Source organism: Melopsittacus undulatus, chromosome 4, assembly GCF_012275295.1.
Source record: "Melopsittacus undulatus isolate bMelUnd1 chromosome 4, bMelUnd1.mat.Z, whole genome shotgun sequence".
NCBI classification, from domain to species: Eukaryota; Metazoa; Chordata; class Aves; order Psittaciformes; family Psittaculidae; genus Melopsittacus; species Melopsittacus undulatus.
This window is the reverse complement of record NC_047530.1, coordinates 22760222-22832030: the sequence shown is the minus strand read 5'-3', so window position 1 is coordinate 22832030 and position 71809 is coordinate 22760222. Positions and strand designations below refer to the sequence as shown.

Here is a 71809-nt window from a genome sequence, read left to right as displayed (position 1 = left end):
AGATACAGCCCATCAGAGGAACCTGGTCAGGGCAAAGGAAGGGGGAGAGAGGGGTGAATATCAACCCTTTTCAAATTGTGAATGTGTTTATGCATTGCCATGTAAGAGCATAACCCAACCCTCCCCCCCCCCCCCACCACTGAATGCATTTTCTTTTGCACTGCTTCCCCTCCTTCTCCATTGCTTCCTCTTGGCCACCAAGTGACATTGCTATTTTTCTCTTAACTTGAACCGTCCTACTTGTGTCCCTACACAAGAATGGCTCCACACATGTCCTAGAAAAATCAGCATTTTTGGTTTCACAGTTCTGTTTTTTTTCCATTCTCTAACTTCTACAAATTGAAGTTTTGAAAGGTTAGACAGTGGAAAAAGGAATATTTGGAAAGAATATGTGAACATTGTACTTCCCCTGGCAAGCAGATGGAGGGAAAAGCTGAGGGGAGGTGGTGGTGAGAGCTGGGAGTGGAAAAGAAAAACCAGACTGAAAGGAAAGAAAAAATATTTTGAAAATTATCAAGTGGAGACAAAAAGGAAAAAAAAATCAGTATTTTCACATCTCCTGAAATTTCTCATGGAATTGCTCTTTTGCCAAATATGAAACCTTCCCATGACATCCATCCCCCTTGTTACAGTGTATTCCCATTGGAAAAAAATGTGTGTGTTGAGTCCAAGAAGAACAACATAATGTTGGAGCGTTGTGCCCAGGGAAGGGGTGGGTACAGGGGGAGCTGGGCTGCTGCTGTGCCCGGAGGAGAGCTGGCCAGCATGGCAGGCACACTGCTTGCCAGGTCAGTGGTGCTGGAGTCCAGGAGACCCCCACACCGGGGAACAGTCTGCAGTAACTGCAGCTGTAATTCAGGAGTACAATAGATCTCAGTGACTATATTCAACTGTACTCAGTAATCAGTCGCTCACAGTGAGACTGGAGTTATTTACAGCCCAGAGGACATATTTGCAGGGGCCTGCATCCCACAGCGTCTTCAGCACTAATGTTAATAATGGGATAGAAAAATGCTTACACATTTATAAACATATTCAGCATGGGGCAGGCTGCTCTGTGCTGGATCACAAGTGAATATATATTCTGAAAAAAAGGTAGGATAGAAAGTAAATGAGAACAAATTCAAAGTCCTACCTGTAGGGAAGAACAGGCCTTCATGTTTATGAGAGATAAGAAGCTAGTTTGGTGTCAGCTGGGTAGGAAAGGATCTGAAGGTTTTAGTAGGTCACAACTTGACTGCAAATCAACATTGCTGTTGCCAAAAGTCAAATACCTTACTGTGACATACAAACAGGTTTGCTGCTGATAACACACGTGTAATTTCAGTCTGTGCAACACTGGCAAGATTTTAACTTCAGTTACTGACTTCAGTTTTGAGGCAATTTAGGAAGCTTTCTAGAGAGAGTTTAGAGGAGACAAAAGCTGGGTGAGCAAGGGCACAGAAACAGAACTTGCGTGGGAAGGTCAGAAGTGGGTCTGTTCTGCCTGGAGGAGAGAGGATGAATTCAAAGGAAATAAAGAAAAGCAGAAATATATTTTTCCCCCTTTTCTACTGTGGGTAGGACAAAAGTTATGTGTGCATGTTACAGTGAGGTAGATTCAGATGAAACCCAGCAGAGCTTTGGGTTGGTGGGAACAGCAAAACACTACAGCTGCTGAGTCAACTTTTCTTTAAGAGATTGGACAAGTACCTTGAGAAATAGCACAGGTATGTCACCCAGGAGAACACCTTGTCAGTGCCCTTCCACGCAGTTTCCTGTGATTTTTACAACTGGTGTCATAACAGTCCAGCAAGTGATGATTTGTTAAAATACCTCCTGAAAGGTTTGGAGCTTTCCGAAGATGGCCAAATCCTCTCTTTTTGCAAGCTTTTCCTACTGCCTTGTGCTTCCACTGGCTTCAGTGAAAGGAGGGCTTGCTGGCTGCAGCTCTTGGACCACATCAATGACTGCTCACAGTGAAACATTTAATTTACCTCCCAGCCACACTGGGAGGCTCTGGAGTGAGCAGCTATTTTTAAAGCCACCATCCTGCCACACTGGAACATTTGCTCGGCAGTAGAAAGTGTGCTCGAAGAAATAATGACTGCCTTTTTATCCAAAGACTATTCTAGCTAATGTTTCAAGTTCACTAAAAACATGTTTCTGTATATTAATATGGAAGGTATATTTAAGGCAAATCTCCCTCAAACTCTACTCAGTAAGCAAAGAGCACACAGCAATACTCCACTCTTGACATTTTAAAAAGCCCTCTGATGTTCTTTTCTTCCTTTAACAATGGGGCCAATTTTTTTTCTTTCCTGGCTGCCAGCCTGCCATTGCTTTTTCTTTTAGCACATCTTGAAATTACCTTGACCTCACCTTTAAGCTAAGCACACTCTTCTCCAGGACACTGAGCTCAGACATGGTGGGAGGTGTTGCTGATGGAGGAATGAAAGATCAGACATTAGCGTAAGGGTGAGAACATTATCAGCAATCTGTTTTCTCTCATGAGGACCCAGCAACTCCCTGGAGCCACAATTAATACTGATCATGGGCTTTGCCTTTGCCTTGTCACTTCTCAGGGCTGCAAATCTTTGATGCTTTCTGGCCATTATTCTCCGTGAAAGACATGGGAGGGGAAAGCAAAGGGACCAGGTTCAGTCTAAGAGACAGACGTTGACTGCTGCTGCTACACACTCGTCCTCACCACACCAGAGGTAGCTGCCTCTCACAGCTGGAAAACAAGCAGTTTTCTCACTTAGAGGTTTAAAGCCACCAGTGGAAAAAAAGGTCCTCCCCCTGTTAAAAATAGAAAAGTCATCTACCAAGAGGAGCCCAAAACTATGAACATTTCTGTGCTGAAGGAGTTGCATTCCCAGTTCATAGATACAGGGCCAGCACAGATCTCCACTCTCTCTTACCTCAGGACAGGTCTGATACAGATTTGTCACTGCCCAGGAACACCCAGCTGATGGACTGGGAGATGGGCTTTTGGAGCAGGAGCAAACAGCTGTGGTCTACCCACAGCTGCTTCAGTAAATCACTGCAATGAGGTCATGGGCTCACCAGTAATCTCTGCCTCATCTAAAAAAAGAGCAAAAAAAATTGGCTTCTGAAAAAAATAACATAGCCCTGAAGCTGGTGAAAGACTTCTCTGTCACCATCACTGTGAATGAAATCTTCTATTTATCTGACACTAAACACCACTGATTCAACCCTGTCAGCACAGCTCAGTCCCATGCCAGCAAAGGCTTCCCTCTGGGGCAACGGTCTCCCCTGGCTCCGTAGCTCCTGGCATGACTTTTGGGCCACACCTATACTTGAAAGGCAAATCAGATTCAAGTAGGGTGTTAATTGTAAGTGCAATCCCCATTCTTAAATATCTCAACTCATCCAAAGTGCATTATGCTAAAACAGAAAAGGACATTCAACCTAGATTAAAATAGATCATGTATAAAAACAGATACCTGCTATGGCAAAAACTAGCCCTGACTTACTCCAAACAGACAAGCTCTGAGCATGCCAGAAAGCTTGGAAAATGGCACATTTGTGAGGTGTTGGCCAGAAAAGAGCTCCAGACCATATTCACTAGGCTGAAGAAGGTTTGTAGGCCTGGAGCAAGGAGGCTCTGCATCCTGTTAGCAAACAGTCAGTGTGCCTGTGTGGGCACTCTCCAGAAGGTAATGACCAACTCCCACCTTGCCAAGGCTCAGACAAACAGGTTTGGGTTTCTTTAATACCATGGCCCTTCTGAAGAATACCTTAGGGACATTGTCTGCAGACACATCTTACAGCTGGGACATGGCGGGGTGCTTCCTCACCACCAAACACAGTAAAACAGTAATTGAACATGCTAATGAAGTCCTACCTGCACCTTTTGCAGTAGGTGACTCACCCTCCATGGCAAGCCCCACACGTTGCCCCAGGGCCCAGAAACCTCTCTTCTGGCTCCTTGCAGCATGAGCCATGGCACAGTCTGAATTACAGATAATTTCGAATTGCAGAGGGAAGAAAAATATTTAGCAAAATTATGTAACCGAAGTTCAAAAATAGCCTATCACCATCTGCTTGTGCTATTTTGAAGACCAAAACCCCCTCAAGTCTTTTTAGAGCTAGCTATACTGTTTGCAAACTCAGCCAAATTTTTCACAAAATCTCCATTTTCGCATGCCTGATTTACCTCCGGAGTTTTTGGAAGCAGCTTTGCCTGCACACAAGCTGTACTCAGTCATACAACTCTGCTCCACATCTGCCACGCATGCTTCAGAAGCCCAGTCACATTCCTGTGAAAGCAAGTGCACAACATCAGGAGACTGCAGAAGAAGCTAAAATAAAGTGTAAAGTAAAATATAAAATACAAACCCCTCAGACACTATGGATTAATCCCCAACCCACTGTCCTGCTTCCTTCAGGCATCAGGAGATGGTTATTTAACAGCCCGAGCGGCAAGGAAAACACCATGCCCCAGCTGTTACTTTTGCTAAAGCAGCTGGGAGTTGCAGATAGCCTGGAAGTGTGTGGACATGACCTTCCTCATGAAACAGAAAACCTTCTGTCATTTGCACCCAGTTGAAATGTCAGCATGGAAGGGAGCATTGCTCTGAAACCCCTCCAGGCTCACAGCTCACCACCACAGGGATGGAGCCGAGCACCCAGTGGTGTAACATGCCAGGAGATGAGCTTATCCAGCCACACGTCATCACGTCTTAGGTCTAGCATCCAAATATCACTATTGACTCTTAACCTTATCCACAAATCCCAAGAAATCACCTTCCCACAACTGCAATTGAATCTCAAAGTTTATGCATTAGTGAGAGTGACTTGTATGAAAACCTTCAGCATTCAATACTGGTTATGTATCACTCTCCAGTTTTTCATGAAAAAAATAAAATATAAACAGCAATGCTTTTAAATTGATTCTAACATCATCTCACCTGAACCTGACCCCTGCAACAGGGATGATGGCAGCACCTACTTGCTCTGCTCTTGGACTTGCCACCACAGCACTAAGCTAATGACTTCCACAGCCAATGTACCAGGGAAAGACTGTTTCCCTTCAGCAGCCTTATGGGCATTGCCTCATTACATAAGGCTAATTATCTCTGGCTTGCTTCCTCTGTACAGGTTGGCAGCACACGCCCATTGCCTGCCCTGATGCTCTGCAGTCCCGACCCCTTTTCACACTTGCCTTACAAGACAGGGACACAGGGGAGTCTCTTAGCATAGACCTTCATCACATCTGGATACGTCATCTGCCTTCACTAATGCTCACAAGTGGGAAAAACTGGAGGGAAACCTGGCCTGAAACAAAGCCTGAGACAATCCAATTTACATCCAGGTTGAAGTGCTCCTGCAGGAATCATAGTCATGGAACTGCACACCCAGTTGTAGGTAAAAGCTGAAAGCAAGCTATTTGACAGCTTTATTATAGTCTTGGAGTGAACTATTAGCTAATATTTAGGACTTCCTAGGGTTATTTCTTCACTGGAAAAATTGAGAATCCAATTAAGATGTGTCCCAGGTGCAGTTCTGTGTATTTATAGCGACTGAGTACAAAGCCTAGTTTTGTCAAGTGTGGAAGAACAAAAAAGAACAGTTTTCTTGCTCCCATTTGCCAAATGTGTCATTTTCCATAGTGGCTTGTAGCTTTCTAAATGGAGGCTGCTGCCACCCTGCCTGCCCCTGTCCTTGCTCCCTGGGTGGGCAGAGCTGCCTTCCTTCTCTAGGAGATGTAGGATCTGATCAGACTGCTAAAAGGTGGTGAAGGAGGTGGAAAGGATGCCAGGATGCCATCTGAGTATTAGCTTCAGCTGTCCAAAGTTCTACTCCATTAACAGGTCTGGGTTTCCAATGAGCTCACTCTCTGATGGACAGCAGTATTTCTTCTGCTTTCTTTCTCAGCTACAAGAGGCTATGACTAATTAATCCTTCTGACCTTATGATTACAATCCCAAAGAAAAGCCCTGCCACTCACTGCTCCCCTTGTCGAGGCTCCTGCTGACCTGGGCTTGACTTGCAAGGCCAGCCTTGCTGGTTATGTTGGCCATCAAATGACAGCCCCTGGCTGTGCCAGGATCTCAGAGGAGAAAGAGGTGCTCAGCACATCTGTCACCCCTACCAGCCTGTGGATAGAGATCAAAGTCCTGCTTGACTGCAGCCATTATAAGTCCTGCAGTGTGGTGTTTTTTCAGCTTCATTTTCCACATCTCCTTTGCAGCCCAGTGCCCTGCTCTTTCCACCTGCCTCACTACTGCTCAGGGAGCCGGCTATCAGCAGCAACATGCTGGTTTGTTTTCTCCTTGGGCTGTCACAGTTAATTGGGAAAGCCAATAAAGTATAAGCACTTCAAATTAATTTTCTGAAGAGCCATTATTTAGCCTCTGTCAACACTGAATTTCATCCGAGTCTTATTTGGTCCCTTGCTAACGTAGGAGCAGAGCTTTGCCAGATCCATCCTTGCCCTCCCTTGAAGATCACTCATCAAGGTGATGAACATGAGCCCAGGAGGCACCTGCTCTCACCCCACTGTCCTGGAAGCATGCTGTGCTTTGCTGCACTCGCATCCTGACCATCCCATGGGAAGGGCTGTTCACCTGCCTTGATAGCCTCTGTGATGTGGGCTCTTCAGTCAGTGAAGATCAGAAAAACATTATTCCGTGAATTGCCAGTTTGACATGCTGTGCTGCTCCAAACAAAAGCGTGCTGAGTTCAAGTTGACAGCTCCAACTGAAAAGAGTACTTAAAAAAACCCTAAACCAGCATTTCAGGGGGGGGGAGGTGGGGAGGGGGGAGATGTCTAAATGGCATTTTTAGTTTGGATTACTGTTTTTTCTTGAAAATAGAATGTCAGCAAGTGAACAACCACATGGCCAGGCAGAAGTTTCCCTCCATCTGTCTCCATATCACAGTCTTTGCAGTAGATCGCCCTACAGGAGGGACAGGGGAGAATCTGAGTTACCAATTCAAAAAATAACTAAAAAGAATAAATCAAAATCTTACAGGGCACTCAATGTGCATGTGAAACATCGACTTCCCTGAAAAAGCTTCACGGCTGGTTGTGGCTACTGAAGTTCTTGATGAAGTTTCTCCTTCAGGCCAGGACAGAATTTGCCATCAAAGCCAGACAGCTGTGTGACAAACCCACATTTAAGACACTGTTGGCAAGGAAAAGCTGTAACCAGGATATTACCTGGTATTCATTGAGCTGGCTTGTCTCACAGCTTTGCAAGCCCCTCTGTGTTTAGAGAACTTAATTTTATTTCAGAAGAGAATAATATTTTAATTCTGGTTTCAGGCTAGATCCAGTGCATGTCAGCTCTGTAACCACTATGTGTATCGCTTCCCCCTCTGTAAGGCACCATTATCTATCTCTTCTGCTTGTAATTAAGACAGATGAGTGGCAGTTATCAGTGCAGAGGTTAATGGCAATTCAATTCACAGTACACTATGGGCAGCACAGTTGTGAGTGGATGAATGTAGCCACATACTCATCTGTCACCTCCTCCACCAAGCAGCCTGCTCCTACTAAAGCTTTATGTACAGTGTGATGCTGTCTTACCTTAAGTGCTCTGGGTGCTTTGCCTTAGGCACTGAGCAGGGTGTCCCCCAGGGGTGAGCAGGTGGGACCAGCTGCTCCAACTTCACCAGCTACAAGGTGAAGGCAACCCTGTTCCTACCTTTCAACCAGTAGTTTGGTGCCTAATATTAGGCAGGATGATCCCAGGCCATACACAAGGCTCCTATCTTTCCCGTTCAGCACTCTAACCTCCGTGGCAGGTAGGACAGATCAGGAAACCCAGGCACACAGGGGCTGGGTGCAGCATTCAAACTGCATCTGCACCAGCACTGAACACAGAGGAAACAATCTCACCACTCCCACTCACTGTCTGCTTTATGCACCAGGGAATTGGCTTAGCTCTCAGTCATCAGTACAGCATGCACCCTCTTATTGTTCATCATTATCTTCCCCTCTGTGTCTCCAACAGCCTTCAGAAATGATGGTCTCCCTGAAACCCCATCCTATGCAATAAGCCTGGTGCCAGCTCCTTGCTTCTGGGTGAGAAGGTGCCTCTATTTGTCTGTATTGATGGCTAATACACCAAAAGGTTGCACTCAGCATCAAGGTCCTGTTCATGAGTTAGCACTGTCCCAGTGTCTACATCTGCAAGCTGTCAAGGTTTTCTTCGCAAGCTAGTCAGAAAGTCCAATAGGACAAGGCAAAGCTTCAGAACTATCCTCCTAATGTGGTTGCTGACATAATTTCCAGTGAATAGTAAACTCAGAAAGGCAGCAAGTCACCACCTCCAACCTACAAACTGGAGCTTCAGAGAAAGCACTTCTGGATAGGAGCTCTTTGAACACCCTTTGTGATGGGGAAGAAGGGTTCTACCACTGGTGTAGCTGTCAGTGACTGGGAGATATTTTGCCCATGCTTCCTCAAGTACTGAAATTTCTATTAGGATTTCAGTGGTTAGGTTGCAAGCCCTAGAGTGTCATCTGGGTTGTCCTGAGACATGTATGGGATATGTGGGACGCTTGGGAAGTTGCACTATTTCTTATGGTAAGGTTGCAGAAGAAGTCAGGCAGGAAGCAGGTTTTATGTAGGGGGACATAGCCCATGGGATTCCAAAAGGTTTTAGAGGAGAAAGGGAAGGAGCAGGAGATGCTGACATTTGATTTCTAGCAGTAAAAGCACAGTAAATTGGATGTGCTCTCAACTCGGAGGTGAACCAGGACTCTGCATTCCTTTGCTTACTGCATGCTGAAGCTTTCATTTTACTTTGTAGTACCTGATGAGAGTCTCTCATGGGAATTTGATCCATGCACACCACTTTGTTAAGAGGTAACTGGAAGCATTGGTATTTCTTGACCATTTGTTGAACTATGGTTGCAGTGGCCCTGTAAGGGAACAGTAGCAAGATAAGAGGATTGGAAAGCCACTTCAGAGAGTTCTTATGTAAGAAAGTCTCCTATATCATCCTTCAGGATGTCTAGAAACTGCAAACAAGAAAGTGGTGAGCCCATCTCCCAAGCAAATCAGCCTGTACCTTCAGTTACATGGGAACTAACTATGCAGAATGAATGAGATGCCAGAGCTGCTGCTTACCTGTGGCTGGTAAAGGCTGGAAAGAGGCAACAGCCTTCCCAGACCGTGTGGTCTTGTAAGTAAAGAAACCTGTAGAAAAAATAGGTTTTAGAGGCCTTTTCTCTGCTACCTTGGAACTGCCTACATTTCAGAGGGAACGGGATTTAACTTCTCACGCATGGTATTAAGAAAGCAAGCCTAGCTGCTGATAGTGGTTAGGAGCTTGCAGTGAGGTTTCCCAGATGATCAGCAGGTTTAAAGGAAAGGAATTTCTAGACAGGAAAGAGAAACAAAACAGGCTCTTAAAAATGGTAGTATTCCAGCTTCCTGCTATAAGCTCTGGCCTGGCATGTGCAGGCTCGTGCCCTGCAGACTGCTCAGTGGCACTATCATCATCCCACCCCAGCCAGAATCTAATTGTACAGAGTTTGTTCAATTGTCCCATCTGAGACCTCACCCATGGGCTGGCTGGGAGCCTGAGCTGGAAGCCTCTTCCATTTCTTTCATCCAGGCTCTGTCCTCAGTGAAACAAGGAGGCCAGCTCCCAGTGATTGAGCACAGCCCATTTCACCCCAGTACAGCCTCTCCCCAGGGCTGGCAAGTGACTGTGGGTCAGATGATCTTTGCCTGCCATCTCCTGGGCAAGCCCTTGGGAAGCCTGGCCATGGTCTGCATTGGAAAAAAGCCTCCACCAACAAATTGTATGAGGAATGGTTAATGGCTACATAGACAATGACTATGAGGGAGAAACAGAATCTGCACTGTGGGCTGGTGGCATCACTGAATAGTTCATCCGAAGCTGTCAAAGACAGGATCTTATTTGCTGCCAGACACTCAGGAGCCTGCGAAAGTCTCTGCTTTGGTGCCCACCCTGAAGAACAGGGTCACATTAGAGATAGCCTTGATACTGCTCCTGCCAGAGAGCCATAGCGAGGCTGGTGGGTAGAGCATGCAGCAGAGTGCTTTGGTTGCCTCTAGGAGAGTACACGTTCAGGAAATATAAGGGAAACAAATTGGACTCATGCCCTGTTCCGAGTCTTTGTGTATGAGAGGCTGGAAGTGTTTTGTTTTCTGCTTTTTCTTACTCAAAAAAAATATCAAACATGAAGTTGTTTTTTGGCAGAGGTCTCCTCGGAAGATCTAGAGAAGTGGAGTGGGAGGTTTTGCAGCTTCTAGTGAAAAGGAGAGAGGAGGAGGTGTTGAACTGCAAAGATTTTCTCTTCCAACTGTTGGTTAGGAGAGGAGTTAGATAAATGTTAGCTAAATACAGACTGCTTAAAACACTTTGTAGGAAAAGCAATTCTACTCTAAATTCGTCAGCTTTTACTTGCACTGTCATAATACTATTAGTTCTCCAGTGAAGAAAAAACAAACAGGGTAGACAAGACCTGAATTGCTAATGTGAAAACAAGAAACAAAACAAATTTTCTACCATCCTCACACAACAAAGAAGTTGACTGAGTGCCCACTTCTCCTTAGCTTTGCACATTCTTTGCACATTCTTCCTCTCACTGTAAGAAAAAAGAGTGCATGGGACTTACACTTCAACTTATTGCAGTGCAAGATTCTTCAACCCTCCTCACACTCCACATGCACAGCACCAGGGGGATTTCTGACCTTGACAGTGACAGGGGTCTAGGAGATACAAGCATACTGGCCAAGCAAAACTACTTTCTCAGATCAAGAAATGAAGATGAGGACTGGAGCCTTTAGATGAGCTGACAACTCAACCTGTCAGAAGATACTTCTCAGGTGGAGGAAGGAGCATGTTGACAGCTATTTTGAGCTTGGACCACGTAGTGGACCCGTGCTGTCTGATCCTAACCAAACTGTCTCAGCCAGAAGTTAGAAACTTGAAGAGAAAGCCTGGAAAAACAAACTTATTACAGATAGGTTTCCAGAACATACCTACAGAGGCCAGCTGGAAAAGCAGCTTGAGTCATAGGCAGGATGGTAAGAGCAGTGGTCTGCTCAGCATGATTCGAGTGCAGACAGCCAGGAGTAGGTTGCATTAAACTGAAGAACAAGGAAGTGATGAACCTCTGAGGCATGCTGGCTGGAGAGAGACACTGCCTTGCTCCCAAGTAACACTGTGCAAAAAAAGACCAGCAATAGGTGCAAGAATCTTGACATGGATTATGCTGTTGAAAATCATCCAGCATTACCCTTAAACAAGAAGGTGCAGTGAAGATGACAGACAAGTGCTATCATCATAGAATGCTTTGGGTTGGAAAGGACCTTAAAGATCATCTAGCTTCAGACCCCCTGCCATGGGCAAGAACACCTTCCACTAGGCAAGGTTGCTCAAGTCCCTGTCCAGCCTGGCCTTGAACACTTCCAGGGATGAGGCATCCACACCTTCTCTGGGCAACTTTTCCAGTATCTCCCCACCCTCACACTGAGGAATTTCTTTCTAATATCTAATCTAAATCTCCCTCTGTTATCTTAAAGGGATTCCCCCTTGTCCTGTCACTACACGCCCTTGTTAAAAGCTCCTCTCCAACCCATTCACAAGTAAGGTGACTGCACAAGTAGGGATAGATAAGTAACATCAATGGGCCACAGAGAACTGTTTCAGACATTAGAAATAAAGACAGGAACTATGTCAGCAAGTTAAATTGAAAGTGAAACATATATTACCAGGTAAACTTCCTTATAATTGTAAAGAGCTTGTGTGAGCACATACAGGAGATCTGGACAATGTGGACAGGAATACAAATGCTTCTCTCTCCCTTCCCTAACCTCGTAATCTTATGTCCTGGGTTCAGCAGCAGCAGTCATTTTTCTCCTTAGTAGCTGGTGCAGTGCTGTGTTTTTGACTTTCAGCCTGGGAACAGCACTGATAACACCAATGGTTTTAGTTGTTGCTCAGTAATATTTACTCTGACCAAGGACTTTGTGAGTCTCATGCTCTGCCAGGGAGGAGGGGAAGCTGGGAGGAAGCAGAGACAGGACACCTGACCCAAACTAGCCAAAGAGGTATTCCATACCATAGTACATCATGACCAGTATATAAACTGGGGACAGTTACCCAGAACGGCTAGATCACTGGTCGGGTTGGGCTGGGTATTGGTCAGCGGGTGGTGAGTGGTTGTATTCTCTTCCCTTGCTGTTCCCTTTATCATTATTATTATTATTGGTGGTAGCAGTAGTGATTTGTGTTATACCTTAGTTACTGGACTGTTCTCATCTCAACCCATGAGAGTTACATTTTTTCAATTCTCCTCCCCATCCCCCTGGGAGCAGGGGGGGAGGAAGGGGGAGGGAGTGAGAGAGCGGCTGTGTGGCTGACTGAGTTTAATCCACGACATCTTATTGAAAAAAACCCCAAACAAACAACCACACCCAAAAACCCCAAAACCAAACATCCTAAGACATACAAGAGAACTTGAACTTAAGAACTCCATGTAGGATCCAGTTCTTGAGAACGTATGCCAGACACACACGTGAATATTGCTGTTTTGTGATTTCCTGAGGCTAGGAGGTAAAAGGTAAAAATTACGTCAAAATACAATAGGAGAAGACCTCATGAAAATAAGCAGGCTGCCCTGAACATCCTCACTAGTAATAGGTAGGGGAAAAAGACTAAGGAAAAGCATTCCAGACTGATTCTGTGAAAGATCAGCTACAGGAAAGAACTAAACGTTATTGACAGGCTTCTCCAGGAGTGTGAGGTGCCAAAGACCTACAAGTGAATCAGTTGCAACTAGAGTGACTCAATCAAAACTGACATGGAAATAGTCTCTCTAGCTTTGAAGAACAAAGAAAACATTAAGTAGACCGTTTTATACATTACGTTGAATAGATATTACTTGAAATAATATTCACCTTTATCAGCATAAAGGTAGAATTTTATATTAATCACAAGCAAATATCACCTTAGGGATTTCAAAGCAGTTGTTAAAGACTCTGCAAGTCTTTAACACCAAGATAAAACTCCAGACATTTTATTCCTGCAGCTCTGCAAAGAATGTTTCAAAACAAAGCTGCGTTTCTTCAGCTGAGCCTGGGAAAGGAGCCTACCCCTAGCAATTCCCTAAGGATGGGGAAAAAGAGCGTTGAAGATTTCCTCAGCAGATTTAAACTACTGTAATGATCAGGATGTAAACATGCTGTTGCTTGTTGCAATTCTTTTTGTATAACAGCACTAAACAGAGCCCACAACACTGTCAGGAACAAGCTTCCAATGCAGTTTAGGTTTTGTCCTGTTCTTGCACTGACAATATTTTCCACATGATTTAAATAAATGGAAGAATAGCAACTATCCTGTCTGTATTATATTGGCTTTTGGGAAGTCTTTGATAGGGCAGACAGAGACTTGCCACTGCAGATATTCTCTGACACCAGAACAGTCACACTGATTCACACTGAAGTTCCATCTATCCCTGTTTTCTGCCTCCAACAGCAGCCAACAAGAGACGTTGAGGGAAAGAACACAGGTATGGAGCATGCATACAGTGAATCCTTCCCCACCTCTATGCATGCTTCCTTCATTCCCACCCCAAACATCTGTGATTTAAGGTCTTACTGAGACAGGAGATCATAATAATATTTAAATGCCTTCAGTGGATTTCCACTTTCCTTGACTACCTATCACTCTGTGAGTCTTACAATATGAGGGGGAAAAAGCCAGAATGTTTTCATACTATCTCCTAGAAACAAGATCCTTGAGAATTTCTGATGTGTGTGCTTACCTAGGCAGCAGTTTTCCTTAAACTGGTGGCTTCATCCACAGTGGATAGCACTTTTTTTGCAGGATCAGCAGTGGAATTCCAGCACCAAGCTGCAGCTCTCTAGCAATAGCACACTAAGCCTAGGTCAGAGTCTTAGAAGAGAGGTGAGTCCAGCCAACAGCAGTTAAATTGCTTTTATCGGGAATGCTTGCAGCAGATGTTCAGAATAAAATGGCCAGACAATGAAAACTGCTGAGATATTATACTGCACAAGTCCAAAGGCAGCTGTACAAACAGCACGGAAGAATTGTCTTCGGTATGTCCTACAAAAGCTGGGCAACAGGATCTCTAATTGTGTTATAGGCAACCCCCAAATGACACCAGCCTAGCGTGATCCCTGCAATATAAAAACAACTACAGCAATGATTTTATAAGGGAGCTGTTTGAGAAAAGTAAAAGCATTTGTTCATTATTGCATTTGTCCCTGCTGTCAAGCTCTGCCTCCTGCAGCTGGCAGGCAAGATGTGTGTCACACTGAGCAGAGGTTGGATTGGAGCTTACCGAGAACATCAGGACCAAACTGATCTCAAGTACCATGATCCCTGCAGTATGAGCAAGCCCTTACATGCTGCCTGATCTTTCTGGCATGCCATAGCCTCCTCATTACAGCTTTTGGTCTTTGAGATGCTCCAGGCCTGTGTCACATCTCCTGACATTCAGCACTTGTGATACTGTAATAGAAAGGGCCTCAGCTGTTCATACAGCTGACCAAAAGGGCTAATTTTATTTTAAGAAATGCATTAATTGTGATCTTAAACAACCACCTCTTTGCCTATGGATTGGTGCAATGGCATCATGTGTCATTACTTTGATTTTTGTCTTACAGCGGAGCACTACCCTTAGGAAAGAAAACAGAGCCAAGTTTTAAAACATTTTCTATTGCAGGCTTATGTAACTTCACAAGATAACATTGTTTACGGACTTGTAAGCTTTTCAGTAGCAGCCCAAAATCATTGTCTTTTAATATCACCTGACTTGGGGGAGCCTTGCCAGTTTCCATCACCCGGGAAATCTGTTTCTTGGGCTCATTCACAGAACATTTTGAGCATCTTTAGCAAAACACTGGCTTGAAAAAAAGCAGGAGTTGTTATTTTGGAATAAACTCAAAAGTAAGTGCATAGACAGCAGTAAGCAAATTCCAGGATAACTTCATTTTGATGGGATGCACCAAAATACCCATAACTTGACATTTCAGCATCTTTATGCCCCTGATACAAAGCAAAATAGAAGGTCTTGTTTATCTGCAAGTGGTCCCAGAGATGATCGATGAACAGTCAGTGCCACTGGTCCTCTGTAGTGGCCTGAACAGCATGTAAATCAAAATGGCTCCAGCACAAAACCCAAGTTGTTGTGTAATTGATTTGGGGTTTGGTTCAGTTTTTTTTTGTCCCTGGGAAATAAGACCTCCCTCTAAATTAAACACACAGTGTGCTTGATGCGGTGCTCCTTCCTAGCAGCCATATGGTCAGAAACCTACTGTGGTCACATCTCTGCTGTTGCTTTTACAAGTATTTGGTAGAGAGGGAAATAATTGCCTGAGACTCTAGAGCAAAAGCTGCTTGAAGGCAGACCTTAAAGCCCAGTTGTGGAAGTTTGAGGCCTCTTTACACTGCCTGACATGAAGGACCCAGCAGACCCACAAGAGAGGCAGCAAGGGCATCGTTAACAGCAGCTGTCTTTATACATTAAGGACTGTAGTGACAAGACAAGGGGCAGTGGGTTAAAACTTAAACAGGGGAAGTTTAGATTGGATATAAGGAGCAAATTCTTTACTGTTAGGGTGGTGAGGCACTGGAATGGGTTGCCCAGGGAGGTTGTGAATGCTCCATCCCTGGCAGTGTTCAAGGCCAGGTTGGACAGAGCCTTGGGTGACATGGTTTAGTGTGAGGTGTCCCTGCCCATGGCAGGGGGGTTGGAACTAGATGATATTAAGGTCTTTTCCAGCCCTCACTGTTCTATGATTCTAAGCACATCTACAACAACCTGACAGTCAGGGGATGCAGCTCAACCCTTGCCATCTCTAAAACACTTCAGTACTTCAGGCACTGCAGTTAGAGCAGTGCCAACCCCAAGGGATGGAAACACCATCAGTTCTGAGAAAATCTGCAGATTAAACAGTAAAACCAGGCTTCTAGTGGTCTTGCCTAACATTTTCAGGTTACCCTACGGAAGATGCTTCCCATGTTGAGGAGTCCTGCTGGACCACTGCATTAGCACAACAATGTGCAGGCTCATACTAGAGTAATTTCCTCAACAAAGTCCCTCTGGCTGCCCTCTCACACAGGAGTTTTTAGTAGCTTTATGCACTCGTACTTACCCGCACTCAACTCCAGTTCTCCCCTACAGCTTCTCCTGACCTCCAGAAGGTCAGAGGAGCATCACCCACCAGGGAGCAAACAGCACCAACAGCTCACCTCACTTTAACACTACCCCAAACCACAAATGTAAGACCTCCAAGACACCTCTTTCTTGGCTTGCTTTAGTAATACTGCACACAGCTGTGATGAAAACAGCATTCCTGGCACTCACTGTAGTTAAGTTTTGTCATCTCACATGCTTCAGGTGGAAATCATCAGCTGACCATCAATGTTTACTTATCATTAACATTGATTAAAAAAGCAACCCCAAGGAGCTTTCAGTGACACAAGAACAGTTGTGAGGGGATTTTACCTGCTCTATATCACCTCACACCTTCCAAAAATAGTGTGGCTTCAGTGAGTTCTCTGCAGTGGAGCCCTTTGCTGCCCACTGTTGGCTATGCTGCAGTGTTTTACAGACGTCCTAGGCAAAGAGAAGAACTATTTATTGCTGGGACAAAAAGAAGTGTGAAGTGCCTTGGCGGGGCTGTTCCGCAGTTTACCTGCAGAGCAGAATTCCCTGCCACCACATCACCATTCCATCAGCAGATTGTCTCCATCCCCAAGGTGTGATACCTTCCTCACCACCTCCTTCTGCAGCAGCGGTTGCCCATGGCCTTTTCCCTGTGCTGTGCGAGACAACTCACAGAACAGAGAGTCAAGTTTCCTTGTGTTTCCCTCCCCCATCATCACTTTGAGTCACCTCATGGAGGGTGCGTGGTGCCTCCGAGCACTGCAGTGACACACCGAGCCCCAGCATCACAGCCAGGAGCACTGAGGATTGCTCATGAGCAGTGAGAAAAGGCACCATGACACACACAAGTCACGATTTTTTAACTTGCATTACTATGTGTTCCTCACAAAAGAAAAATAAAGCACACTCTCTATAGTGTCCTTTTTAATCCCACACTTCTCTCAAGGTAACCAGAACCACACCATCGCCAGTATACAAACAGTGCCCCAAGGCTGTTTCCCACTTCTACTTGATGCTTCCCACACACATGCTGCGGACCCTTGCTCCCACTGTGTGTGTGTGATCACTCCCCACGGGGCGATGTTGGGGACCACACAAGACAGGAGCGCCTTACAGACACCTCTGGTGAGGAGTCAAGTACTGGAGGGTTTGAAACCCAGGCAAGGCTGTATATGAAGCCTGATCACCCTGTGTTTACAAAGGTCATCGGGAAACCCTGAAGCAACTCTCAGAAAACCCTGCTTTCTTTAGAGACAAGACAAAGCAATGAAAAACTTTGTGCAGTAGCTGGTTTGCCTTTTGATAACTTGTTACTCCAGCACAGACATAAAGACAAAGGGAGCTCTATGGGGAAGACATTTGCACTGAGAGTATTTCTGAGACACTGATCAGTGAAGGAAATAAAGTGCCTTAGAGCTTCTTGCTCACTTAAAGAAAAAAAAAGGATCATTGATTTTACCAGCCCCCTCCCTAGGCAAAGCAGGTACCTAAAGTACAATATATTTTTATTGTGCCACGGGGAACTGGATGCAAACATTTATAAATCTTCCTTTGAGGAGATTATCACTCAGCCATTTTAAATAGCTTTGTGAGATACAAAAATTCTTAAAACCAGACAAGTCTCATATTCAAAAGATCCCACATTTGGAAATGGACTCCATACTCTCCCTCATGGATGATGCTCTCCTCCCCAGAAGGAGGCTGCGGCTGAGTTGCCCCCCACTAGACTCTCAGTATTATCATATGGACCAAGGTCCCACTGCAGCAAAAGAGCAGAGCAGAACCCAGGCATCTGTGGGATCCCCAAAGGCAGGCTGCAGGGAACAGCCCCCCCCCCCCCCCCCCCCCCCCCCCCTTGTTTCCACTGCATGCTGGAGCAGGCAGAAATGCAGAGGCTCAAAGCTCCTGGAGCCCTGTGAGATGAGCTGCTGGCCACTACCAACAGGAACAGAGTCTACTCATTTAAAACTCACTCAGGTATCTCTGCATTCACTGTGTTCTCTTTAGGACTGCAAAGCCAGCATACCATTAGCAAGATGCAGCTGATAAGGCAGCAGCAGTCTAAGGATGCAAGAGAGGTAAGGAGTGCAGGAAGATATATTTTTTATTGTAGCAGCTGGTGTGTTGGAAGAAATGGACAAACCCTGACCCAGAAAGGGTTTGGGTGCCCTACAACTAGCCTTTTTTTGCAGTTGTGTTAATTTATCAAACAAGGCTGGAGCTTGCAGAGGCTGTGGAGAACACAAAGTACGCAATCTGTTCAGTACTGCTGAGCTGCAGTGAATTAAAATCAGTGTCACTAAAGCAGTATACCTCACTTTTCAGGCCACCTGGTAATTAAAAAGTGTCTTTTGAAATAATTTTCTCCTGCACATCAATGGAAACATTCTCTGTCTCTTCCAGTAGAGGAATTAGGGGCAGAAAGTGAAGCCTGCTTCAAAGTGAAGCCCAGCTTCAACACAAGCAGAAGAAAAAGGTTCTTCAGCGAGCAGGTGGCCATGTGGGCCTCCTTGCTTTATGATGTCTTGGATGGTAGAAGTTTGCATGCATTCAAGAGGAAGCTGAAGACATTCCTGGAATATAAACCTTCTGAGTGCTGCTACTTACATGCTACAGACCACGTTTAGCCCCTGAGCCAAAAAGGGTTAGAGGCTGGAGAAGTACCTGGAGATCTCTTATTCTTACTTTTCTTTGTGCACCTGTTTATGATGTTTTCAGAGATAGGGTGCTGAGCTAGATGGACCTACAGCCAGAACTGGTATTGCCAGATTTATGCTCTTTTAAAACAAGCCACTCTGATCCAAATCTTCTTTACACCAGTATGAGAGTGTCTGTTCATTGGGACCAAAATAAACTACGTGGGACCAGTGTAAAGGAAGGGCTGAGGGATGCAGGAATCTAAAATAAGAAGTGAGAAGTCAGCTCCTAGGAGCAGCCGTGCCACAGAAAGCAGAGTTTTCTCTGGATGATCTCTTGGCTCTTCCTTTTCCTCCCTGAGCCCCGATGAGGACTGCTGCAGTTTGCAGCTCCTGGACGAGGATGGTCACAGTCCCTTCACCAGCCCTAGAAGGAGACCTGTCTGCAGGGACTCAAAAATACAGATAGGAAAGGTGCAATTCCTTTTTTGGGCTGGGGGCCTGCTATCCCCACTCATCACAGACAGCCTTGCTTGTTTGCACAGAGCATTTTGTTCCTGTTTTTCTTGGACTACCAGCCCCAGGTGGAGGAGCAGAAGGAATACAGATGCATAGAGTCCAGCTGTAGAGCTAATCCTCAGACATAAGTGTGAGCAAAATAAAGTATCAGGTTGCTTTGCTGATTTTTATTTTTCTCCCTATTTTGAAGATGGTAACAAGAGGCAGTTTCCACTTCTGTCCCTTGTGTTGACCTCGCTTCCTCAGCACTGAGCTCTCCCCGGTAGCAGTGCATGTACCCTATCTGGGGGATCCAAAAGGGAGAATTACTTGTCCAGCATTGCTCTGAGGTGGTCTGTCCTGTCCAGGGAGGGTCAGCAGGAGCAGTGGAGCTTCCTGGCCAGTTCCTGTGGTAAAGAAAAGGCTCAGGAGCAGGAGTCACTGGGGCCATGAGGGGCAGCAGCACAGTGCTCCCAACATTGGAACCAGTTTGATCAATTCTCAGAACTTCTCAGTTCTAAAGACCTTTCAGAAAACCCAGAGGATAACAGTAGTTAAACGCAGACCAGTGCCTGGACATTATCAGGTAACACTGGCTTGAAGAGTGTAGCAGAGGAAGCCAGCAAATGTGTATCCTAGTGTCAGAGTAGCGCGGGTCTGTCCCTGCACCTCAGTGAGTCTCACCAAGGCCACCAAGTGTGAGTGAAGTATGAAATCCAGTCAACAATAAGCAGTCAATCACAAGAAAGCATCTTCCTAGGGCTGTTGACATTATTATTCTAGATGAAGAAGCAAATCCTACGTGTTAGTTACTTAGTAGATGAAGTTACCATGCCAACTCATATGCTACCTTTTTTTTATTATTATTATTGCAAGAGTAGGCAGCGCTCCCTTGAGATTTCACAAAAGGGGAGGAAAAATGTCAAAGTGCCAAGAATATAATGGAATTTGTAGTCTCAACCCTCTTCCCCATGGCTCTGTTTTTCAGCATACATCCCTCTCCCCCTCACGGCAGCAGCGAGGCTAAGCCAAGAGACTCTCTGAATGGTAATTTAGTGGCCAGCCCACGATATTGTGGTGCTACACTTCAGCAATCTGCAGCTCTCCTCCCCCGCTTTGCACAATTTTCAGGGAACTAATGCAAGGAGCTGCTGCCAAATGATTGCACAGCCTTCCCCCAACCTCTCCTTGACTTCTGCGCACTTCTTTCTTTGTTCGATGTTTCTCTCCTGTCTTCCCATCTGTCTCCTTTTCCTCTGCTGGAAAGATTTCTGACAGTTACTTCCATTTTTTTTCCCTCTTGTCTTCACTTGTTTTCCTTCACAAAACATATTATATCCCTGTCTCTCCCCCCACTTAGTGCTGCCCTTTCTGTTTTCCACCACGTCTAAGGCTCCCTTGAAGAGCATGGATCCCCAGGGAAGCAGGTGTTGGTTCCACCAGCATGATGCTGGCAGCAGGGAATTAGCAGTCCGTACCTGTTAACAGTGTCAGATGGGCACCAGTTCAGTATGAACACAAGAAACCTTTGCCTGCCAGAGCTGCTGTGCCCAGCCTTGCTGGTGGCAGAAACAAAAATCTGCCTCAATTTAGCACACGCTGCTTTCTGCCTTGGGTCTAAAGCCACCTGGCTCCAAGAAGCATGTCTGGTGTAGCCTCCCCAGGGAGAAATCCAGGGATGCTGGATGTATGAAAAGAGAGGGGCTGCAAGGAAGAGATTTGGAGCATGATGCAACTGCCAGCTTCCTATCCCTCTTTGGGAACCTCTGTAGGGTTGGCTTGTTGAGGAGCAACAGGGCTCCTGGGAGCCTCCAGAAAGAGGTGCATTCAGCTAAAGGCAGACGCTCCTGGCACTGCCTCCTGGCACAGCCAGCAGTCCTTGGCACAGCACTCAGCTGGATCAGTGCATGAGCCACTTGTGCCCATACACCGACGGCTGGTTGTGTCAACATTGCCATTTGTTTGGAAGACACGCAGTGGCAGTGGAGAGAGAATGCCTGGCAGAGGCTGTGCGGCTGCATGGTGGATATGGGGAGGGTGAGTGAGGGTCCCTGAGCTGCTCACCATGGTGGAAATAGGGGTCTGAGTCCTTGCTGTTCCTGCAGCAGGCATGGGCAGGGGGATGCCAGCCACCACTTTTAGACCTTGGTCCAGATCTGACATCCCTTGCTGTATGAAGGCACTTGAATCCAGAGTACGGAAAAGCACAGTTGCTTATACCACTTCCACACACCATTTTCTTTAAGACCTCCATGTGCACCCAAGGAGGGCACAAACCTTTGTACCAAGTAAATGTTCTTTCACACCTTACCTTATATCACTTTACCTGCTTATCTGTTCGCAGCCCTGGTCAGTTAAGTTCAAGGATGTGATATGGGTTGTGACTCAGCAGCTGGCTGTGGCCGGCACCAAACAGGATACATTAATTTAGCCTGGTCAACATCCAAGGCCAAGTCCTGCTTTTTATATTATTTAACAATCTTGGTTATTGACCATTATATTCAAATGCAGTCAAGCGCAGTGAAGACAGGCCATCCAGAGGTGCTTCTTGTTTTTCATAGACAATACAGCAGGTAAATATGAATAATTACTGCAGTTTTAATACTATGCAATGTATGCTGGTGCTTGGCTTTTTGTGGTCAGATTTTACACATCTGTTTGACTTTTCCTGTTACCACTGGACTCCGCAACATGTGAAAGCCTGACTTAGTGAGGCACAATGGGACTCCCCCAGAGTGTTCAGTGGCTGCCAGCTCTGCTCCCACTAAGGCCAGTGGGCATAAGGTAAATTCACACCAACTTCACACTACCTGCTGCCCCAGATATAAGAAATATTTTAGAATATTTTAGATTAAGCAGAAACAACCCTTAAACCTTGGTGAGGTTGTTTACAGGGGTGTGGACTATCCCCACAAACCAGTGCTGCTGAAGGGATGGCAAGACTGGAGGCTGCGATTAGAGAAATTACACCAGTGCAATTACTGGTTTGCACATAATGACCTGAATCATGGCTTGTGGGGGGTTTACTTTCATTTACACACAGTGCTGTAGCATGGTCGGTTGTACAGTGTGATGCAGTGTGTAGTAAATCTGAAACCAAACTGCACTTGCACTGAATTACTCAGAGCCCACAATCACAGCTTGAACAGAGAGTGAAATGCATTTCAGAATATGATGCTGAAAAAAAACCCCACAAAAGCCCGGAGAATTTTAATAGGAAAAATTGAAAACACTTGTTGGTTATAGTCCTTCAATCGGATAAAAGGCAATAATATATTAGAAAGTAATGTTTAATAGGTCAGAGGAGATGACTTATATTCCTCTGCAATGTGGTACTAAGATAATCACCACGAGGCCAAATATTTTTCAATGTCAGTTTAGCAGATGAAGTCAGAAAGAAAAGTAAAATGCAGGAGACAAAATGTGTGATGGCCACAGAAGCAATACAAATTTGGCTTCATTGTTTATCCCTTGTTTTTTTAGTAGGCTGGGGAAGACATTTGTGTTTGGATTTAAAATGCGATTTATCAATCCCATTGCTGTTCTGCAATCACAGAGAGGGAAGATTTATACACCTTAATGTCATATTCTCTCATCCTTGTTCTCCCCTTCCAAGAAAAGGTGCCTCAAATAGCTGATTAGGAAACAAAGAGTGCAGAAAACTGGAGGAATGCCCTTAGAATTTTGGTAATTCAAACATACCTATGTTTGGCCTTCTGGTACTTGATAGAAATGGCTTAAAATCCAAATTCCCATATAAGAGAGGGCTGGAGCCTGACTCAGACCAGAAATGCATGGTTCCAACATGCCTGCCAGACACTACCCCAGGACACTCTCTTTCAGAGCCTGCACTGCTTTGCACCAGCAATAAAGCAGTCCCTGGTGCAAGGCTGAGCAGCTGCCTCACACTGGGAGACCTTGTATATATCTAGGTAAGGGTGTGGCTGGACAAGGTGTGCTTACATGATGGGAGAGGCCAAAGAGGTCACCAAGCATCACCTGCCACCTCCTATCATCCAGATCTGCCTCAAGACAGCTGAAAGTGAAATGGGGAGAGCAGCAAGAAAGACCAGGCAAAGTTTCATGTAAAACACCTGAAGACCAAACCAACAACTGAAAATATTAACATTCAATTGAGTTACAAATTGATTTCTCCCCCTCCACCTCCCTGACTGTGTGGCTACTGGCTTGGGAAGCCAAGCGAGAGGGATGCTCACAGCATGGTGCCAGCCTGGCATGGTGCTGCAGCTCCCTCTGGGGTTGCCCAGCATCTGCCATGTGGCAGTGTCAGAACTCTGCAGCTCAATTCCTAGACAGAGGTTTGAAGCTGAGGGAACTGCTGCTTCCCTGCAGGGAGAAGGGAAAATGTCTCCCTCTGTGAAGGGATGGTGCTGACGGCCCTTTGTAGCCAGGGCCTCACATGGGACTCCACGGAAACAGGCAGAAAGCTCGGATTGCTTCCACCTGTTGATTTCAGAATTGTTTGCTTTTCTTCCTTTCTTTCTTTATTTCCTGCAGTGGCAGTGGGAAGCCCACCTAGCACAGGCAGCACTGAGAAGCAGCAAGGGCCCAGAGATGCCAGGCATGACCCTGTCCCTGGGGCTGATATGGGTGCTGTGCCCACAGCAATGTGCTCAGCAGAGGCATGGGCACCACTGCAAACTGGGGGGCTGGCTGCATCACACAGCTCCCAGGAAGAGGGAGCAATACTCCCTGGAGATCCCAGCTCTGCAGTGGCACAGCTGGAAAGGGCTGCATATTCATAGCACTGAGAGCTTCATCCATCTTCCAGCTTTCCAACTAATGCCAGGCTTCCCAGTGCATCCTCAGCTCTGCAGAGATGTGTGTGGCTTCGTTTTAGGAAGGATGTGAACCACCATTTACTACATGCCTATGCAATGCTGTGGCTTGTAGGGCATGTTGTGTCCTCAAAACTGTCAGTAGCATTGATTAAACTAAACCATATTTGTTGGTGAAAAAGAAAGATTAGCAAGGTTAGCCCAGCTAGGAGGTAATGCAGGCAGATGCAGGTTGCTCAACCTCAGCTGTGCCATGGCGTGTTTGGTGCTGCGCAGACCACACAGACATCGCTCAGAGGAGTTTTCTGTGAACTCAGGGATGGAGTCATGGCTGTGCTGCCATGATACCTGGCCTTGTCTTGGCAGGGAGAAGGACAAAATGGTCCATGGCATGCTGCTGGGCTTTGCTCTTGGCAGTCATGTGAAGACCCAGACAGCAGCAAGGTCTGGGATGGCACGACACAGTGACTCAGATGAACATGGCCCTCTGAGATCATCCTGCAAGTGCTGAATTCCATCCCCTTCCAGAGGGGCAGAGAGAAATGTGTCCTGTTATCATGATTTACTTCCATTCCTTCAAGAGCTGCTGGTCAGAGACAGGCTGACTTTCAGTCCCAGGAGCAGATGTCTCACCAGCATGGTTCAGAGAGTAAAATTATTTTGTGTTTTAATCCTCACCCTGCCCGCACTACAGTATCACAGAAGGAGAGAAGCAGAAATGCTACAGGAGAGTGAAATGTTTCACTGCAAGAGTTTGCATGAAGGGAGATGGGATAGCCTGTGATTCTGTGCTGACCCATACACTCATGCACGTGTATGAATACAACCATCTGTCTACATAAACACATGTAGACAGGTTACAGTTGCAGCATGCACTGGAATGACTTAGTGGCATGTGAAGGTATGTAAATAACTCAGTAAATCTGAAGCCTTTTTTTTCCCAAGTTGGAGGAAAGTCAGTTTGTGTCCCCAGGTCCAGCGACGCCTTACTGATGTTTGATGATGGGGCAGATAGAGACAATTAAGCAGATTGTTTACTTTCTGGTTCTGGCCCTAGCATAGTGAGGCTTTTGCAAGGACACCTTGGGAGCCTGGGACACCCAGAACCCACCAGCAGCGCTGCCCCCACAGCAGCTCAGACTCTGCAGCGGAGGGGAGCACACTGCCAGGCATCATCTCCTTGTTTCACACACGTCAATCACAGCTTCCCACTGACACACACACACAGCCCGGCGCAGCAGAATCACATCCGTTCCACTTGCCCCCTTGGGTTTTTATCCGTGGGGACATACAGGCTTTCTTAAAGGGCCACACAGTACATGCAGATGTCACCCATCAGGGTGTGCACTGGAACCTGATTTTGCGTGACAGCCCCAAAATACCTGTGGTGTATATGGAAGGGGGAAATCGCTGCTGCTGCACCACACCAGCTGCTTGTGCCGGTGGCAGCCCTTACGTGCTGGAGGAAGGCAGGGACAGGGATGCAGAGGCAGGTGATGGCTGAGTGGTTTTCGTTGTTTGCCAATAGAGCTACGCCAAAGGAGCTGGGCTGCTGCCGCCCAGTGGGCGGAGATATGTGAGAGACCGTGTGTGAAGGGTGGCCATGGAGGGCAATACAAGCAGCCACGCTCTCCCAAGCACTCTTTTTTGCAACAGGGTGGCTCATGGCTCCAAAAAGTCATTCCCCATGGGGGTGCCTGTACAGGAGTGGGCTTCGCCTGTGCCCCTGCAGTTGGGGCTGACTGGTGCCACGGTGGCTGGCGGGCACTGCCAGCCTCTCTGGCAGGCACATGTGCTGCCATACACTGCTTTTGCACCCGCTTCTGCAGGAGCCACGAGGAGGAGGGGCGAAGTCTGCCAGCACATGTGAGCGATTCATTGTGCTCCTGTCACCACTGTAAATCAAATTAAACACCAGAAAAAAGAAAATGGCGTTTTTACAGCAGCACCTGTTATGTTACTGCAATTAGGGCTCCATTATCGCCCCCCACACTGAAAGGTTTCACAACACAGCTATATAAATCCTATGGAACTGAAAACAAGAATAATGGCCAGTGAAAAGGTCTGTTTGGAAAGGGCTGAGGACAAACTGTACTGACAGACACCTCTTAGGGCTGAATGCTTTAGGAATACTCAAACTGTACACCAGAGCCGCTTGACTTAATAAGTGATGTTCAGTCAGAGTGTGAGCAAGAGCCATTCCCACCAACCCCCTCAGCAGCTGCCCATGTTCCCTCTGCTCAGGAGAGGTTCTGGCACCATTTTCTACTGATCTCCAGTTTTCCAAGGGATAACACTTTCAGTAAAATAAAGGGCAAACTTCTAGGACTAGTTTACAATAACATCATTGAACAGACTCCAGTCAGAAAGAAGAGGTGCTCAGTGTTTTGCAGCAGCAGTGATGGTTTGCAAACACTCTAATAACTGGTTAGGAGCTAATGCCTTCAGCAGCTTAATAGCCAGCTACAGTTTAACCATTTCACTCTTAATAAAGCATCATCACAGTTTCCATACCAGCTGGATATGGGCATACCACCACTGACACACAGAAATAATACACAGCTCACTGCAAAGGACAGGAAGGAAAGCAAGAGTAAGCCTGTTGCATTGCACATGAAATATTTGGGCCACATCAACTGAAGAGCTTGACCAGGCTCTGATGCTCACCCTGGGTATGGATGGGTTATGAAAGCCTCAGCTTCCTTGCATGGACAAGGCCCCTCTACCATTGCCAACCACTCACCCTCATGACAGCATCTCATTAAGAGAATTATCTTCACATCAGTGAGCCCCTGCAGGCATTCATTGGCACAATAGATTAGAGCAGTTTCAGCAGATTTATGGATTTAGGGTTTATAGAGTCATTGATATGTGAATTAAGCACTGACTGATTGAGACTAACTCTTCAAAAGGAGTCATTATAATCTCTATAGAAATGTAATGATTCCAGTGACAACATCTTCAATGAAACTTCAAAAACACTAATTTTTTTTTTTAAAGAAAAGGTACAGAAATATATATTTAAATAAAGCTCTACTTCTCAGTTTTTCCCAGCCACCAAAAGGTAAGGAAAATTCAGCTTTCCAGAGGTCGGACATTCAGGCTTCATCTGCGGAGATGTTCAGTAAAAGCTGCTTCCCCTTTCCCTGGGCCATTGCTGCTGGGATCACAGCTCACACTGGTGTGGACAATGCAAAGGTGTGGGGCATGCATCCTCTGGAGTTGGGAGAAAGCCATGGCTCATAGTGTTACACACATAAGAACGAGCCTGCACCTTTTCCCCCTACATCAAACCAAGTCTGGGATTAAGATGGAGAAAGTTTAGGCAGGAAGAAGAGGCCAAAGAGGTTTTTTACAAGGCTCTCCTGTTTTTTTTGTGCTTGAAACTATCCTGCAGCAATGTGGCAAATATTAGTCTGGCTTTGGTAAAGATTTTGAGAGCCATAGACTGGAAATTTTGGTGCAGTAAAGCAAACCGCTGCAATAGAGAATGACAAACTCCTGTCAACCATGACCTCCCCATCCTCTGCAGCAGAGGTGGTGCTGAGCTCCCAGCTCAGTCCTTGGCCTCAATGACGCGTTTTCAACAGCAGACATCAGCTGTGGTGACATGTGCAGCACCACGTGCTTTTGCTCCAGAAGTGGGTTGCATTTAGCTAATATAAGTGACAGAGTAATCCAACTTTTTGTGAATTGCTCAGTGGGGCTTAGCCCTGCTTAGGGTGCTTGCCACAGGCGAGCAATAAGCCCTGGGCCACCTCCAAGGGGGAGCTCTCCCTGCCAATGCCATGCCCCATCTCCAGGTAATGGGGGTGGTTATCCCCCAGCACTGATGAATCCCAGTGCTGAAGCCCATGGAGCTGCACCATGGTGAAAAGCTGTGGCATCAGGATGATGTTTTGGCAAAACACTGGGTGAATTAAGAGCAGAAGCACAATCACATAGGTAGCCCACAGTCACTGTCATGCACAAAGCACTTCTGTTCTTCAAGGCCTGATTTGGCATCTCCTGTGATGAATGGGATGTGGGCACTCTGCTGATTATATAGCAGCTTCTTTCTTGAGTCAATGAGCTATGACATTGCAGTCTTGAGGCTGCTCTGAAGGCTGGGGTGATGGACTCAATCCCAGACTTGCTGACATTCACTGCAAACTAATGGGCTACTGAATGCACAACCTGCACAGCTAGTTTTTGTGTGAAGAGCAAGTACTATCCATCTACTCATTGATTCACCACTAATGAAAACCAAGCAGAAGGAAATGCTCAGCAGACAGCACCACAGCATGTTCCTGGTACACCAGCTGAGCCCTCCTGGGAGCAGAGCTGCTGCTAGGGTTGGGGAGCACATGGACACTGCGCCCTGGCTGCACCATGCAGCACTGGGGCTGGTGGGGACTTGTCTGTGCCGTGCTGTGCTGTGATGGTAAAACATGCTTGCAGAGCTGTTGGAGTGAGTGGTAAGCACAGGATTTGTAGCTCAAAAGACCAGAACCCGGTCCAGCACATTTCAGCGTAGCTCCTGGCATAGCTCCTGTCATAGCACACAGGGTTGGTGGCTTGCTGAAAGTGTTGAATATTTTCACTATACCAAAAAAAAAGAAGAAAATCAGTGTGGGAGATCCTGTTCACACAGGCCTTTTTCAGACCTTTTCTGGGAGGAGGAGAAGGAAAACTTTGATGATTCCTTCAAAGGAACCTGGGATGGGCTTTTGCAGCAGCAGCAGTTCTAATGGAAAATCCTCCTAGCCCAACCTTCTGCAATGAAATAAGCACTTATGGGTTTGTTCTACAGTGTAATTTTTAATAATCCCAGTGGTTTCCTTCCATGGTGTTGTGGTTTGACCCCAGATGGCAAATAAGTACCACACAGCTGCTTGCTCACCCCCACCCCTGGTGAGATGGGAGGAGAATCAGAAACAAAGTAAAGCACATAGGCTAAGTACAGTTTACTAATTGAAATATAATATAGCCATAATCATGGCTATATTATTGTATTATTGTAAAGATTAGGGATTATTGTAAAGAAAAGGGAGAAATGAAAAGAAAGGGAGGGGAATTAAACCCAATAAACACAAGTGATAAACAACTGCTCACTACCCAATGACTTTTGATAGCACTTGATAGCACCTGGCCATCTCCCCAGTTTCTATACTGACCATGATGGAATATACTTCTGGATGGTTTGGATCAGCTGCCCTGGCTGTGCTACCTCCTAGCTTCCTGTGCCTCTCCTCACTGGCAGAGCATGAGAGACTGAAAAGCCCTTGACATGGAGTAAGCACTACTTTTTTACAACAACTAAAACATCAGTGTGTTATCAACATTATCTCATCCTAAATCCAAAACACAGAACTGTACCAGTGACTAAGAAGAAAATTAACTCTATCTTATCTTAAAGCAGGACACATGGCTACACACAAACAACATAGGAGACCATCACACACCCATCCCTGGGTCTGGAACACCCTCCTCTCCCAGGCAATGCTCTTGTGCTTTGCAGAGATGCATGCTTCCAGATGCTACTAAAGCCCAGGGGTTAGCATCCCCTTTGCAAAAGCCAATCTCCAAATCACTGCCTGCGTCTTCCCTGTTAATAGTCATTTAAGCTTAAGGTTCAATCCTCCCCACCTTCCCCCTATCCCCTAAAATGAGGAAGACAGACATTGCAGGTGAAGCAATATATCTCATTTGAAGGCAAACCACCCCCAGGAGGCACTGACTGCATAGGCACATGCAGCCTCTGAATGTTCCTTTGCCTCATCCATCACTGATAATGCTGTTAAAAATATCAGGCCAGCTTCTCTACTGGAAGAAATCACTGCAGAACCGGGGTTTCCTCCACCCACAAGGGCTGAGATTTTGGCCCCAAAAATCCCTCCACGGGGTGAATGAAACTTGCAGAAAGGGGGCAGGTCACTGCACATGCTGCTGAGTCTGTGACAGCTGGCTGGAAGAGGGGACCCAGAAGGGCTTTCAGCCAGTGCAGTGGAGCGGTATTCGCCAGCAGCCTCACACAGCAGTGTGTTTTTCTTCTGGCAATTAAAACCCCAGGGCTGTGGAGCTGACTGCAGGATCCCCCCATGACACTGTCCCTGCACCTCACCCCCACCGAGGAGCACTGCACCTCTGGAGAGTTTCACCATGCTCCATGGATTTTAAATACAAAAAATGAATAAACTGGAAAATAATAATTATGAGTAATAAACACAGAGAAGGGGAGAGGGAGCAAATAAACACCACACCAAGTATTCAGAAGTGTCAGGAGGCAAAATAGCAATACGAAAGACTCACAGAGGTTACTGAGTGCGGGGCATTAGGGAACTGTTGGCCAGGAACATCCCTGCGGATTTGGGCTATGTATGTCCTTCACACAGTGGACGTGGAAATCAGAAACCCCTTGAAATATTCTCATAACAAGAGATCGATGAACACATCCCATCTCTATGACCTTCCCAAGGAGGGTAAACCAAATACCTGCATTTCACAGATGGGGAAACTGAGGCACGGGGCATAGCAACATGCTCCATGCGAGCCATGGTGAGCGGTTCTGTAGCAGAGTCCAGTCGGGACAACTCCAGGTATATCTCTTCTGCCTTGGGCTGGGCCTTGAGAGCAAGCAGGCTAGGAAAGTCCCATCCTGGGGTTTGGGATGGGTGGTGTGAAACCATGTGCCAGAGCCATGGGAACCAGTAAGAAACATGCTGGACTTGAGGATCGATTTGCTGTGAAAGGAAAAAAGAAGAATCCCTTTCCTTGCAAACTGAGCGTAATGGATGGGGAATGGGGCTCTAGTCTCCATGGAAACCCCCAAGGTTGTAACTTTTTGCCATGGTGCTGGGAAAGCCATATGTGTTTGAAAGCCTGTGAGGTGGAAGCCTCCGTTCTGCCCCAGTCTGGGCTGGCTCTCACCTTCTGCCAGCATTTCCAGAAATAACCAGAAATATTTAGAGACACGGAACTTGTACATTGTTCTCTCTCATAATCCTTACCTCATGCCTGGATCTCTCCCAGCACCTCTGCATCCCCATTAGCCTGGCATTTGGACATCAACAATTCCTTGCCATTAGCATCTATCAATAACTGGGCTAACATAGAAAACATAGAGTGAAAACATTTTGACACTGTTGCATGATGAAGTATGTCTAGAGGAAGGAGCTAAGGTCACAGCCAAGTAGCTGAGAACAAGCCTTGTTCTCCATTAAATCCAGGCTACAAATTTCTCATTGAATGTAGCTTGTCATCTTCTGCCTGGTTGTCCTGGTGGGAAAGTCTAAGCTTAGCTTGGTCCACCAACCTGCTGCTAGCTCCGGCTGAGACCATTGATATTCAAATACTCACACAGTGATTAATCTGTTCTCATGACTGTGCCCAGAGACCTAAAAGGCAATTAAAACTGGTGCTGATGGGTGGAAGGTAATTTCATGATGCTTCCTCCAGATGGCCAGATCTTTTCAGGAACATGTGTTCCCATTGATGGCAAGGCTGAACAACCGTATGGAGCACCGCATGAACAACCAACCATACAGTGCAGTCAGGATGCTGTGTGGCTGTTGCCACATCAAGTGGGTGGATTAGCAAAGGCTGAGCAGGAGATAATCCGAAGCATTGCTGAGGAAAAACAGTTGGAGGCCACCCACTGGAAGGATTAGCTTTTCTCTCCAGCTCACTCATCTGCTTCAAATTGAAAACATGGTTGTGAGTTTAGCATCAGAGGGCTGTGCCTTCCTGGTGGCTGGGAAGGATGGATAAGCACCATGAGCCTGCAACACCTAACAGGGCTGGCTTGGGTGCCCCATGGCTCTCTGGGGACAGGGTGGTGTCCACAGCACTAAGGAGGACCATGAGCTTTTTAGCTAAAGTTCAGAGAACTTTTTTTTAGTGCAGAGCTGTCTGAATCTCCACTATGGTACTGCTGAGGACACACACACTTGATACTGCAGGGCTGTTAATAGTGGCGTGTGAGGAACCAGGACTTCTTCAAGACTTTTGCCTCCAGAGGCTATAGAGAGTAGAAGTGGGTAGATGTACTATAGCATCACCCAGCTTCACCATTTTATTGAACTTCACCACAATCAGTGGGATCATTTTTTAGTTGAAACTGACTCCTGGAGTAAGGAGACACTTTTGTTTCCTTTTTAAACACAATTAACCCTCACCACTAGCTTGTGGGCTTGGACCTTCTAGCAAAGTTGAAGGAAAATGGTAAAAACTCCACAATTTTAAATTCTCATGACCTTCTGGGGCCTGACTCTTGGAATTGGCATTGCCTTAATGGCATCCCCAGGAGCAGACATGTGCCTTGAGAGCTGGTGCTGCGAGAGAGCACTGGAAAGAGCCGTGGGCAGAGAGGTGACCTAATCTGTGGGGTGCAGAGATCCCCTAGGGTAGTGTTTATTAGCACCCCAGCAGGTCCTAGTGCTGTGTGTTGGAGTAGTTGACAGGTCCAAGGGGTGTCCAGATCAGACCCCATTGAAGTCAGACCTGCTGCCTGTTCTGGCTGCAGTCCAGCTGTAGCAATCTGGTGTGTTCAAACCAGCACCCCATGAATACCTGGTGGAGGATGTAATTACCAACAAGGTTGGAAAGAGGTTTAGCTGGACTTTGTGTCCAAAGGGGATTTCCAAACCTTGGCATGTGCCTGAGTAAACAGCTCCTTGTCTTTGACCTGTTGTCACCCTGCCAGAGGGGCAGAAGCGTTAGCCATTGCAGCTTTCCCTAGTGTGGCAGGGCAGTCTCTGAAGAGCCCAAGGATAAAAGCCTTCTCTTCCTCAGACTGAACAACCCCAGCTCTCAGCCTGCCTTCATAGGAGAGGTGCTCCAGACCTCTGAGCATCTTGGTAGCCCCCTTCTGGACTCACTCCAACCCATCCACATCCTTCTTGTGTTGAGGGCCCCAGAGCTGAACGCAGGACTGCAGGGGAGTCTTGTGAGAGCAGAGTAGAAGGGGAGGATCACTTCCCTCGACCTGCTGGTCACGCAGCTTTTGATGCAGCCCAAGACACAGTTGGCTTTCTGGGCTGTGAGCACACACTGCTGGATCATGTTTTGCTATAGAAGGTTTTTTTTTTGTTGCCCTTGATGTCCCTGGACATATTTAATTCTATTGCGGCTTTAGCTTTGCTAACCTGACCCTGGCTGCTCAGACAGTTTCTCTGTATCCCTCCCAGGCTACCTGTCCTTCCTTCCACCCTCTGTAGGCTTCCTTTTTGTGTTGGAGTTTGTCCAGGAGCTCCTTGTTCATCCATGCAGGCCTCCTGGTGTTTTTGTCTGACTTCCTCTTTGTCAGGATGCATCACTCCTGAATTTGGAGGAGGTGATTCTTGAATATAATCCAGCTTTCTTGGGCTCCTCTTCCCTCCAGGGCTTTATCTCTAGGGAGCAGATCGCCAGAGATGCCAAAGTCTGCTCTCTGAAGTCTAGGGTAGCAAGCTTGCTGTGCACACTCTTCACCATCCTAAGGATCTCTGACTCCATCATTTCATGATCACTGTGGGCAAGGCTGCCCTTGAGCTTCACATTCCCCATCAGACCTTCCTTTTCTGCAGAACAAGGTCCACACCTCTCTTTGTTGGCTCCCCTACTGCTTGGAGGAGGAAGTTATCATCAATGCATTCCAGGAACCTCCTGGATTGCTTATGCCCTGCTGTGTAATCCCTCCAAGAGATATCTGAGTGGCTGAAGTCCCCCAAGAGGACCAGGGCTGTGAACATGAGCTGCTCTTCTCTGTCTATAGACAGCATCATCTACTCAGTCTTCCTGCTTGGGTGGCCTGTAGCAGACAACCACTATAATGTTTCCTGTCCCTGCCCTCCCTTTATTCCTGGCCCATAGGTTCTTGGCCAGCTCCTCATCCATCCCCAGGCAGAGCTCCATGCACCCCAGGTGGTCATTGACATAAAGGACAACACCCCCTCCTCCTCTTCTCACCCTGTCCTTTCTAAAGAGCCTGTATCTCCATTCCAACACTCCAGTCATAGGAACCACCCCACCACTTCTCTGTGATGCCAGTAAGATCATAGCCCTGCAGGCATGCTCACATTTCTTGTTTATTTCTCATGCCATGTGCATTTGCATAGAGGCATTTAATTTGGGCCCCTGATGAAGCCAATTTACTGGCTGGAGTGGCAGGAATTCCTTTGTGCTTTCCTCCTGCTTTACCACCAGTGCCTTGGCAACCTGGGACTGCCCAGTGTGTCCAGCCAGGCACCTCAGGTTTCCCAGGGTTAAACCACTCACGTCACTCAGTGACAAGCCAAGTGACTGTTCAATGTCATTTAAACCTTCTGAACCCCTTTTTTGCTCCTTAGCTTCGAGTTCCCTCCATGGTACCCAAAAGCTCTGGGGGGGTGGAAGAAGCCACAGTCAGCATCCAGCCCCATGGAAATAAGTGTCCCTGGGGCAAACTGAGGAGCAGGGAGGTGAATATATAAATACATAACATGGGACACAGTGCTCCCAGTCCCTCACTCACACCTGGCAATCATTACTGGGACCAAGCCACTGGTGACCTCTGGAAACAAGACAGAAAGTGGTGAAATTCACCCATTCCTACATGGCAGCTCCGGGGCTGCTTTTGTAGTCCCACACCAGATACCCCAGGGCTTCACCCCACCAGGGCAGGACAAGGTGCCAAAATCCTTTTCCCACCAGCTCAGCAGAGCAGCTCACCCCATTGTTGAGCCTGTAGTCTCATTTGCAAGGTAAATAATTAACCTTGGAACTCGCTCAGTATTCCTCCCCCCACACACACCTCTTCCTTTCTTTTAAATGCATAGGCAGAATGAAAGTGAAACAGTGCCAGAGTCTCTCCTGGGGAAATAACAGGTGAAGGTGCTGGAGGTCTTGTGTGTCTGGGGACAGGCTCGTTTTTCCCACTTCCAACAGCCCTTTTCCAGAGGGCAAAGGAGGATGGAGTGCAGCACTATTCCTGGAGGAAGCTCCTAGGCCAGGGCAGCTTTGCAAGACGCTCCAGTTAGTTGAGGTGTGTGAGCTCACATGGACCTCTGCCCCACGGAGCTGCTTACCCACCATCACATTTCCGTGGGATCTCCTGTGACACGGAGTTGCTTTCAATTTCTGTGGATCACTCCTGCGTTATCTCAGCTCGCTGTGGAGAGGATCAGTGTGGTCAGTACCGGGGTGTGTATCCCTTCTCTTTCCTTGCCCATAGGCTCACATCTTATGGCCCTCCTTCCCTGGCTCCCTCCACTCACTTCCCTGCCTCACCCCTTTGATCATTGCTGCTGCTTCACTCTGGCCGCAGAAGCCCCATGTGTGGTTCAAGCTAGAGACTCACCCTCCTTCTTACTTAAATCTCTGGAAAATAGGGTCCCTTCCTCTCCCTCCCACCCTCTGAATAGGCTGTGATGGGCTGATCTTCTGAGCAAGTCAGTGAATGATTGAATATTCCCCTGAGAGGGTGTGATGCAAGGTCTGAGCCCCACTGTGTGATCAGCTCAGCAAACCCATGGGAAGATGCAATCCCTGCAGTTTATAGCCTGTGAAATAATCATGCACCAGGGAGCAAAACACAGGCCAAACTCAGATCAAAGAAGCATGAGATCTCTTTCCAGAGTCCCAACATTCCTGTTCACTGTAATCATATTTCAATCTGGCTCCTGTGAGCTGCAAAGACCCGAGACAGGCAATTCCTGGGTGACCTCAAACAATAGCTGTTTTTAATGATTTAAACCTATCACCAAGCTGCCTTGGTCCTGCTGCGGGGAAATGTGGCTGATGTGAGCCCTTACTGCACCATATAGCCTCCCGCACTGTAACCATGATGTTCTGGAGAGCAGAGATTGCTCTGGGTTTGAAGGGACTGGAGCAGAACTCAGCCACACACCAGGCACTGCTCAACCATGGGCCACCTTCCAGCAGTATCAGGTCAGGACTTGAGCAGGGCAGAAACAGCAGCACAACCCAAAGCTGCTGTATCCACAACAGAAAGTGACAATACCTCAGTGAGACCCAGGGAAGGTTATCATTCCTACATGGCTGGAAATCCACCTAGAAGAATGGAAAGCAAAACCATACCTTGTTACAAAACAAAATGGCACATTTACGCAGATATCAGTGTCTCTGGTGTTTAGTGATTCCTTGGTGCTGGAGAAACAGCTGCCATTTGCCTGATTTATGGAGTTAAGTAGAGCTTTCCAGAGCTAAAAGCAGGCCAGCACCTGGCATCTGTGGGTAGAGAGATTGTTTTAGTAGCTACAGGCTGCAAAGTGTTGCTCTGTCCTTGTATTAGGCACAGGAAAGGGATGGGCCACATTTTCAGTCCGGGACTGACTTTGGAAACACTGTATTCTGAAGACAGCCTAATTCTGCTGTTTTATGCATTTCAGTGATTTGGGAAAACACCCTTGTTGAAAGACAAGATGAATAGAAGTACAGAGTTAGACCCGAGGAGCGTGACCTCTGAACCAACAAACAGTGCAGGAAAGGAGAAGAGGGAGGTTGCTTCTGAGCTGAGCAGCCCACGTTTGCATAGCATGGACAGTGGGTTCTTTGAAAGAGGTATTAAAACAATGTTAAGTGTCCGGAAATCAAAACGAAGTCTGAACAAAGAGAAAGAAAAGGAAGGTACTGGCACTTGGAAAGGAAAACGACTTTCTTTGCGATTTCCCAAGAGCTATGAGAACAAAACCACGACCTGTAATGGCATGCAGGAGGTTAGTGAGAAGATAGAAGCAGAGCCCATTCAAGGAAAACCTCTTTCAGGTAAGAAGCAAAACCACCAGTGTAACACATGTAACCTTCAAGTAGTTCACCCTGCAAATCTTGGGCCCAACAGAGGTGCTAAAGAACAGGCATCCCATTATGGGGTAGAGACAGCTGTCACCCCTCACACAAACTCATCAGGGTGTTACCTGGTCCAGCCTGGGCAGGTCACCTACCATGAACATGCTGCTCTGTGGCCTCCACTGCATTAGTTTAAGCATATCAACAACCTAAGTATCAACCTGTCAGCTCATGTACCAGTGGGCATATCGCCCACCATACATTATCAGTCACCAGTGTGCTGAGCACAGTTTGGGAGCTGCTGGTCTGACAATATCTAGAAGTGCAATATGGTCTGTTCCTACACTATTGTCTGCGTTGTGCTTCTGGGAAATTTCTGCTCTTCAGCTCTCAGACTGATAGTCTGCAGTATGTACTCTGTGTCTCACTGGAGGGTCTTGATGGGGAAAAAGGAGGTCTGGATGTGATCTGTTTTGGAACCTCCACCTTGGTTCCTAACCTTAGAGAATGCCTTGCAAAGAGACCTCCACAGATACTTTGCTCTCTTACTCTGACTTCCCATCTATTTTTCTCACACCAGCGGTGCTGCAAGTACTTACGTGATTTCTTTTCCTCCAGCTGGCTACTCCCATGTGTTTTGTCAGCATTATATAGATAAGTCTTTGTCGAATTATAATAACGACCTTCAGCATAGCTCTTGCTTTTCCCCAAGTGTGGCAAACTACAATGACTTTGATCTTGGTTTAAGCACCGCTCTCCTCTACCTTCTGAAGGCAGAGGCACTATAATGCATCCACCAGGAGGTAGACCGATGTGGGTCAACATGCTTGACCTTTCCTCAGCTTAAATTTCTAGAAAGAAATTCTTGGTCTACTGCATAGGATGTCATGGGGATCAGATAGAAGGGCTGGCATTGTCTCACTGCTGTAATATGCTCTACTGTGCCATAAAGTTATTTACTGCTTTGCACTGGTAGACTGCGAGGTTGGTAAGCTGGATCTGAGCCCATCTCATAAATTTTGGAAGTCTGTTCTCAAAGGGTCATAGATGAGGAGTGACAGGAAATGTTACCATAAGTTCTTCTCCTCTCCTCCAAACAAACAAGCTGAGGAACTGAATGAATAAAGCCCATATTGTGCACAATAACTCGCGCTTGGCCTAGACTGCAGCAGCTCTGTCAGAATCACATCCCATCCTGAGATAAATATGGCAAGCGATGGAGACTCCACCATGTGCACCATTAATCTGCATAATGGTTAATTGCCTTTCAATTGTCTTCCTTCAACTACCAGCTGTCTGGTCTCCTACTGCTAAATTAAAGATCCATTTAGCACCCAGTATCACCTCCCTGAATAATTATCCTAGATAGTAATTAAATGGTATTTTCTCACTTTGATAAACAGAACAGAATGTATTCCTTTAGTCTCTCACTGCAAGTACTTGTGCAAACACAGGTTTTATATTAATTTATCTAGAAGAGACTAAGTTACTTGCCACAGTCTCCCTCCCCTCTGAGCGCAGAAGTAACTCTAGCTCCATACAGGCACACAAAGCTCTATGCCTTCTATACTGCATCAATAGTTGGGTTATTTGGCATATTTCTGTCTTCATACAGATATTTTCTGCTGCATAGATTATTTGGTGCATATGGTATAAAATCTGTTTGCAGACAAGCCCAAAGGTATCAGTTATGGGCTACAAACCATATATTTTTTGAGGGCTCTCTATTTTTTCTGTATCATTTTATATATCTGAATCCCAGAAGCAGTAGCCACATATGCCTAAATAATACCCTTTCCCTTCTCCTCTTTAATATTCGCTTTATGCCCAGTATCACAGTGGGATCTCCTGTTCAGAGCATCTGTTATGATGCTGGAGATGGTGAAATCTTCCCAGGGTGTCTCAAAAGCTAACAGTGCTCTTGGATCTTCTCAACACATGAAAAATACTTCTTATATTACTGGCAAATAGGCAGTGGTCACCACTTGGAAAACAAATGTCCCTGTCTAGAGTGTGTACAGCCAGTGCTTGGCATCTGACTGTAGGTTTGTATACAGGCAGTGAACAGCCAGGTCACACAACCCTGAAACACCCCAGGAGGATGAACTTCACATATTTTGGTGTTTCTCATTTTCTCCTGCTGGGACCCTGGGATCACCATCCCAGAGACTCTCCTCATTCCCTAGCCAAAGGGTTAGTGCAGACTGCAATAACTGTGGAGCTGAGAAGCTGTGGCTTTTTGTCGTCCAGAAGTCCCTCTTTTTGTCTGAGCATTCACAGAACATCTGAGGATCTGGAACAGGTAAGAGGCATCTTTAAGAGGCCATTTGCTATGATAGGCACAGGCTTGGAATGGGTGGCAGGCCATGGATGTGCTAGTCTCTGGCTTGCTACCTTGATCCCTACATCTCAAGGAATCCTCATTGTGCAAATCACCAGGGACCACCTCTGCAGTTTGCATTAGCATTTTAGTCAGTCCTGAGAAATGCAGGAGCCACCTTAGCTGTGATATTAGTTGTGTATGTGTCTTAGGAAAGCTTGATAATGCAAAAATCAAGCCAGAAGGGGAGCCCAGGGTTTGCCCAGGGTTATATCTGAACTGGGAATGTTCCCAAAAATGTATCGACAGCATGCCCAAGCCAGTATCCCACTCCCCCAGGGCCTTGGTATCTCTGAAGGACATGCTGGTGGTAGGGTGGGGGCAGACATGACCATCTAGTGTCTGACCAGGAGCCCAGAAGGCCTGAAGGGGTCTGTCCTGCTGTACTCCCTCCAGCCAGACCCTGGGCACTCTCCCTGACTTCTCGGACTGCACACCAAAGCACCTTTTTAGCCAAGGATGCCAGAGCTGGGCTGCACTGCCGTGACCAGTCCAGCAGCAGAGCTGTGCTGAGCATGCTGGTGTGCTGGGAAACAAGGGGATCTGTGCTAAAGGAAATCCTACTGGGAGGGTATATCCAAACTGTTCCTGCTGCCAGTCCCACTTCATCCTGCACTTAAGGACAGGCAAAGCCAAAGGTGGCTTTATGCAGCCTGAGACGCCAGTGTCCCTCTCTGCAGTCTCATGAGTCATCACTTGAGGTTTTCCGGCAGGCCAATAATAATTTTATTTGATATTTTCTACCTTTGAAAGCAGCAGTTTAGAGATGTGGCTCAATTTACAGTAATTGCATTTCCACTGCTTTGTCTCCTGTGTCAAACAGGAGCTGGAGATTTGGGGGGCTCAATCTTAGGGGCACTGCTGGGACCTGGAAACTTAGGGCAGCCCTGCAGCCTCCCTGTGAGGCATCTTGCCCTGTTACCAACCTGTCAATCACCTAATGCCTTCTTTGTCCCAATCCCTCCCCCTTCTTTCTGCAGTAATGGAAATCAATGAACTTATTCAGAAAAGGCAACTTTTAGAAGCATTTGCAAGCATCAAGTACTTGGAAGATGAGACTATCACTGAACGGGATGCTGAGAAATACAAAGATAACCCCCAGGAGTTTGTACGGAAATCCAAGGATGTGGATTTGCTTTATAACTCCATCACAAATGTGATCCAGGCCATCGTGGTGGAAACACTGGAGCATCCCACTGTAGAGGATACCATGCTGACCTCCCTGGTGACTTTAATTGCCTATGAGGAAGCAGCTCATCCTAACACAGGGAATGCTGGTGGTCCTGGGTCAGACTTGCTTGGCATGCCCAGAAAGTGGAAGGAGGTGTGGAGGGAAGCTGTCAATGAGAGTGCTAGAAAAAGGGTCCTGAGGGTACCCATGGCATTGAAGGAAGAAGACAGTTCTTGGCTTAATCTTCACTTGGGTTTCCTCCAGAAACACCTGAGTGAAGACTTACTAAAAATCAAGCTATCAGTACAAAAGAGATATCCGGAGGAGTACCAGGTGTGTGACATATATGTGGAGGCTTTTCACAAGGCCATTGCCTCGCATTTGCAAGATCTCTCCCAGAGACCACTGGAATTCAATGAGCTCTACACCTTGCTCAACTGGGTGGCCAACACTTACTGCAGGTAAGCTGCTGCACTTGCCACACCACCTCTGCCTCGTCCAGAGCATGGCAGGGCCACAGGGCACTTCCAGAGCAATAAGCTATTTTCAGCTTTTTAAGCGAGGGGGAGAGATACAGTCACTTCTACAGCAGAGCCAGATAGCTGATCTATTAATAGGTGGGGACAAAGGTTTGTGGATAAAGCACTTGCTGCTTTCCACAGATCTAAATTACTCTGTTTTCCCCTCCCTCTCCCACTTGTTCTCACATAGAATAATAGAATCCTTTAGGTTGGAAAAGACCTTTAAGATCACACTGAGTCCAACCATTTACCCAACATTGTCAAGCCCACCACTAAACCATGTGCCACATCTACATGTCTTTTAAATATCTCCAGGGATGGTGACTCCACCGCTTCCCTATGCAGCCTGTTCTAATGCTTGATAATCATTTTGGTGAAGAATTTTTTCCTCATATCCAGTCTAAACCTCCCCTGGCGCAGCTTGAGGCCATTTCCAGGAAGCTCCTCCTTGCAGCTCTGATAAACCTACTCCCTTTCTGCAAATATTTTGCAAGGTCCTGCAGCTGCTTGGTGACTTTTCCAGGCACAGGGAGGGACCTGTGGGGGAGCCCTGCCTTCTTCCTGTTTAATTAAAACTCTGATGTGTTTGGAAACAGGCCATGTTACCCCCCATGCTCACAGGTCAGTCATCTTGAGGAGGCGCCAAGACATCACCACGTGGAACTGGCCACACTAAAACAAAGGCTCTGGGTCAGACATGTCTGCGGGTTGAATACGAGGGCCATAGGTTTTGGGACCTTTAAAAGCTCCCTGCAATCCAGGGGTGACTAAAGTATTCTAGGAGCTGTATGGACATATCAAATACCATCCTCAGGGCACTCTGGGTGTTGGAGTAAAGGCAGGAATTCTTTGCAACAGCAGTAAAATCTGTGCTGCTGAATATTGCCTCCTTTTGCAGCCAAAGGAGACATCTAAGGCACCTGTAGTAGGGCCAGGCACCGAGTGTCAGTGTCGTCAGTTATTCACTTGCTTTGACCACAGCCCATCACTCCAGCCCCAAAGAGCTACCAGACTAAAACCCAACAGATATACACAGTGGGGTAGGAAGGAAAAGAGAGGCAACGTCCACAGGAGATGGGTCTGGTAATAAGCATGTAAAAACAGCTACATCAAAGCAAAATCATGTGAGTCCTGGTAGCTGGTCTGCAGGCCTGAACCAGGTGATCAGTGGTGGGACAGCACAAACCAGCTGGCACCCCTCAAACAAACAAAAGAGGGAGGGAAGGCAGAAGTAGTAATACTGAGTCTAACAGTGGGCAAAAATAGACAGGGAGGAGGGTGGTGGAGCAGAGCAAGCAGCAGCATCACTTGCCCAGATCACTCCTAGCCTGGGGTAGCTTTTGGGTCAGGAGCATTTGTGCTGCAGATGGTCTTTGTTTTGAGCAGCCCTCAACAGATTTCTTCTGTAGACTTGTCAGTTGCTCCTAAAACCCCATTTATGGTGTGGTGACTGTGATGACACATGTGTGACTCCCTCAGCATCGTAGCATTGGCTGACAAGTGTTATGGCAGGACTGCTGTGGGAATATACTTCAACCCATTGCCCTTCTCCCTCACATGTCGCCTGCCAGTGTCCTCTGGAGGGAAATTTGTGCATATCCTCAGCCCCAGGAACTGCACTGCACCCCAATATTGCAGTAAAGGGGGAAGAAACAAGCTTTAGCTGCCAGGTTCTGCACCAAAGAGAAGTACCCCCATTGTACTTCTCTACCTTGCTGTGAAAGAACTTATTGAGAGCCTGCTCTGTTTAGCGCACTTCTTGCAATCACCTTGCTGTGTTGGGCTGGTTTTCCCATTCTATAAGATTCCCATTCTATAAGAGATTCATCCCCTCTTGGGAACCATCCCAAAAAATAAGAAATTTTCTGACCCAAACTCATTATTGATGCTACAATTCAAACAAATAGAAAAAAAGAAAGAGGGGAATAAGCTCCTTCACTATATGTTTGAAACAGTCCTTTCAGTCATGGTGGAGAGTTTGTATTTAAATCCATTGGTGTTCTTTTTTTTGTAGGACACTGCAGCTGTGTTCCCTGTTAACCAGGTTACTGCTTGCAATTCCTGTCCCACATTCAGCAAGTGCACGAATATTTTCTTCTTTCTCCTCTCCACCTCTATCACCCTGAAAGACACAATGCTTCCATGGTCCATGGCAGACTGCAAGGGTAGCACATTCAATTGTACAGGCTAATAACGGGTTTCTCACCCTAGAAGGAGAAACACAAGCACTCCCTCCCTTTCCCTGCCTCCCCACTAATCAGCTGGCCTGATTACATGGGCAATGCAGAGGAAAGTGAGTGGTAAAGTCATGCATCAGCTGAGTGACTTCAGAGTCAGGCTCTGTAGCTGCACATCCACTGACTGCTTCCATCTGTGGAGAAGCCATGACGCTGGCCCGGTCTATGTTCCAGGCATGGGAGTGCCTACCAGAGGCTGCCCCATGCAGAGCAGGACCTGCTTTGCAACCTTCCATTGCTAGGGATAATGCACAGGAGGAAACAGCAGCCTGATGGAAGCTGTGATGTGACACTGGAGAGGAGCCAGGGAGATCAGCTAATTCCAAAGCAGCACACTGCTACAGGAATTACCCTGAAAGACATTTTGCAGGCTTGGAGGCAAATGAATCAGCTTCAGGTTGTTTATTTTAAAAAGTAAATTCTCATGGCACTTTTCATGTCCAAACAACTCAGAAGTCTCATGATTTCTAAGGTGGGCTGGAACCTTAAATCATTTTGGTTTTGAATAATTAGGTTTTTGAACAGGGAGAAAAGATTTTCTTGTTAAAGCTCGAAAACAAGCACCACAATTTTAGCTTGAAGTATATTTCTCACAGCTTAATAATTATGTAGCTCATGCCACATGAATATTCCATCGGTTTACTCACATTCTGAGGCCACATAATTTGTTCTTTTAAATCTTTCCAGTGAACTCTTTCTGGGTAACCCCAATCTCAAACCAGAAATTAAGACAGAAAACCTGTCCCTGCTGTTAACGCCAGCTGTTTGGGATAAACTGAAAAACGACTACATCACTTCTGCAAAGGTGAGAGCATTGACCTTGTCCCCACATGCCCCCAGGGAAGGTATGGGAGCCCCAGCCTCCCAGTAAAGGTCTCAGATGGCTGCATCGTGGTTTCTAGCTCCACCAGGTGCCGAGTCCTGCCAAGACCATGCAGAATGGCCTTTAATTAAAAGCACGATATCCTGAACAACAATGCAGGGAGCAAAGCAGGCCATGAGCCTGAACCTGGATAATCACAGAGCCAAAGGGACTGTACCAGATCCATACAGAGGCTTACCAAAAGGTCATAGCTGGGCTTCAGCAAATTGAACACACTTCGAAACCTGATGTAAAGGCATTTGAGCTGCTACTTTCAAAGTACGTAATCTCCTCCAGCACATCTGAGGTTTGCTATACACAGACAACTCTGGACATGGCACTGCCAGAGGATCTCCCCATGGTTCACTCCCCCTAGGGAGCCCCTTCTTCAGTTGCCTTTCTGCCATCCTTGGCTGGTTCCCTGTGTAAGGCTGTGCTTTCCTAGCTCTTTGTTGGGCTCAGAGATTTTCTTGCAGACCATTTCTGAAGCAGGGCACAGCTCAAGGTGAGCTCAAGGTACCCAGCTTATTCAGCAATTAGTATTGCTCTATCGTGCTGGTGAAGGATCATTTTGTTTTACTGCAACAAGACTGATTTATCAGCCAGGACTGAACCGTGCTGCCACTTACTCGAGTGGCTGTGCTGCCAGAAAGGACCAGTTTGATCTTTAATCCTGACCTTGTGTCTTACACTTGCTGGAGAACTTTGCAATCAAGCAGCCAAGCAGATGACAAAACATTCCCCTGCCAGGAGATCTGTTCTCCTTTAATTTGTACCTTGCTCCCACAAACCACAGCTCCTGATTTTTCCTGAGAACTTGTGTACATTGACAGGGTCTGGAGCAAGACCTTTGACTTTGCTTACCTTTCTGTACCACACACATGAGCCTTATATACATGCCAAGGGAGAAAAATGCACTGATGTAGTTTTCTCATGTTTGCTTCATTATCCTGAGCTGGATGTTTCCTTCCTATGTTAAACATTTAGGGAAAAATCAAAAGCTATTTTGGAAACATCCTGAGACTGGAGGTCACGGAGAAGTGGGAGAAGGAAGTTCACCCAGAAGTGAAGAAAAACCTCTACCAGTCCTCACTCTCCTTAGATATTCAAACGGTATTTAATGAACTGGGGCAAAGTGCGGGGGGCTCTGTGACTCCAGGGAAATGGGATCATTACCTTCTGGGGTGGAGGTACCGCCTCCTGCGATAATTTATGTTAGTCACGCACTGGTAGAATACATTAGAGCAGAAAATGCTGTTTATTACAACTTTTAGCTCTCCCGCTTGCCTTCTAGCTGCAAATTAAACCTGCTGTCAATTGTGTCAGCGACATAATAGGCAACTGATTTTAAAGCCCTTAAATCTTTTTGATTAGAAAGAAGAAGGAGAAAGGAAAAAAGAGGTGGAAAGAAACGGTTTGTTATAAAAACCCTTTGGCTGAAAGAGCGTCTTTGTCCTGGGGCTGTGGCAGCCACAGAAAGGCCGTAGGCAGTGACAGCCACTCCAATTTAAACAGTACAAAAACAAAAGCTCCTACTAGCTTTAGACACTACAGGGTAATAAATCCAGGAGGGATTTTGATTCATTCTCCTCACTCAAAAGGTTGAGTCATTTCAATTAAATGAGAGAGAGAGAGAGAGAAAGAAAGAAAATCAAAGAGTTTTGCCTGCTGCAGTGATTCTTTTTCCATAGAGGAATATTACACATTGTGTGATCACTGAGAAGGCATGTCTGAATTGGATTAGCAAATGGGTAGGATGCCTCAAGAAGCGCTAGAGCAGACTGCCTCACTCTAGAGAGGAAGCAGGACTGTGGGAATGGAAGTTAGGGAGGAACCCCAGTGCAAGCAAGGTTTCTGGATGATGCCTGACCCTAGGCATCAATGATTATGCCACAGATCAGTTTGTGCCTCTTGGCCCATCCTGGTTTATTATTTTTAGAACTGCCAGAGAAGAATGAAAAACGCCTGGCAACAAGGGGGCCATTTGCCCCTTTGCAAGGCAAGTCACTTTTATTAACCAAGGCTACATGATACTCTTGTGAAGGATGTTTTGCCCTTGCTTGTCCCATTCACTAGAGGGTTTTCTTTGTGACCTTCTCTAGATCATCGGGGAGCACATGAAGATATCTAGAGCAATCAGCAGAAGCCTGGAAACAAAAATGCTTGAGCTGTGTCTGGCAGAGCTACGCGAATTCATACCAAGGTCATCACCGCTGCAGGCAGCACATTAATTTCAAATGAGTACCACATTGGTAAAAAAGCAGAGAAAATGTCCATGCACTGGGCCAGACATTGGCACCAAGAAGGCATGCGCCTGCTCCCAGGAGAATTAGAGATGACAATGAGCCCAACAATAAGCAAGGTGCAAAACAACTCAGCGGGAGTCATAAATAGACCCAGACAGGACTCTTGGGAGTCCCAAAATCTGAGGTCAGAGCTCCAGGAAGTAGCTGCTAGCCGCTCTGGGACCTTGCTGGTGTTGGATGCTGGTCTCTTGCAGCTGCAGCCATGAGCAAATAGCAGTCATGAATCTTCAGATCCAGACCCTGCTTGCCCAAAACATCACCTGGGTGTCCTGGGGAGAGTCCTGCTGAGAGGGTTTTTTCTCTTGCAGATGGGACCCTCTGTGTTACACTCAGGCAAAACTTAAGGCTGAGTCTTTTAAAAATGTACACATTGGCCAAAGGACACAGGACCCTGCATCTTTGCTGAAATGTTCTGCTTGGTAGTCCCCAGGTTATGGCCTCAGATCTTACCCCTTGCAACGTGCTTTGGGGATGCTCTAGGGAAGGGTTTTGGCTCACAGAGGATCCCAGTACAGCAACACATTGTACAGCTCCTCCGGTGGGGCTGTGTTTTGGGGGGGTTGCAGCCACTTTCTGGAGCAGTCATCTGTAGATGAGAAAAGCTGCTCAGGATGAACCAGCTCCAAGCGAGACTGAAATGACTTTGTCATCAATCTTTAAAGTTTCTCACTTGCTGCAGGTGCTGACCAGGGAGTTTGCTAATATAAGTTTTGTAGGAGAGAGGACAGCAAGCCAGAGAGTTGCTTTCTCAGATCATGAGCTCAGGGCATGCCAGGAGTCTAAAGTGCACTAAAGGCAGTTCTTTTCCTGTTTATATCTATATCCCTATCTATATACCCTTTTCATATCTAGTAGCCCTGTGAGCTACATTTGTCTCCCATGCCCTGAGTGAGCAGCGTAGTTCAAACCAGCTATTTGGCTTTGAAGTCTGTCTGGATTTTAGAGGAGAAACATAGTACTGATATTCCATCCATTATTTCTTCTTCTCCTGCAGCCCGCACACCCTCATTTATTTACTTTTTCCCTCTCCTCTCCTCTGTTCCTTTTTTTCTTTTTCATCTTTCAAAATATTTTTTTCCTTTTTTTCTTTTTTCCTTTTTTTAAAAAAAACAGCAAATTGGCATGAAATGCAAGCTGCAACATAAAGGGGTCCCATATGAAAGGACCACTGAAACTTCAGCTTTTTCTTAAAGCAACCCAAGATGCCTGGGCTAGCCTCAGCCCAAGCAGGATCCTTTACGCTGACAAAGAATGGGACCACCAGACAAAGCCTGTCTGAGCACAGAGCCTCCTGCCAGCAGTACGGATCTGGCTGTAAAACAGCTGTCAAAACTGTGACTGCTGTGCTACACAGAAACAGCTACCTAACACAGCAGCTGAGGTTATGGGGGGAAAGGCAGGTGTGCCTCCCCATTCCTATTCCTTTTCTGCTGGCAAATCAGCTCTGAGGTAAACCCTTTCCTTGTGTGCTTAAGAGGGTACAAATTAAGTTGCCCCAAAAGCCAGAGCAATGAAGAACCAGACTGATGAGCCTGAGTACCACAGCTGCAATTAATCCCTCAGTGTGAGGAAAAGGCAGAGATTTCTTGTGCTGAGATCCCTGGCAACTCTCCAAAGTGCTGCGTACCCGCTCAGGCAAGCACACCCTAAACCCATAATTATCTGCCATCTATTCCCCTCCAGTGCACACACATGTTACGACAGCTGGAAAGAAACATGTCCTTATACAGAGAGGACAGGTTGGGCCAGCCACCAGTGTCTCCTGACACCAGTGTGTACACAGAAGATGAGCAATCTGTGGCTCCCCCACCATTAGTGTTACCTGCATGTCTTCTCCCACAGGTTTGAGGAGGAGTTTGTGGCATGGAGCACTGCCTGGGACAGCCCCATCTTTGCACCCCATTTTGTCTCCTACATCAACAACTTCCATGACCTGCTGTAAGTCTGCTCCCCCCAAACTGAGCTGCTGCTTTGGTGGGGTTTGGGAGGGTGGCAGCATCCAGGAAGGAAAGACCAAGGTCTCCTTGGGGTGCCCCATTGGGTGCTCAGCCCTACAGCCCTTCCTCACCTCATGATGGGATGCTTCCCAAGAGATGCAGATTAAAGTCACAAGGGTGAAGAGTCAGAAGCAGAGGTGGCTGTGATGCATGCATGAAAGCTTTAAAGTAATCTTCAGCCCACCCTTTTCAGCCTCAGAGGTGGGTTTATTTCATTTTTGGTTCTGTAGATTAGCACCATAAACCCAGTATAAAGGCTGCTTTTGGCACTGAGCTGGAGGAAAATCTGTGAAAGTGCTCAACTTACAAATAAACCCCTGCCATCACTGCTGGCAGCAGGAACTTCTAGAGCTTTGCACATGTTATGAATTAGTTATTTGTAGCCATGCATTGAAAAGGCCCGTGATAAGCAGGTATGCCCACCAGCTCTGCCTATCAAAGACTCCCCCGAGGGGGGTGTTCTGCAGCCATGCAAGGACACAGCCCAGGGAGGCTCAGGGGCTTTTCAGCATCTAGGGTCATCCCTGCCGTGCAGATGTGGTGCTTCATCAGAGGCCTATTCAGTCAAGTGGCACGGGGCTAACGCCTGGCGTCTGGCCACCTTGGATGTTATCTGCAGCCTATGCCGCTGTGCTGCTGCCTGGCACGGCCTGCCGCAGGGGTGCTGGCTGCCAAACGGCGTTCAGGTCATGCAGAGGATTTCGTGTTGCGATGCTCACAGCGGCCGACGGCTCCAGCCGCAGTGAGCACTACCGCCCGGAAGTCTCTAGATGGCAGGGTCTCCCCAGCAATGCTAACCTCGCCGAGGAGCTGGCTGGCTGCCTCCTCCTGCCCTTGCGGAAAATTGCCTTCCCTTCCCTGCTGGGGACTGTAAGGTGGAGAAGGGAAAAGCCAGCCTCAGGCAGGGAGCTAGAAGGTGTTTGCGTGGTTTATTCCAGAGTCGAGTTAAATATTTGTCAGCCGAGGGTGATGAGTTGCCAGGCAGAGGTAGGTGACCTAATAGCACAATTTTGCGGATGCTAGACCCAGACTTGAGGGGCTCAGCAGGAGTTATGTACTTGAGCCCCAGCCTGGGGTAAGAGGGATGCTGTGAGGTGTTTTGTAGTCCTGCTTGGGCAGCTTGAGACATACAAAATAGCTACTGGGCAGTGGCAGGAACCCACCACACTCTGGTCACAGCAGTGGATGTGTCACATCCCAGGAAGCGCAGGCATCACTAGCATTTTGGTGATGCTGCCTTGGTTCCCCCTAGAGCATGTTACAATGAGGAAAGGATCGAAAGTGAGAAGAAAGCCAGGAACTTGCAACGTACCCCAAAGCCCACACATACAGCCGGGAATTTCATTAACCTCTCTGAAGTTGTGTTTTCTTCCTCAGTGTGAAAATGTGCACTGTCCCTAGGAAATTCCACAGGTTTCCACCTCAGTTGTTCACCATCCCCACTGCTACCAATAAGTATTATGTGGAGTGAGTCAGCCAGGCTCTGGGGGACACAGGATCAGCAGCTTCCCCTTCTTCAGCTTTATTATTTACTTCTCCCTTACCCCATAGTGCCCCACTGTTCTCTCAGGTACCTGGAGATCATTTAGCAGAAATATTGCTCAACTGAAAATGTAACCAGCCTACGCAACTGCTCCGCATGGTTGAACCATCCCACCTGATGGGAAATAGATGGTTTTAAAGCACAGTTATTCAGTTGTGGTTAATTTTCAATGTACCGGGTTGTGTAAAAGAGTCATTACTTTGACCCAGTAGGTGTTTCCAAGCGGAAGTACTAGCTACACAAATTTACTTAAACTAACACCCAAGATGCCAGTTTGGATAAAGTGGCAGTGTAATGGTTTACCTTTTAACATTCACACATTGGTGGTGTGTGTGTCTCTCTCTAGGTCAGGGTTAGAAGCAATGTTTAAAGTCAACACTGAGGAACTGCAGAAGATTGTGGCAGCTCTGACAAGGAACTTCACGAGTATTTTTTTAAACAAATTAAGAAAAAAAACACAGGTAAGAGCATCTTGGGCACACTGGTTTGTAACTACAACAGGTGTGTGCAGCAGCTGAAGACTCCCTCTCTTCCTTTGTTTTGACAAGTAGACCTCATTTTTCAGTGCACGGCATTATGGTTCCTCCAAAATGCATTGTGCCTAACATGTGCAGAAATCCTCCTTAACCCAAAGCATCCTGTGAGTTTTTCGCTATGAGCAGTGATACATTTATCAAGTTGTTTACTTTAGCACAATGGCAACCAAAAAAGAAGTATTTAGGGGCTTCGAGCACCTCAGGCAAAGCAGTAGGGGGAAACCTTACCCATCAGGAAGCACTGGGAAGTCAGCCAGACACCGCCAATAGGACATTTTTCCTTCTATCAAAACATTTGAAGATTTCAGGACTTTGATTTACACTTATTTGTAGATCTGTCATCATGGTCTATTATAGAATCATAGAATGGTTAGGTTGGAAAAGACCTTTAAGATCATGGAGTAATCAGTCTCTTCAGACAGGACAGAATTCTGTGATTTTTCCAGGCTGTTTCCATGGTGAAGAAAGACTGACTCCGTGTGAGGATGCTAAAGCTCTGATATCAGTTGATAAAGCTCTGATATCAGCCTAACTTGTGTTAAGAGGCCTAAAAGACAACTTGCTGCTATGCAGTTTGTACTTCCTGGGTGACGTAGACAGCACTTTCTGTCCTCAGCCATATGGGGTCCACTGGCTGATATGAGAGATGAAAGAAACTAAGCCTTTGGTCCCACCTCTTTTGACCTACCCTAACTCCCATTCCAAATCACCAAGCATAAGAGGTCGTTGCAGAAAGCAAGACAGTACTGCAACTGCTCCTGTCTAAGCCAAACCCTCCTGGTCAATGGGACTTTCCAGTAACTGCAGAGCTTGTCTTGAAGCCTAAGGGACAGGCAAGGAAGGAGTCAAGCCAAGGCATTGCGAAAGACAGACAAAATACCATGAGAACTGAGAGCAGAGAAAGCGTTTCTAAACAGCCCTCCAACAGGAGGGAGCACAGCAGGAGGGACAAGCTGGGGAAATCATTGGGAAGGAGATTGCCAGGAATCTAAAGGCAGAATCCTTAGAGCTAAGAGAAGAAAAGTACACAGGGAATGTGGTGGAGAAGGGTTATTTTAGCGCTAGGATCCCTTAGGGATATTTCCAGTCTCTTTCAGATGTCCCCAGAAGCCTTTCACAGATATTGCTGTGTTTCTATGTGGAGGCATATTAGCTCTAGAGACTCAGCGAGGGAAGTAACGCACTGGGGACTTTTGGTCAGAGCACTTTGTACCCGAGGCAGATGGGAAATATTGTCATTGCTCCCACATCAGCACTGACCACAAGGCATCAATTTGGGGCTGCTTCCAGCTGCAATTTCCCTCCCTCATCAGAGCAATGAGCAGAAGTAAAATCAGAGTGAGACTTTGTGCAGACACATGGGTCTGCAGGGAGTGCAGACAGCCCCCTGTAAGTGCTTCAAGCAAGAGATTTTGTTTTCCTTGTGGTGAAGGCTGGAGGGGTGATGGATTACTGGGATAATTTCCAACAGATTCACTACCAACTGAGTTGTCATGTCCATAGCTAGTGCAAACCTGTGTAGTGGTAGCATACATGGCTGTATATCACAGCCTGTTCTAGCCATGCCTGATTAACATTCATACCTGTTTCTTCATCCCTATGGTAGGAATACAAATATTTACCTAAAGAAATATAGCTCACGGGTTAGAAAACAGCACAAAGCAAGGAAATAGGGTGGCCCAAGTAGGTCTTTAATGCCAAAGCATCTCTTGTTCAGGGAGTGATGCTTCTGTCTGCACTGGGGCACCTACAGAGAAAGGGGAGATGTGGCTCTGAATTCCCAGGGGGGAAAGAGAAACCCCTGGTGCCTAACTCCTGGTGTGTCTCACAGAGAGTTGGTATGCCATCAGTGCTCTGTGTTTTTTGGTTCGACTACCCCGAGAAGGCATATAGCTGGGTGCCTTTGACTAGTGCATCCACTAGTCTGAATATCACCAGTGCCACCAGTAAGTTGGTTCTTTTGCAGCCACTCCTTAAGAAAATCCTGACCAAGGACTGGATTTTGTCAATGGAAAGGCCGGACTCATTGGCGTCAGCAGTCTCACAGTTCTCTGAGCACCTGCAGCACATGAGGGAGCCTATGGGGCAGGTAGGCAGCTGGTCCCATGCCTGTGCAGGGGAGTTGAGCTATTGCTGTACTTCCAAGTGAGAATAAGCAACAACTTTCCTTTCTGTAGTTTAAATATGGGATCTTCTTTCTTTAAAGAAGAGCAAAAAGCTCATCACTGAGCATTACAATTCTGTGAGTTGCAGGCTTATCAGCTCCTTTCACATTTGTGCAGTTGTAAAATAAACAGGTGGCTGACAACAGCTCCATGTTTAAAATCTGCAAGCACTACCAAACCCTACTTTTAAAGCAATCCTAAATATTTCCCTTTGATACTAAGGGTCCAAACTGACCCTCATGAGCTATTTCAGGGTGAAGCACATTTTCGTGGCCATAACTCTGTGCCTGAGTGAGTGCTGTGAGCAGTCAGCTCCTTTCAGCAGGGCTGGCCTGGGCTGCATTTGTGTACATCCTCTATACTCTTGGCTGCTGCTAAAGACCCGAGGTCTTCCCCTGTCTTCTCTCACTGGCATGGCATTGCATGGGAAACAAGTTAAAAATGTGAAGCTTGCTCTTTTAACCAGGAGCTTCTACGTGATGTTCATAAGTACGTGGTGAGGGAATACATCACGCTGGTCATCAAACCCAGATGGAAAATGAACAGGGAGACTCGGCAGCGAGTGAGCAACAAGATGAACAAGGAAGCCAGAATCATTCATAATATGCTCATTGATCAGGTATGTGAGCTCTCTCCTGGCATCCCCAGGCTTCCCTGTTCCCAGAGGTGAAATGTCCCCACTTGGCTTCCAGGGGACCCAGGAGGCAGGCTTATGAGGAGAGCAAGCCTCAAGAAGTGTGAAAGTGCTTAAAAGAGAGAAAGCAATTTGGTTACTGCTGGTTCATGGTGTGGACTTCAAGCACAGTGGCTACTCTTGCAATAAGGGCTTGTATATGCTCAGCTGGTGGCTCTCTGACTGCAGTGTCTGGTGTTTTAACACTCTCAGGAGCATGGGTGCTTTGTGTAGGGTGGTTCACGTGCTGTAAGATCACACTCATCCCATGGCAACTTCTTCCTAAGCCTATTCCCTTGGGCCATGGGATGCAAATTGTCTCTAAGGGATCTCTGCCCTTGGTAAAGCTCATGGAGATGAGTCCTTAGGGAAGGTCCATCCAGGCACACAGTGCATACAGGAAAGCAATGGGGAGAAAACTGGCTGTTTTCATGTTTTGTGACTAGGCAGCCTCAGACTGGGATTTTCAGGAAAACCATAGTTGAATTCCTTGGATTCTGCAGAAAGTCAGGTGTCCAGGGCATTAAACCCCATGGAGGCAGATCCCTCTCAGAGGTGAGGCGCATGAAACTATTAGGCAGCAGGAGGTGAAGCTGTTGGCATTCACCGCTGTGCCAGACCACAGCCACAACGCCCAGCCCAGGGTCTGGGTCACTGGGGTGCTCATGAGCATCAAGGAGGCCCCAGCAGAGCTTCTGAGAATGCCTTGCCATTGCCACCCAGAGCTGCCTCACCCAGCACCCTGCTGTCCCCCAGCAGCACCCTGCCCACCCAAGGGCAGTACAGCTCCCCGCGATGGTCACCTGTGCCTTTGTTTGCAGGGCTCTGATGCTGACTGGCTCGTTCCTGCCATGCACCATATTGCCAATATCATTGGGGAGAAGAAAAAAGACAAAATCAAGGAGTATGTCAAGGAGCTGTGTCAGGATTATCCAGATATCAGGTACGTGAAACAGCAGATGCCAAAACAGCTGGGCTTCATCCCAAAAAGTGCCAGCTTGCCCCATGGCTTGGGCAAGCTCTCCAGTTTCTCTGCTGGCAGCCACATGTCAGAGGTCAAGGTGCCAGCAACAGAAGAAGTCCTGCCTTACTTTATTTATAGCTGTATAATTTTTCTCTTTTCCCTATCTGCTGGATCTTGTATAGCACACAAACCACCTAAAAATCATGAATAGAATAGAACAGAACATAATATTTCCATTTGGAAAGGCCTACAAGGATCATCTAGTCCAACTGCCTGACCAATCCAGGGCTGTACAAAAATTAACACATGCTGTTAAGGGCATTATCCAAATGCTTCTTAATTACTGACAGGCTTGGGGAATTGACCACCACTCTAGGAAGCCTGTTCTAATGTGTCACCAACCTCTGGGTAAAGAAATGCTGCCTGATGTCAGGTCTAAAGCTCTCTTTGCACAGCTTTGAACCATTCCCATGCCTCCTATTGCAGGATATTTTTTATTCCTCCAGATCAATCTTGTTTCATTGTAAAGCTTGAGGCTGCTTTTCAGTGCATCACCAGGATCAGCCCAGCTTGCCAACTTGTAGGCTCCAGCTTCAGGGCAAATAGTTTGTCTCCTGTTCCCAAGCTCAGACCTTGAAGTGCAGCAGATATTGACACAGTTCAGCTGCAGTTTCTGAAAGGGCTTCAACACAACCACTAAATTTTGGATTAAGTTACAAATTCTTTCTTCTGTACTTTCCTTTTGCTGTTCCAAAACAGCATCTGCAAAATGTAAGGCTCCTGGAAAAGTAAATAGAGTGACTAGCTCTGTGCATGGCTAAGCAGCTGCATATCAGAAGTAACCTCGTCTTCTGCAGCTTCCTGCCACCCATTGAGAAGGAATATCAGTGGTACAGCTTGCAAATATTCCATTTCATCAGAGCCATTTCAGAAGAAAACCAAAGGCTTTTGCACTGTGTTGGTTACACAGCTCCTGCTGGATAACATTTATACAGTCAAAATACCATAGACTAAACAACTTGCCCAGAGCACTGAAGTGGGCCCTCAAATATTGAGGAAAAAAAAAAATAAAATATACTTTTTTTTTTTCCCCAAAAACTGATTCTCAAAATTTTTCATAGGCATATTTAACTTGAGCGAGTCAGATACACGTCAGGCTTATCTGTGCGGGGAAATTCAGGACATGGACTTGAAAAGGAATAATTTGTCCTGAGTAATTTTCTACATGAACACACCTATCCAGCAACAACAACAAAAAAAAAATGAATCCCAGTGGCCAGACTAAGCTGATGAAGGAGGCAGTGCCTCTTTTGGGAAGGATGGGGGAAGTAAACAGTGGCTCGTCAGACTTAGCTATTTGAAAACAATTTTCCAGGCAGAAAAGCCATTTACAAGGCTGTGATTGTGGTACTTTTTCATCATCAGCCTTCTACCCAAGCCAGGTTTTAAGGCTCATCCTCTTCATTGACCTATTTCCTTTATTGAGTAATATTATTTTATTTCCATTACTGAGTAATATTATTTTAACAATTAAGTCTGTAAAAGGGGGAGGAACCTGCTGGACCTGCATTGCTTCCTGTTCAGGTCTCCGGTAATTTTTCCCCTGAGCTCCTGGAGATGTTGCTGAATTTGTATATACTGAGATTACTGGAACAGGATATGTTTCCAAACTGGCTTTCCTACCTCTACTCTAATTAGTATCTATCAGCTTCCCAAACGTTAGCACTTCCATTACTCAACTCAAAATAATCATCAAATGAAAGGCCTGCAGCCTTTCAGGAAAACTTGCAAGTGACGTCATATGCGTGTGGAGACAGAGGAGGAATTCCCCCAAGCACCAGCAGCAGGAGCCGTGGTGTCCTGGCAGCACTGGGTGGCAGGAGCTGATGCTCGCTGGCTCAGTACCTCCGGATGCTGCGGACCCCCATCCAGTGCAGCGAGGGGGCATTCCCAGGCAATCTGCGCTGCCTCCAGCACTGTTGTTGTTTGCTTACGTGTGGCTGGTTTTGCTAGACAGGACTGAGCGAGGTCTCGTTTGGTTTCTGCAGGAAGGAGCATGTCCTGGCGATCCTCGCTCTCCGGGGGCTGGGACGCACCAGGAGAGCAGCGATTTTTCGGCAAGGCTACCATGTGCCAGAGAGCCCCGATGGTGGGGAGGGCAGCACACTCTTCGCTGAAATTGATGTCCCAGTGATCACCAGCTGCTTCTAAAACAACCATGACAAGAGGTCAGCATCTTTCCTCCTCCTATACTGTCTCTACGGCATGATCCAAACCCTGCTCCCTGCCTCACTCCTCTGCAAACACAACTTTCTGATTGTTGTAGGAAAAGGAGTAGTTTTCTGAATTTGCTACCCTGAGTTCAGAAACCAAAGGCAACAGATGCACCAAGTCACTGACCTCCTGCAAGAGCTCCTGGGGAGCAACTCCAGCCTGAGCACTGCCTTCACCCTGTGTTCAGTACAGATTTTATTGCTAGGAGAATGCTCTGTTGTTTGGTTCAAGATTGAATCTCTTTTCAGAGAACAGATGAAAACCAAAAGGAATTCACTCAGAGCTATATTAAGGCTTGCACTGTACATTGTACAATTATACAGCAGCAGAACAAGATCCTCCTTCATAATTAGTGTCCCTGAGCAACGGAAGGGCAGAGCTTGGGCAGGGATGTGGTAGCACCCAAGTCCTGTTCTTCTTCTGTGAACCAGCTGGCTGAGCTGGCATAACACAAAGCCAGTGATGTTGTGACTTGATACCACAAACCACTACCTGCCTGAGGAGGAAACCCGTGGAGGGTTTCACAGCTGGGATGTGAAGCACATGGACCACTCTGTGTTCCAGGATGAACCCTATGGCCTGTCTGCTTTTTCAGCAGATTCTGCTCACATGCGGGCTGCCTTGAAAAACTCCTGTTGGACCAAAGACCTGTTCATGCTATCACAGCCTTTCTGTATGGGCAGACATGGCTGGACTGGATGTGGAGGGAAGCTCAAAATCCTCCTTGCCCCAGGGAAAAGGGCCACCATGCCACCACTACGTTCAAAAGCATTTTAACAAATCTGGTACAGTCTGACTGCAGTAAAAGAGACCTCCAGCAGCCTACAGCCATACAAAACTGATTTTAGTTAATCCAATTTATCTTGTAAGTTGCCCTCCACAGTTAATCCAAGACTCTGTGCAGAGACATGTTTATGGTCTATCAATCAATGTGATAAATGTGGACATGGCATAACCTTGAAAACTAACTTGTTTGCTGCAGAGCTTAGAGCACCAGTAGTGAGCCTCTTCCATTTTCTTTGCTCCAGTTTGCACCAGTATTAATTTCAGCTCAGGTGAGCAGCAGGAACTGGTGACAGGCCAAGGGAGCTGTTCTGATGGATGAGGAATACAGAGTGCACCTTTAATTCACAGCCATCATATGAAACTTCTTCTGACATAGACTTGCTCCCTCCACAGTCAAGACAAGGTTTGTTTTTTTTTAAAGATGGATTTGAAACATGAGGTATAAATTGAGAGCTTGAGGCAGGAAATCTTAGGAGGAATTTTCTACCTGCGTCTTTCTTTAATACAGCTCATGACAATTCCTGTGAATCTTCAGCTTGGTGACTTTCTATACTTGCTATGGAGAAGGAGAAGTAAAAACTCATCTGCATCTCCTGTTAGATGTGCAGAGTTCAGGAATACTTTTGAGCTCCCCTTCCCTGTCCTGGGTATATGATGCAAGCAGGGACACCTGGATTACACCCTCCATGGGTGTTAGAGCTACAGCCCCATCCTGACAGAGTGGAAGGGCATCAGTGCTAAGAAATTCACATTTTATCAAAAGCACTGATAAGGTGGGGAGATAAAAAGGGAATTTCAACTTTTGCACCCACAGTCTGAGACATCACTGAATTTTCAGAGGAGCTCAGGTTTTGAGGCACTGAAGCCTCAGTGAGTTTTGTGCATAAGAAATTTCCCTCTCCCCTGTGTACACCTCTGATCCAAGCACCTCATGCAAGGCATCTGCAACACAGGAATTTTCCCAAATGCCTTAAATGGATATGGTACAATGGGTTTCAATCTTATTATTTGACTGGCAGTCTCTCCACAAAGCAGCTGCCTTTCCTCAGCCTCCAGCTGCCTGGCCCTGGGATAAGGCACTCGGCTTCTCTTTTCTAATAAAAGAAAGTTGCTACCCTGAAGTCGCGGCAAAGAGCTGGGCACAGTGATCTGCCTTTTGTCACAGCCTCTCCTGGGACACCCAGATCTCCTGCAGCCTGGCATCCTGTGAGCCAGTGGCAGGAGCATAGCCTGCATCCTCTGGGAACTGCTGCTCTCCTGCTGCTTGCTCTTGAGCAAACCAGTTTAAAGTTAACCCCATCAGAGCAAGACTACAGTTTAGTCCCTCTCCTGCCCCTCCAGCAATGCAGGCAGAGAATAAGCTTCAGGGCGGTGAGGAGCAGGGGTCCCTCACTGGCAGCAGGATGCTTGTCCAAGGCCATGGAACAGATCCTGGGGACACCCAAGCAAGAGGAAAGGAAGATCCGTGCTCTCTGAGATGAATGTTGCTATCCAGCTGTCTTCTGTGAAACACTCTGTGTTCATTAGGATCATTTTTCGCATTCCAATAAAAGAGAGGAGAGGTTTCTTAGGGCTTTTGCTGTGGAATATGTTGCTCTTGTAGGAAAGTGCCAAGGAACTCATTTATTACCCAGTTAACTCCCTCTGCCTGTTTTGCACAATCAGCCCTATTCCCATGCCAGCACACAGTTACATCCCCCACTGGGAGACAGAGCTCACTTATACGGAGTTCCCAAGCTGCCAACTGCAGATATGTCTCTGGTAAATAAGTCTTTCTCAAAAGTTTACAACCAAGTTGAAAAGCCAAACTCTCTCCAGATTTAGCTTCTCAGGGGTGAACACTGCATTTCAGAGCTGGGGCGGGGGGGTGATCCAGCTCAGCTCACAGCACTGTGTGGGTGGTGACAGATACTATTCTTGTTTTAAAGGTCTCTGCTCTTTCACAATAGCATTTGTTCTTGGTTTGGGGTGAAAAGCAGTGTTTCCTGTACTCTCTGTGCGAGGGAACAGTGCCTGCAACAAGGATAGCCCTTGGGCTGCCGTTTGCCATCTGAGACCAGCCTCTGGCTCCTATTATTTCAGCAATTTTATTTGGCACAGTTCTCCTTTCCTGGAAGATATGGAAAAAAGGCTTGCTCCAAGCAAGGCAGGAACAATACCAAGACAGTGCACAGGAGTCTGTACCTGGGCTGAGGATCCTAATCAGTCTGTCCAGTATTCCAGAAAAAAATCTTCTAGTGCAGCAGCACTATAGTGTTCATCTCCCTGCCATGTGGCATCTTTCAGCAAAGAGCTCTCGACTGGGTTAAAATATTAAGGATATTCAGTGAGAGGTGGATTTCCGTGTGACATCCCCTTTGTGAGCTGGACAATGTTTCCTGATACCATCCAGCAAACAGTTCTCCAAAGTACTGATGTTCAGCAAAACTTTATCTTTTGTGTTCTGCATATTTTTTCATGAAATCTTGTGGTTGGATTTACTGCTCCAAAGTCAATTTGCTTCTCTGGACATGGGGCAGATACAAAAATGATCTGTTCAGCATCACTGTGCACTTCCATCCCTCAAGGGTGTTTTTATGTAATGCTGCTATTGATGACATAACATCAGCACTGGGATTGGCCCACCTCTCCCATCAAGGGATTAGTCAGATTGCTGGACATATACTGGACATAATATTTTTAAACTATTTACTATTACATAATAAGACAGTATTTGGGAAAGGTACAGACTGATATAAATTAATGTGTGCCAAATGAGGAATAGCTCTTAAAGAACTACAAGAACTTCCTCTACGCCACGGCCACATAACTATGTGCCTGAGGACACTTAGCAAATGAGAAATTTGCCTTCCTATATTTATCCCTGTCACGCAGAGCTCTGATAATCTTCCAGTGTAAATTCCTAACAAGTCATTTGTTGTAGTTTGATCCCAGCTGGTAACTTACTACCACTCAGCCACTCACTCAACCCCTCCATCCCATCCTGAGCTGGATGGAGAGGAGAATCAAAAGAATGCAAAACTCATGGGTTGAGATAAGAACAGTTTAATAACTAAAGTACAATATACTAATGATAATAATAATGATAAAGGAAATAACAAGGTAAGAAAGTATAAAACCGGAAGGGGTAAAGGGAAAAAACAATACACACAAGTGATATACAATACAATTGCTCACCACCCACTGACTGATACCCAGCCCGACCAGAGCAGTGATCTGGGCCTTCCAGGTAACTCCCCCTAGTTTATATACTGGGCATGACATGCTGTGGTATGGAATACCTCTTTGGCTAGTTTGGGTCAGATGTCCTGTCTCTGCTTCCTCCCAGCTTCTTGTGCCCCTCCTCACTGGCAGAGCATGAGAGACTGAAAAGTCCATGACTAAGGTAAGGGCTACTTAGAAACAACTAAAACATTGGTGTTATCAGCATTATTCTCAGTCTAAAGTGAAAAACACAGCACTTCACCAGCTACTAGAAAATGAACTCTATCACAGCCAAAACTAGGACATCATTAATATATATTTTATGCTACCCTTGAGCGGATCCTGCACTTGCATTGCTGGCCAGGGTGTTGTTGCAGCTGCGGCACCCTCCCAGGCTGGGCATGCCCTCAGCATGGTGGCATTTGGTGTTGCAGCAAAGGCTATGTACACCATGGCAAGAAAGCACCTCCAGGAGCCCTCATGGTAGAGTCCCACATGTGACATTTCAGTGCTGCCTGCTGGCAGGGGCCTGAACCTGAACATGCTATTTCCTCTGCTTTTAGGCCTGAGATTTCTCATTTCCATCAAAATGCCTTGTGCAAGGGATTAAACACTGGAACAGCCCTAGGTTGTCTCTTCCAAGTGAATGAATAAAAAATAAAAAAAAATAAAAGGATTTATTTGGCTTGCAATAGGGCAGGAATACTTGACTGGATGCCTAGTTTTGCTCTATTAAACATCCAGTGTAGGAGAAAATCTTCAGTTAATAAAATTGCCTACAGGCAGGCAGCAAAACCCACAGCAATATTGTTCAATTTCCCAGAGTTATTCACAATCCATTGCAAAGAGCAACTGTTACATCTCCACAATCAGTTAACCCTGGTCTCCGTGTGTGGATTTCGATGCCATTGTTCTAGTCACAACATGAAAAATGAATTGCATTGTTGCTGTTACAATTCTGTTTCTGAGAAAATGCTTGCATGGGCTGTACAGAACAGAATCCTCAAAGGAATATTATTTTCCACACTTAAAATCTCCCAAGCTTTAACGTTATATGTGACAACCCTTCCAACTCTTATAAGTGAAGATGCTTTTTCCTAATGTGGGTAAATAGAAGCCTGAAGGAGTTAAAAGGGCACATACAGGGCTTACCTTTAAATACTACATCCAAAACACTGCCTTTACATAGGCATTGCAATGTTGGTTTTCATATCCATCACTCATTTTTACTTACTTTAGAGCTTTTCTTCTGTTCTGTGAAGGTGATGCTAGAAATACTAAGACAACCTCATCCAATGCTTTGATCCAAGGATCCACGTCTAGCTGCTGAGCTATTGGGACAACTCCAGGAGAGTAAATATGTACAAAGCACCTTACCCAGCCCAGCAGCACAGGCTCTACCAGGGCAGGGGGAGGCAAAGAAAAAGGTTATCATCCTGAAGAGCCAGCAGGATTCCTCAGATATCTGTTGATGAAAGAGGAATCTTCTATTGCAAGGTCAGTGAGAATTTCAGTCCTCAGGAGACCTGTAAATTTCATTCAGGAATATGCCACTATTTATGAAGAGATGACGAGTCTCTCTGCACTGCCAGTAAATTTGCTAACAACAGCTCCGTTGATTTCAACAGTGCAGCATAAGCAATGAATTTCTGAGTCAGATGGTTTGAAACACAGGCTATTAAGTCAAGTCTTCATGGCCACTTGAATTTCCCCTGGAAAATTCCCTTTGTGCCACTCACCAAGCCTGAATTTGCTTAGACAATCAAGAATAGACAACAATGGCAGGAGAGAGCCCAAGAAGAGCAATGGGCAGACCTTGAGAACCCAAAAGTAAGCTCAAAACAAGAACTTCTTGGTGTCTTGCTTTCAAGACCTCAAAAAGAAGTACTGCTTTTGCAGTTTCACAAATGTTTTCCCTCCAGTAGTTTCACCAAAGTTGATGGACATCCTTTCTTACTGGTCAAAAATAGATGCCAGAAAGCAGCGAATCCTGTGCAGGTGCCTGTGCTGGGTGAAAACAACCGCAGTTGAACAAGAAAAGACATCCTGATTAGTCTCACCAGGTCTAAACACAATGTGACTGTCACCATGAAGGCCAGCTGGGATTGTGTCCCATGCAGTGACCTTTGAGTGTTTCATTCCCTGATCTAAAATTAGGCTCCTCATCCCCTGCACATGTGCTGTGTGCCAGCTCAAGCACAGCCTTCAATGTCTGGGGAGGAACCATGGGCTGAGCACTAGTGAGGACAGACACACCCCAGCCCCAGCTTCTAAACATGGATGGGGACATTTCCCCTGCTCCCATGGGCAGCAGGTATTTGAGCAGCTCCACCAATGCCACCGAAGCAGCTCTGGCTGCAGCAGGATGGCTTGGCAGTGCCACGGTTCAGCTGCCAGGGTTTGCTTTGCGGCAACTGTAGAGGATCACTTGACTTTCAGGCAGCACAGTGCAAGTGTTAGGCTTGGTTTTGTATTCAAAACCTGACACTGCAGAGCTGGTGTGTCAGGACCAGATGGGCAACCCAGCCCTGTGCTGTGCTATCACATTTGGGAGCACCAAGCCACACCACAGAGAGCACAGACATCCAATGCAGCCCAGGATGTGGCTTCTTGCACCACTCCTTGTAGTTTAACTGGTGAGGCAGCCCTCACTTGTCTTCCCTCAGCCCCTGGCTGTGCTAAGCTCTGAGGGCATCTGAGTCCAAAGTGACCCATCTTAGTGATCCCCTTTGTAATGTAGCACTGTGAAAACCAGCGTGCGTCTTATAAGCACACACACTTGTCTAGCTTTATAAAGAGTTGGTCCTTGTGTGCTCATGCTGTCTCTGCCCTCCCCAGCATTAAGAAGCTGTAAACAGAAAAGTAGTGTTATGTAAAGAAGCAACAGTAAGCTGGAAAAAATAAAGAACTATGGGATAGCAAGTGCTGGAGCACAGGGTGACAGAAACCACAGTGCTTTTCTATTGGAAGATCTCTGGGGTTTCTCCAAAGCAGCAATGTTTCCCAAAACATCTGCTGTACAGGTAGATGTGACTCTCCCGAATTGCCCAAGTACAGAGCTCTTGCAGATCTGCTCCAAGGGCCTCATTCATTCCCATCCCAGACCCCAGCCTGGTGCTGTGACACAATATGCCCACCATTTCCAACAGATGCAGGATGGCAAGAACCATGAGTTCCCACTCCTCTGGGGTGAGTTGTTCTGAGATGACTGGACTTCCACACTGGGGAAAAAACACTTCCAGTTTCCTTCAGGTGAGGAGGAAAAAGCCACACTCTTTCGTTAGCATCTGCCATTCCTACCCAAGTCACCACACATCAGACATTGACAGCTGAGACTGATGGGCACCTGTCAGTCTGCAGCAGCTCCAAACACAGGAACATCACTACTTCCATTTAATGGGGCAGGGCAATTTGTCCCAGGCTACAAAGCCGCTCAGCTGAAGGTCCAGGGATAGCAAACTGGGAACTTCTGGCTTCCAGGGCCATCAGAACAAGGGGACCTCCCTTCAGCATATGATGTCTCCTGCTGCTGTGAACATGTCAGGGACAGCTGAGCCCAGCCAGAAACCTCCGACATGGACCCTTCCTCCCTTCTCCATGTCATGAGGAGGGTGGCAGGGCAACCTAAAAACTGCACACCTCCCTCACACAAATACTGGGGGTAGGGGTGCCAGAGCAGCCTCAGGGACAGATGCCTCCTCCACCAGAAATATCATGGCAAAGGTGTCATCAACCTCAGCTATGGACCACTCCTCAAGCAGAAATGTCAGGGTGAAGATGCAGACCAAGCTTGCATACAAGCCCTTCCTTTGAAGAAGTTTTAGGACATTGCTGACAGATTCAAATTCTTGGCTCATTACTCAGACATGTTGGAATTTTGATCCCAGTAGAAATCAAATCAGGAAAGCTCTGTATGGTTAGTGCAGTTCAGATGTGGCTGAAGAGGGCAAAACTATCACCATGTGAGGTTTGTATGACTGGTAGCAAAGTTCTCAAAAGGGGTTTATGCTTTTGAAGCTACAGAACTATAATTTTGCTGCAGGTCAAACCTCCAACATCAACCTCCCTCAAATAGACCTGGGTAAAAACATGTGCATTCACCATTTGGGGAGGAAGAGAAGGGAGCTACAGCTATGAGAGAAGGATGAAGACACAATGCTGCAGTGGCTATTGCTGCTGAACATGGTTGATTAAGGTCATCCTGATTGGTTTTCACATCCAGATTTAGTGAAACCTGAGCAGATCAATTTCCTCAGCACAAAGCCAGGCTTTTGCCTGCTGCAATGGGGTCCATATCGGAAAGGACAAAGGATTTTGAAGGAGGAAGGGAGCTGTCTGAATCAGAGAACATAATTTTGGGAGAGTCCTTCAATGCTTAAAAAATATTCCATATAATTTGGCATTAAAGTGTTGAGGTTAGGTGTCGCTTTTGACCAATAAGATACTACTAAAATTGGCCAACTTGTCTGTTCCTTTGAAGCTCAGACTGAGTTATCACAGATGTGAGGGAAGAATCTGCTCTTCACCTACCACAAAATATAACTTTCACGAATTCTTTAAAGAAGGCCACAAGTAAGTTTCAAAGACTGCAGAAACCTGTTCCTCAGTGTGTTCCTGTGACCATTTTGGAAACCGGCGAATGATGTAGTTAAGTTTAACCCATGTCTACAGACAAAGAATTCATTGCAAATGTGTATTTATCAATGTTTGTGTGGCACAAATGAAAACAAAGTTGGACCTGAGAAGTAGTTAATGAAATAAGTGGAAAAACAAGAGGCTATATTCTGCCATCTTACAGGAGGTATCTCAGACTCGCTAGAAACAACAGTCCCATCAGCCTGAAAGGTTTCATACTTGTGTCCCAGGAGGTACTCTCCACTTATGTGTTGAAGCTGGACCGTAGGACACCTGGAAGTCCTAGATTGCAGCTAGCTGGAGTTTTTCACTTCACTGACACATAAGGAAACTGCAAGAGGAAGCACCCTAGCAGTTCCACATGTTGTCTGGAAGAAGCCCTGGGTCCTCCATCTTTGCTCACCACTACCTACTTATCTTTTACATGGCACAGTCATCATCTGCCACAGGAATTTTTCCCGAAGTGGGTAGTACTGTGTGATGCAATCTGCTCAGTGAACTTGGGTCCCCTCACCTCCCTTTCTCATGCTCTGTTCCTGCAGCTCACAACTATCCTGATTCTATGCTGTAAGGCCAATATATGGGCGTATCATGACACCTCTTCTGAGTCTGGCTGCTTATGGAGAAGAAGAGCTCTTGTTTCCATTACTTGCAGTCATTATCACACTGGAGAGGAAAAGACCTCAGTCAGAAGTAACATTTTGATGAGCACGTCATCCAAGCAATCCTTTTATGACCTGAGTGGTCTGAGTTGGAATGCTCAACAGTCCTGACAGCTGGATACATCTCCTCTAGACTTCCCACCAGTTACTAGCTGCTTTGCCTCAGCTGCTGAGCAGTGACAATGCCTTTAGAGCCAGCAAGTTCCTTCACAGCTTACTGATCTGCCACATCCCTTCACTCAGGGAGGGGAACTGGGGCTCCTCATGACACAGCTGCCATTTCTCTGGCCTGCAGATCTTGAGTCAGTCTTCAAAATTCAAACTTTCAGCCCTTTCACTGACCCCAAACTGCTGGACAGAGCCAGGTAAGCATGGCTGGTGTAACCCCTTGGTCTTTTACCCCACAGCTTAATGAGGACCGCAAATTCTACTCTGTTACCCCTGCTTGCACATGCACCTGCTTCTATCAAAATATCCCACAATAAGCAGAAGTAAAAGAGGTATTTCTGTGCAAAACACCCAGCTACAAGCTGTTCAGAGTATAGCAGGTGCAGTCCCCATTACATGCTTCTTCATGTGCCTCTCCCAGCACTGCAGGGAAGTCAGCCACCACAATAGCATCCTTTCTTGTCCCCCCTTACACATGGATAAGCTGTGATTTTTCAGACCAACCCCACACTGAGAGCATTTTCTGACTCTCAAGCTCTATTAGGGCTTTTGTGTCCCAGCAGCTCCAGACAATAGTCCCAGATCCCAAGCAGAAGATGACAGAGTGGTGCCTACTCACACAGAAAACTCCTACCAGCAACCTGCACCCAGACCTGCTGCTTTTCTAGCACTGAAATATGCACAGCTGTAATTACTTAGGACAAATGAGTTAAGGTCATGGAAAATCCCATAAAATATGAATAGTTCCACTGTCTGGAATAAAGGTAATTAAAACAAACTTGAACAGAATTTCTCAAACACCATTGAATGAATAAGCATATTGAAATAATGGATCCCAGGAAGAAAACCTTTACCCTCACAACACTCTGGTTCTTGACACACCTTCAGCTGGCAATGCGGAATAACAGCTCTTTGGCATGCTGAAAGGAGAAATTGAAATTTCACTTCAAAATAGAGAAAACTGCACTTCCAAAATAATATTCTCATCAACACCTCTTGTTTACAGGCTCTTTTACAGGCAAGGCAAATCTTTCATTGTCCAGTGCAAATGATTCACAACTTCTTTTGGTAGAGGCATATTCTTTTTGTAGGCTCCTGCCCAGCTAAATTTGGATATTAGGACTGCTAGTGAGAAAGTCTTTGATGTTCAATACAGAATAGGTGAATGAACCTATGCAGGTTCACTGTTCAAAATTAAAGAAGCATCTGCAAAATTAAGTTACAAATCTCTGAAGTATATCTTGCTTTTAAGTGTGTATTATAGAAGTTAAGTGTAAAACCCTGGATTTCTCAAAATCACAGTCTTAAGATAGATAGCTTCTTAGATAGCCTAAACACTGAATGTCAGTGTAGCCCTATGCAACACATTCTGAGTAGTTACAGAATACAGAAAAATTCCCACTAGAAGGTGTGCAGCCAGGTATAACTCGGTTATCCACTACCCAATATTATATCAGTAAATACAAGATGCCTGTACGGAAATCAGGCTACATAGACAAGCAATGCTATACTGGTATATAAGCAGAAGCTCAAAGTGCAGTGATAGGTTTATTTCAGGTAAACAAGGGTGCCTGATGGATGATAGCTAAGCTCTAGGTTATTAAGTAGCATGGGGAGCAAATAAGAGGAATTAGAGATCTGGGCATGTGTACAGGGGTATGTTATAATAGGCATCACAGAAAAGTAGTGGGATGACTCCTATGACTGGAGTGTTGGAATGGAAGGTTACAGGCTCTTTAGAAAAGACAGGCCTGGCAGACGGGAGGGGGAGTTGCCCTTTATGTTAGGGATAGGCTGGAGAGTATGGAACTCTGTCTGGGGACAGGTGATCAGTTAACAGAAAGTTTGTGGGTCAGGGTTAAAGGGAGAACAGCAATGGGAGACATTACTGTGGGGATCTCTTACAGACTGCCTGATCAAGAGGAACCTGTGGATGAAGCACTCTACAGACAGATGGGAACAGCCTCACACTCGCAGGCCCTTGTTCTCCTGGGGGATTTCAACCACCCTGACATCTGTTGGAGGGATGGTACAGCCTGGCACAAGCAATCCAGGAGGTTTCTCGATTGTGTGGAAGACAACTTCCTTCTGCAAGCAATAAAGGAGCTGACAAGGAGAGGTGCCCTGCTTGACCTCGTGCTCACCAACAGGGAAGGGCTCGTTGGAAGTGTGACTCTCCAGGGCAGCCTTGGATGCAGCGATCATGAGATGGTCGAATTCGAGATCCTCAGGCAGCGAGAAGAGCATGCAGCAAGCTCACTGCCCTGGACATCAAGAGAGCAGACTTTGGCCTCTTCAGGAACCTGCTGAGTAAGTTTCCATGGGATATAACCCTAGAGGGCAGGGGGGCCCAAGACTCTTGGTTAATATTCAAGGATCACCTGTTACAAGCTCAGGAGTGTTGCATTCTGACTAGAAGGAAGTGCAGCAGGAGGGGCAGGAGACCTCCTTGGATGGATAAGGAGCTGCTGAGAAAAATTCAGAGGAAAAAAGAGGCTTATAAAAGGTGGAAGCAAGGACAGGTGGCCTGGGATGAATACAGGGATGTTGTCTGGGAAGCTAGGGACAGGGTTAGGAAAGCTAAGGCCCAGTTAGAATTGGCTAGGGATGTTAAAGATAACAGGAAGGGATTTTATAGGTATGTAGTGGGTAAAAAACAGAGTAGGGACAACGAAGGCCCCCTCCAGAAGCTATCAGGAGAACTGGCTACACAGGATTTGGAAAAGGCTGAGGTTCCTAATGACTTCTTTGCCTCAGTCTTCACTGGCAAAGGCTCTGACCACACAACCCAAGTCTTGGAAGGCAGATGCAGGGATTGTGAGAATGAAGACCTTGGGCCCACTGTACATGAGGATGTGGTTCAAGACCATCTTAAGAACCTGAATGTACACAAGTCCGTGGGACCTGATGAAATCCATCCACGGGTCCTGAAGGAGCTGGCGAACGAAGTTGTTAAGCCACTGGCCATCATATCTGAAAAAATCATGGCAGTCAGGTGAAGTTCCCAATGACTGGAAAAAGGGAAATATAACCCCCATTTTCAAGAAGGGGGGAAAATGGATGACCCAAGGAATTATAGAGCAGTCAGTCTCACCTCTGTGCCTGGCAAAATCTTGGAGCAGATTCTCCTGAAAGGCATGCTAAGGTACATGAAAAACAACAAGGTGCTTGGTGACAGCCAGCATGGCTTCACTAAGGGGAAATCCTGCCTGACCAATGTGATGGCCTTCTATGATGGGGCTATGGAAATGATGGACAGGGGTAGAGCAGTTGATGTCATCTACTTAGACTTGTGCAAAGCATTCGACACTGTCCCACACGACATCCTTGTCTCTAAATTGAAGAGACATCAATTTGATAGGCGGACCACTCGGTGGATAAATAACTGTCTGGATGGCCACATGCAAAGAATTGTGGTCAATGGCTCAATGTCCAGCTGGAGAGAAGTAACAAGTGGTGTCCCTCAGGGATCGGTGTTGGGACTGGTCTTGTTCAACATCTTTGTGGGTGACATGGACAGTGGGATTGAGTGTGCCCTCAGCAAGTTTGCCGATAACACCAAGCTGTGTGGTTCTGTTGATACACTGGAGGGAAGGAATGCCATTCAGAGGGACCTTGACTCACTTGTGAGGTGGGCTGATGCCAACCTCATGAAGTTTAACCATGACAAGTACAAGGTCCTACACCTGGGTCGGAGCCATCCCAGGCACAGCTACAGGTTGGGCAAAAAGGAAATTCATGGTAGTCCTGCGGAGAAGGACTTGGGGGTGTTGGTCGATGAGAAAATGAACATGAGCCAGCAGTGTGCACTCACAGCCCAGAAAGCCAACTGTATCCTGGGCTGCATCAAGAGGAGCGTGACCAGCAGGTCGAAGGAGGTGATCCTGTCCCTCTACTCTGCTCTTGTGAGACCTCCCTTGGAGTATTGTGTGCAGTTCTGGTGTCCTCAACATAAAAAGGACATGGAACTGTTAGAACAAGTCCAGAGGAGGGCCACGAGGATGATCAGGGGATTGGAGCACCTCCCAAATGAAGACAGGCTGAGAAAGTTGGAGTTGTTCAGCCTGGAGAAGAGAAGGTTGCTTGGAGACCTCATAGCAGCCTTCCAGTATCGGAAGGGGGCTATAGGGATGCTGGGGAGGGACTCTTCATTAGGGACTGTAGTGATAGGACAAGGGATAATGGGTTAAAACTTAAACAGGGGAGGTTTAGATTGGATCTAAGGAAGAAGTTCTTTTCTGTGAGGGTGGTGAGGCACTGGACTGGGTTGTCCAGGGAAGTTGTGAATGCTCCATCCCCGGTGGTGTTCAAGGCCAGGCTGGACAAAACCTTGGGTGATATGGTTTAGTGTGAGGTGTCCCTGCCAGTGGCAGGGGAGTTGGAACTTGATGATCTTAAGGTCCTTTCCAACCCTGACTGTTCTATGATTCTATGATTCTAAGACTCAATTACAATAGGTTCTCCTGTCTGCTGGCAGAATTCAGTGCCCTGATCCCACTGATGTTAAACTAGAGTAGCTAAAGATGAGATCCCACCGTGTGAATCCACTTTGGATCCCACACAACTCATGATATGTAACAGAGGATGTGAGAAGCAAAGCAGTCCCAGGGTCCTCCCTGCATTCAGAACAGCATCCTCTGCTTTCAGACAGCCACGAACGCTGCCATGCCCAGAGCTATGTGAGTGTGTAATCCCCAGGCCACACCAGCCTCCCTGGTGCCTTCCAGGGATCACTTCCCTTTGCCTTCTGTATGAAAGGGTCATTGGGTACAAGCTCGCCTCCAGGTGCACTGCACTGCCCCCAAACCAGCTGTAACTGCAGATGGCAAACCTTGCCCCCTCTCTTCTTCACATTGCCATTGGAGAGGGCAATGAAGCACTGAGAAAGTTACTGCACTTTAGGGCCAGTTCTCACACCATCTCATGTTTCCAGTGATTTTCAAACTGATGTGGCACCCAGCGTTTCTGTTCCATGATGATGGCTGTTTCAGGCCACTGGTTGTCAAGCAGCGAGGGGATCCAACCCCAGGACAATCCCAGAGGATCACCCTCCACCCAGTCGCAGACTGGCCTGAGATGAATCAGTGTTTTCCAGAGACAGGAGATCATGGGTTTGCCCATCAGGGCGGCCCCTCAGCTCCCGCTTCCTGTTTTGGCACACATTGTTTCAGGGGTGGTTTTTTTCCCTGCTACCATGGTCTTCTGGGGAGAGAGTACCATAGAGAAAAGCACCAGTCCCAGCAGGCAGGATGCCTGCCAAAAGGCACAGGGCAGGAGAAGCATCAGCTCTCCAGTGCCATGCCCACTCAGCTGGGCAGTCCTTCCAGTACAAACCTTGTCCCCCAGACCATGTCTGCTGCTGGGGCATGCCCCCACATTGGGTCTGCATAGACCCCTGTGCAGCCACATAGGCCTTGAGTGTGGGCAGCAGCAACACCATGAAAACTTATGGTTCACAGTCAGCTTTAAGTCTATGGGCTCTTTTTTTCCTGCATTTTGCATTAAACCACAGCTACGAGCTATAGAACAGAAATTGTCCCAGGCGTAGTAGCCAGGCACTGAGACCCCCTGCCTGCCTCACTCCTGCCCCAGAACACCACACCAGGAGAGGAGAGAAGAGGTAAGGTTTGCAGGACCACAGTATTTTTGCTGCTCCAGTCCAGATCTCACCCAGGTGGGTGCAGAAGGTGCTCCACATTGAGGCTATCTAAGCAAGGCACAGCACAGCCCTGGCAGCCTTCACAGACCCTGTGCAATGGACCCGATAGTCATTGCTGTCACTCAGATATCCCCTGCAGTCATTCAATCATACCCTGCCATGCAGCACACACGGTTCCCCAATATAATGGTGTCACCACACCTCCACTGCCAGGGATGCAGATGCCTACAAAATCACGGACAGTCAGGAAGACAAATG

At 46.7% G+C, this 71809-nt stretch overlaps 1 protein-coding gene across 1 annotated transcript; it reads left to right on the top strand.

Moving 5' to 3' along the window:
• Positions 1–36444: 36444 nt before the first annotated feature.
• Positions 36445–58744, top strand: EXOC3L4 (exocyst complex component 3 like 4). Its single transcript, XM_005149566.3, has 11 exons — positions 36445–36787; positions 40169–40820; positions 43805–43922; positions 44967–45092; positions 46082–46182; positions 48128–48223; positions 50172–50286; positions 52328–52450; positions 52993–53145; positions 54021–54142; positions 56212–58744. Exons 1-11 carry the CDS (start codon positions 36445–36447, stop codon positions 56372–56374), a joined length of 2112 nt encoding a protein of 703 aa, XP_005149623.2. The 3' UTR covers positions 56375–58744.
• The last annotated feature ends 13065 nt before the right edge of the window (positions 58745–71809 follow it).

What these genes read in the sequence shown, in the direction of transcription:
- EXOC3L4 (XM_005149566.3), top strand. Translation starts at nt 36,445, where the DNA reads ATGAATAGAAGTACAGAGTTAGACCCGAGGAGCGTGACCTCTGAACCA. An exon ending in ACTACATCACTTCTGCAAAG is followed by an intron (nt 43,923 to 44,966) that starts GTGAGAGCATTG and finishes TTAAACATTTAG; the next exon opens with GGAAAAATCAAAAGCTATTT. An exon ending in TGAGGGAGCCTATGGGGCAG is followed by an intron (nt 52,451 to 52,992) that starts GTAGGCAGCTGG and finishes TCTTTTAACCAG; the next exon opens with GAGCTTCTACGTGATGTTCA.